Source organism: Tubulanus polymorphus, chromosome 12 (assembly GCF_964204645.1).
Source record: "Tubulanus polymorphus chromosome 12, tnTubPoly1.2, whole genome shotgun sequence".
Classification (NCBI taxonomy): Eukaryota; Metazoa; Nemertea; class Palaeonemertea; order Tubulaniformes; family Tubulanidae; genus Tubulanus; species Tubulanus polymorphus.
Genome location: NC_134036.1, coordinates 11,159,158 through 11,212,791, shown reverse-complemented (window position 1 = coordinate 11,212,791; position 53,634 = coordinate 11,159,158). Strand labels below are relative to the sequence as shown.

The 53,634-nt window shown below is 37.2% G+C and overlaps 2 protein-coding genes and 1 long non-coding RNA gene across 3 annotated transcripts; all 3 read left to right on the top strand.

The window, feature by feature from the left end:
- The first annotated feature begins 23,309 nt into the window (after positions 1 to 23,309).
- LOC141914308 (uncharacterized) lies at positions 23,310 to 23,775 on the top strand. Its single transcript, XR_012620764.1, has 3 exons — positions 23,310 to 23,401; positions 23,484 to 23,587; positions 23,670 to 23,775. It is a non-coding gene; the product is annotated as an uncharacterized LOC141914308 (long non-coding RNA).
- A 409-nt stretch (positions 23,776 to 24,184) lies between these two features.
- On the top strand, positions 24,185 to 26,700 carry LOC141913864 (uncharacterized). The gene is made up of 3 exons (XM_074805029.1): positions 24,185 to 24,203; positions 24,343 to 25,837; positions 25,947 to 26,700. Exons 1-3 carry the CDS (start codon positions 24,185 to 24,187, stop codon positions 26,698 to 26,700), a joined length of 2,268 nt encoding a protein of 755 aa, XP_074661130.1.
- A 326-nt stretch (positions 26,701 to 27,026) lies between these two features.
- LOC141913863 (zinc finger BED domain-containing protein 5-like) lies at positions 27,027 to 28,076 on the top strand. The gene has a single exon (XM_074805028.1). The coding sequence runs from the start codon at positions 27,027 to 27,029 to the stop codon at positions 28,074 to 28,076; it is 1,050 nt and encodes a 349-aa protein (XP_074661129.1).
- Positions 28,077 to 53,634: the final 25,558 nt, after the last annotated feature.

Genomic DNA, 53,634 nt, shown 5'->3' with positions numbered 1-53,634 from the left:
GCTAGGGCTAAGGAAGCTGTAGCGATTGTAAGCGCTGTTTTGGCCATCATCAATATTATTGGAGCAGCTTTTCATGAAGCTATGGTCGATGGACAACTTGTATGATAGTAAACCTAACCGGTTCAGCGATTTATTCAAATCTAAACAACATTCTATCATTGTTTTTACCATTTCTTGTTGTTGCTGTAGGGAATGGTGTCATCATAGTTGGCGTGAAAGATCTGCAAACATGGACGCAACTCAACAAGTCACTGATGTTACAAAAAGACAAGCTACAGCTAAGCGAATAACAGTTTTAGTTATTTCAACATCACCGGCATTTTTAGTTCTCTCATTTCTGGCGGCTCTTACGATTGTATTAGAATATGAACACGGCTCGGAAACTTACTTATGCTACTTGAATCATTGCGAGAATTTAACTTATGGATCGTTCATGATTATTGGTAATTGAATTGGTACCATTTTATATCAGGCAAATCATATGGTTAACGCTAATATATTCTTGTGCAGTCGCTGTTTTATAAATGACGTCAAACGCGGAGCAAAATCGAATAACACTTTAGACACTGTCACCTCCTGCGTGAATCCCCTTATGACATCATCAAATCGATATATACATTCGAATAACTTATTTCTAATGTGTTTAACATAGTTAATAGTGACGTCATAAATATAATTACGGAAGCAGTTATCGATTATTTTTGACTGAATTCTATTTTACTTGACGTCGACGAAGAATTAAATATTTTCAGTATATTGATCATGTATTTTGGGTTTTTATGATTCACGAACGAATGTAAGACTGATTCTCTCTTTACAATCCTCACTCGCCACTAGTGGAATCAAATTTTGTCACAGTAGTTCATGGGTTCTTACTGCACACTAGTGCCACCTGGTGGATCCTCTATTGCTGCAGTAGATGATAAAGATTATGATTAGGATTTTATTTACACTCCAACCATTTCTATGGTACACGGAGGGAGACTTATACAAAGTATACAATATTAAAAATCAACAGAAAGTTTGAACTTGTTTTGATAAAATATAACAAAGTAATTAACAATATATACATACACTATTTACAACATACTAATTATTGGAGGGAAGCATTTAGGATCTGTCACTATGGGGCCACAGTGGATTGAGGGAGGAGGGGAGGGGGATGACGTCACACCGGAAGTGACGTCATACCGGAAGTGATGTCATCCAAGGTGGCGACCGGAAGTGACGGTTTAAATGGTGGGAAAATTCAAATTTTTGGCGGTAAAATTCAAATTCAAAATTTTTTTGGCCGTAAAATTCAAATTTTTCCGTTAAATCCAAATTAAAATATTGGTAGTGTTGAAACCAAAATAAATTATTGGCGGTGTTAAATCCAATTTTATTTATTGGAATGATTAAATCCAAATTTATTTATTGAGTACGACATCCTATGCGTGTGTGTGAAAGGAGAGAGAGGGGGAAAATCCTAGATGGCGCTTTTTTCCCTGAGATCACGTGTGTGTGTGTGTGTGTGTGTGTGTGTGTGTGTGTGTGTGTGTGTGTGTGTGTGTGTGTGTGTGTGTGTGTGTGTGTGTGTGTGTGTGTGTGTGTGTGTGTGTGTGTGTGTGTGTGTGTGTGAGAGTGTGTGTGTGTGAGGAGGGGGGAGTAGATCCTAGATGGTGCTTTACCCTGAAATCCCGAGTTTCGAGACAAAGAAACCACAAATTAAAAAAAAAATAATGTAAAACAAATAAAAACATTTTATTAAGAATAAATAGAATAAATAAGTTATTAAAATGAAATGCGCAATAAATAGAATAAATAAATAAATAAATAATCATATATAAGGCGTTATTTGCTACATAAATATCCGTACGGAAGCGTGTTATACCGATCTGCGGGGTCGAAAGCTCGTTTTGTATAAACGGCGCGATATATTTTACGTTCGTCTCTATTGTATATAGAGCAAACCTTGATCTTTCTATTAATTTTGTCGGGGTTTAATATGTAAAGATGGTCGTACTATTCTTCGACAATTATATCAAAACCAAAGTTTACAATTTGTTTGTTTCGAAAATTCAAATTGATCCCTTTAACTTTACATTCAGTCGAAAATGTATTATCTCTAGGACTAAATACCCGATATGCATAATTTTTGGGTCCAGCCGAAACAAATTCTGAAATAAACGACCCCTCCCCGTATTTATCAACCAATTCATCGGTCATATCACCCAAAAAATTCCCGGTCGGTGGATCCCATTCACCAGGTTTCACGCTATAAATAATGGAGTCGGTATCCGTGTATAGGGTTCGTTCCCCTAATTTCTATATAACCATAGAGAATAAAAGCCGCGCATGAGCCGTCGTGAAAGCTGCTAAAGCGACGCTGGTTTTGTTTGTCGATTCGACAAATTCTTCGCGTTTTTTGTAATGCACTCTTAGCACCTCGTCATTACACAAAAACAAATCGCTTATCTTATAGGTTTGATCTAAAAGCATTTTATATAATTCCCCGGGGTCCGAAATATATTTAGCCGTCGTTTTATTTTCATTCTGGCCGAGTTTACCCCACATCGAATTCAAAAATTGATGACATTCAACGATGACATTCAACGATGACATTGTACACTTGTGTTTTGGTGAAATTCTGCTTGAAAGAGGAATTTTACATAGGAGAGCCTCATGATTCATTAGGTATGGTAATGCTCTATAATTTGATTTGATTTCAGGAGCCTGTCATGGTCAACATCTGCCAAATGCGCACGCAGTAAGAGGACCTGGCCACCACAATTCAATCCCGACGAGCTTTGGAAGCATATTAAATGAGATAAATCAACTGGGACCTTAAGAAAATTATATAGTATGGCAGTACAAAGAGCAACCTTAGTAGTGACATAGGCCTAGCCTAATAATGGGAATTCTATGTGTGATGATTTAATAAAGATTTTCAAAGTAAAAATTATTCAAGTCTTTTCCTGATTTTTAGTCTCGACTGTGGGCATTTTTGGGTTGTGAACCCTGGGCACTAAATGTAAAAACCTTATTGCCAATAATCTTCTGAAACGAAATGAGTAGGGATGAAAATATGTGATGCTACCTAGGGTTCGGGTACTAGGGTTTTTCACGAACGCCACGCAACGCTATTTTCATCGCAAATCCTCGATTACCACCAAATTTGCAAAAATCTCCGTATATACTAAAATCCACGCAAATAAGAGGAGGAAGAATCCAGCTATAGAGGCGTTTAAGTGAAATATTGACGCAATATATCAATCTGCAATGAGGTTTTACTATTGGACTGGTTCCCGTTGCGTAAAAATTGCGAATCATTATCGTGAATACCACACGCAATGCATACTGATTTTCATCGCAAATGGTCTCGCAACACGATTCATCCACGCAAACTTGCGTAACGTTAGCGAATAAGGTCCCGGGGCTAAGTTGTAGATATCGATCATGGTGGTCTATGTCGCCGGTTTCTGTGAGCACAGCTTCGCCATCTGCCACTGTGATACAATACTAAGAAATCGACTGTAAGACATCTTCCACACGTTAACTAAGAGCTAATTTTAAAAACTTGCAGGAAATGGGTCAACAAGTGTCAAACCCAGGACAAAGGCTTCCGACAAAACACACTGAACATAATTCCGTTATTTAATCATCTTTATTTGTTACACTATTCATTATCAAATAAAACAACATCTAAATGAAAAATATAAATTATCAAGGCATGAAGGAAAACGAAGATACTGACCTAAAATATCAAAAACGTATATGATCATAAAAAATCGTATTTCAGTTGAATTGAAATTTAGCTCACCTTGCAGGAAATGGGTCGTCAAGTGCCATGTTACTGCCCTAAGTGTGATGGGCTCCTCGCGAATAACAAAACAAGAAACCGTCACTGGATTTTTTCAGACATAGGCACACCTGAAAGAGATTTGAAATCACCAGTCAGAGAAATGGAGGTATAATAAATTGTGACTTATCAGTTAGAAAAAAAAATATTATAAATTTAGAATCCAGACCAAAACATATCACTACAATACAACATCCTGGGCTTGCATTTCAGGTGTCAATAGAGGAGGATCAATCAAATGAAAATACTGATGATAATGACTTCAATGGCGGAAACGATGACTTCAATGGCGGAAACGATGACTTCAATGGCGGAAACGATGACTTCAATGGCGGAAACGATGACTTCAATGGCGGAAACGATGACTCAGTGGTGGAAACGATGATGATGATGACGGGGACGATGATGGAGACCATGATGATGATGACGTGGATGATGATGGAGACGATGATGATGATGATGGGAATGATGATGGAGACTTCCATGGTGGAGATGATGATGGCGATGATGGAGATGACGGGGATGCTGGTGGTATAAATTATGGTGAACACGATATATTTAATCTACCAATCTATGAAGGGAGTAACGTCAATGTGATTCAGTACTTAGGCATGACCTCATCATTTTATGTTAAAAGTACCATGTCAAAAACAGAATTTTCTCGAATGTTATATTTTATACACTGTATTCTGCCACAACCAAACTTAACACCAAAATCGGTTAAACGATTAGAGACTTTACAGAAGTACATCACAGGAGAAATACGTGTAGAGAAAGTTTGCAAGAATGGTTGCATAATGTTTTGGCTGGAAAACCGTGGCTTGATACACTGCAACAAATGTGGATCAGATGAAAAAGTTGACTTTTCATGGATGCCGCTGATCCCATATTTAAAAGGTAACTTTACAGATTAAATGTGATTATCATTTTATAGTAAATGAACTTTACGCGAAATTGTTGAATCTTATTCATAAGACAAGAATTTTATAAAAAATGCCATCTAACGGAAAACATAAGACAAAAGACAAAATGATGGCGACAGGTAAATAAATATTTATTAACTATCTCTGTAGCTAATATGTTTAATTAAATTTTGAGAAACATGTTTTACCAATTTCGAATTCATGAAAACACTATTGATCCTTTTCATAGAATATACAGCACACATCAAACGGATTCATGGCAGGCTTTATACTCTGAAGATGGAATGTGCAATGGCGATAGGAGATGCCTGGCATTATCCCTGACAATGGATGGAACAAATGCTTTCAAAAAGAAAAAATATTCAATCTGGCCAATTATGATCAATTTTTGGAATCTGAGGTGAACGATTTGTTTGGATATCTTTGTAATTCTGACACTCTAAAGGGGTCATTCAATTATTACGTACGCATTAAGGGAGGGGGAGGGGTCAGTGCAATTGCGTACTGTAATGATTAATGTATATGAAAAAATAAAACAAAGTTTGCCCAGGTATTGAAATATAATGCTAGCTAATCTATTGTTAATGCAAATAAAGTTTGATTTTCTAGACCCTCTGAAGGAAAAAAATGTGAAAACACATTTATCTATGGTATAATGGATTTAGAAAGAAGAAAGAGTATAAATGGTTTCTTGGAACCGTTGATTAAAGAACTTAACATCTTGTATAATGGAATCGACACATTCCATGGCACAAATAACGAACAATTTGTATTGAAGGTAAAACAATGCATTGTGAACCCATCAAAACAATGGTATAGTTCGGTATGAAAAATTCTCCTATGTGACCTTTTAATTGAAATACTTCATAATCTAGGCCAAGTTAATCATGGTTCGCGGAGATTATGAATCGCATTGCTTAGCGCTGATGCACCAGCCTGCCAGTGGATTCAACGGCTGCATTAAATGTATGAACCCTGGAATCCATCCTGTGCCATTGAATCGAATAATATACAATCAAAATCGAAGGCAAGGCAATTTTTTACGATACATAGACCTATATAAACTAGGGTCCCAGGGACACCATGCCCACTTGGGAAGTGGTTCCAAATGCTCAACAATCTATCAATATGTAAAAAGTGTTGATTTTGGCGAACAACAATGGCTGCCAGTCGGCCATCTTGATTTTGACAGGACCAGTTTTTGGGCTGAAGATGTGTCTAGGGTAGATACATGTGTTAACCAAATATCAAGACATTACATTGAAGCGTCTTAAAAACTTCCCAAAATAACTGGATTCCGTCTACGGACGGACAGACGGACGTCCCAAGTGGGCTAAAAAGACAAACATCATAATTACTGATACTGAATATTGTTCTAGATATTTACCACATGACCACATAAACCGCGGAGTAGGACCATTTATTAGTGACGATGGCAATAACACAAACAACATCAATGAAATTCGTCAACAACCTAAAGCAAAGACACACGACATGTTAATGAGAAACGCTTACAGAGTTGACAACGGTAACTGTATCAGAGAATACCAATTATTTATATACCAGTTATATAACTAGCTGTCAAATTTAATTTATCTCCTTCAGAGAATACCATAGTCCGTCGCCCATCAACGTGTTGACAAAAGAAAAGTTGCTCCATGTATTACACGTGAACGTTCAAATAAGATATTTTGCGTCTTGCAGGGAATATTGAGCATAGTGTTTAAGTTGGCTTGCACGGTTTGTGAATGGGTTTTCCTCATTATGCTGCCTGTATGCATTAAAAATCCGGATTTCAAGCGAATTAATTTGTCCAACAAGTGGCCCTCTAGAAGTATACTCCACACATACTGTCCATGCATGTCTCTTTAACCGAAGGTAGAGACTAAAACACGGTTCAGGACTCGGCAGCGGACACCGGCCCGGAAAATATTTCAAAACGTGTATTGTCGGTACCTATTTCAGCGTTTTTCGGAAATTCCCTGAAATTTCAGCGTTTTTATTTCAGCGTTTCAGTGATTCAGCTTTTTCAGCGAAGTTCAAACAAGCCGTAGCTTTCTTTTTGGATCAGATAAGTGATATCCGTGCTGATATGCCCTAACCACGTTCTGAGAATTTAGGCAGTGACCACTCACTACCGGAGTTTAATAGTCTATCAACTTTTTCTTTAGCAACGCAGGATGAGATAAGGAAAATAATAACTAGTTCAGCTAGTAAATCCTGTGAATTGGATCCTTTGCCAACATGGCTTTTAAAAGAGTGTTTAGTCGATCTTGTACCAATTATCACAGAGATAGTTAACCAGTCACTTATTGAGGGCAATGTCCCACTAGACTTTAAGATGGCTCACATACGGCCACTCCTAAAGAAAACTGGACTTAATCCTGAAGTGCTAAAGAACTACAGACAAGTTTCAAATCTTTGCTTTATTTTAAAGATTTTAGAAAAAGTTGTTACCAGTAGAATTGATGACCATCCAAATATTTCTGTTCTTAAACCTTGTTTTCAAAGTGCATATTCTAAATTCCATTCGACTGAAACTGCTCTACTTAGAGTTCAATCTGATATATTGGATGCACTTGATTCTGGCAATGTTGGTGTTTTAGTTTTATTAGATTTGTCAGCTGCCTTGGACACGATTGATCATGGCATTTTATTAGATTGTATAATATGTATAACATTTCTGGCACAGCATTTAAGTGGTTTCAGTCTTATTTAAGTGATCGATACCAATCTGTAGTAATTGATGGTAAGCAATCTGCGAGATCAAAGTTGTTTTTGGTGTTCCTCAAGGTTCAGTTTTAGGACCTAAGCTTTTCAATATTTATAGCTTGGTGTTACGTCCAATTATACTTTGATACAGTCGTTTCTTTTGGTATTGGATATATTCATCTATGCTTGGAGTAATCATTGAATGGAGGTCGCTCGCGCTATTCAAATGCACTAAACGCGCTGTGTCGATCATTGAGTGCGATTCGGTTAGCAACGCCTTCGCTTCGTAGATAGCGTCATTCTGGCGGAAGCGTTTTGCTCGGAGCAATCCAACATGCGCACCGTTGTCTCATCGTTTATCTAGTTTAGACATACACAGTGGGCTGATTCGTGATTAGCGCAAATTTCTTCGCGTTTTGATACAAATTTTGTGGAAATCCACCAAAAATTACCAGATTTACCGACGAATGACGAACTTATCATTCATATCAGTGCTCTACATCGGTAAGTTTATTATAAAAGCATAAGTAAAAAAGCCGGTCGTTGCGGCCAACAACGAATATACCATCTTAAAGTCGATGTTTTGATCTTTACAAATCTATGATTTTTTAGCGATGATATTTTGGCTGCAAATGATTTGAGCCCTGCACATGGAGTTTGCAAGCTTTTGGAAATAGATAGTGAGAAATTGCAGTCTTCTCTATATGTTTATGGCGATAAAGTCAACCCCATTGAATATGGAATTACGTCGGAAGTTAGTTATGAGCAATTGGAATCAGTTTTTTTGCATTCTAACCGCGTGGAATGTGTGCATTGGCGTTACCGGATTCGATGAACTGTGTCGTTCGCGTGCTCCACAAACATTAGCTGTTTTCAATAATCGCAGCGGAGTAATCATTGCGCGTGAAGAAGCGAGCCAGATTCAATGTATTCGCCATAATGACTGTAAACGTTTAACAAAAAATGGTATATGCGACTCTTCTGAATATTACAAGATTACTCTTCGTAGTTTGAAGTCGAAATCAGCTGGTAAACAAATGGAAACAGATCAGCCATTATGCTCATCTCATTGTCGGAACGACTTAATGTCACTTGATGCACTAGTAGAGAAAATTAAAACAGCTCAATCCGATCGAAAAGTTTTGAAAAAGCGTGTGAAAACGTTGCAAGAAAAAATCAGTGAAAAAAATTGCAAATGATGGTATCGATTTGAAGTTAAAACTAAATAGCTCGCAGCTCAACAGGTGATACACAATCAACCACCAAAACCCGAATCAATCGCAGATTTGCTATGGCAACAGCAAGTTCAATATCAAAGTAAAGTAGATAAGCGTCAGATGCGTTGGCACCCTCTTCTAGTAAAGTGGTGCATTGCCTTACAGGCTACATCGGGAAAAGCCTATGACCATGTGCGCGACTCGAAGATATTGAATTTGCCGCATCAGTCAACATTAAGGGATTACACCCATCACCTTAACACAACACCAGGATTTTCGGCTGATGTCATCGAATTTATCAAGAAAGACATTAAATTTGACCAGCTTCGACCATTTGAAAAAAACGTTATAATTGCATTCGATGAAATTAAAATCAAACAAGGACTCGCGTATTCGACTGAAACTGGCGAACTCATTGGATTCGTAAATTTTGGCAACTTTCTAAATGAGATTGAAAATTTAGATTCTGAAAATGCAACCAAAGTTCAAGCGACACATGTTATGTCTTTCATGGTCCGTGGTATATTTACCCATTTAAACACTGTTTTTGCATATTTCCCATGTGTGGGCTTCACGAGTCACCAGTTGTATGTTGCTGTATGGGGAGCAAAATTCTAGAACTTAATGGTTTTCATGTTAGAGGAGTCGTTTCGGACGGAGCAGCTCCGAAGAGAAAATTTTACAGAATGCACCAGACTGACATTGAAGAAAATGATATTGTTTATTCCACCAACAATCGATATCGTATTGGATCAAAAGTTTACTTTTTCTGCGATGTACCACATCTCATGAAAACGACGAGAAACAATATCGAAAATTCTAATTGGCACAACAAGACAAGAAACCTCGAGGTAACGTTGGTATTTTTCATAGTAGATACTATTTCGTTTATCTCATAAAAAATTCTTACTTATGTTGAACTTGATTTCTCTTACAGTTGAATGGCCTGCCAATTAAATGGACGCAGTTAATGAATTTAGTTCCATCCAAGTTTTCAGAGATGAAGATAACAATGTGTGTCAGGACAGATCGAATGTTGGAACTGTTCATTATCTTCATCGAATAACAAATGAGCACTTACAATTAACACCAGGATCACGAATTAATGTTAAACTTGCTGTACAGGTACGTTCTTCGACATCAGAATTCCATGTGTTATTGCCTAACCTAAACTAAATCTATCTATTCTCATTTCTAGGTCCTCAGTGGTTCTGTCGCAGCCGCAATCCAACAAAAAGGAGATCCTAGTCTAGAATCCTTGAGAAAATTCATTGAGTGTATGAACCGTTTTTTTTACTGTCTTAATGTCAGCAATTCGTATAACCACATTCGGCAAAGAAATAAGTATTTCGCGCCATATACCAAAGATAACCTTGAAAGATTAGATGTAAGTATTGGTAGTGAATATGAAAATTAACAATAAAAGGATGAATGACAGGATATATCAACTCCCTTTTCAGTGGCTGGAGAAGGATTTCATACCGTTCTTCGATTCATGGGAGACACAGTGTCTTAGAAGAATAGAATTGCCGATTGGTCATCGCAGACGAATGTGTCTGAGTCGTGAAACTCTAGCAGGATTACGTATAACCGGTAAGAATGAGAATTATTTTCATGTCAATGACTTTAAAACAATAAAAATTACAAGAAATTGATATAAAACATACATAAATCTTTCAGTGAAATCTACAGTTAACCTGATCAGAGAGTTGTTGAATGAGGATGGGGTTCAGTATGTCCTGACTGCTAAATTCAACCAGGATCCGTTGGAAATCCACTACAGCAAGCAGCGAAGATGTAGCGGCTCCAACGACAACCCCTCAATTGAAGAATATCAGAGAAACGCCAGGAAATTAATCGTAGCCTGTTCAAAAACTATCAAGGGTGTGGTTGGAGGAAATTTTCGCTTGCCACTGACGATGGAGAATTTGTTTTGGACGAGACTGTCTTGCAAAGAAGAAAGTCTTCCCACTGAAAGGTATATAATGGAATTCTTTCCTTTCAAGCTTTTAGCTTTTTCCTGAGACTTTTATCACCCTTCCTTGCAGTTTTTCCATCTTTTTGTAAAAGGAAAATGTATGCTCGACTAAAAGAATGGAGTCGAACCTTGATCCAGCAATCTATCACCTTACAAAATAATGAATCTTTTATTGAATCACTCTCTATATTGGCAAATAACGAGGCCCAACTCATCTGAACAGATGTTTCATTCAAAATCTGTTCTTCTAGGGATGAGCGTTAATCTCAAGGCATGCATGACAGATTATCTGTCTTTAAAATTGGATTCACTATAGTTTCTTAAGTTTCAGATAACTTATATGCTCTGGTCGACATTTCAAAAAGACCCCCTCGGTTTATAAGCTCAGTCCATTTCTTTGTGTAGGCCATAACATTTTCCGTACATAGAACTCCGGGTGATACCTTCCACAATTTTAACAAGTTAACAATTATGCGTGCCCGATTATTTTTACACTTCTTGTAATGACTCAACAATTTGTGACATACATATCCCTCCATATAATACACTCTCTGCTTCTCTTTTTCAGTTAACTGCAAATCTTTACTTTTTTGAGGTGTTTGAATATTGTTTTGGTATCTTTTTTTCAGAACGAATTTCAGAAAGTTATAAAGAATGATTTGAATGATATGTTGTCGCTGTCCATTGTAAGAGTTCCTGTCGATGATTTAAAGACTGCCAGAATGTTAATAACATTAGATTTAGTCGCTATCTGATGAAACGCAGAAAATACTTCTATCTGCTTCTTTGGAAACTTGGTTTCATTATCACCGGCTGTTGCTGAATTCCAAATTGATTCCTGTGGAGGTTCCAGTAATTGCTTCACTTGCTGTTCATTGCTTGGATTTTTTAATGCTTGTAAGATTTCTGATGCGTTTCGCTTCAGATCTTCGTTATTCTTGTAAATATCATTTTTCATTATCTCTGCTACAGAATCTAATAATAAATCTTTTGCCTGAAGTTGAAATTCCTCATGTGTATAGTTTGCTTTGCCTGAAAAAAATTATAATTATATATATTTACAATTGTGAAAAATTTTACATTATACAGTAAATAAAAACATAAAAACACTTACTTTCATACTTCTGCTGTCTTTGAGGTTTTTTCTTGTCATTTGTCGACGTACGTTTTACTTTGCTCGATTTTTCTGTATCACTATTCGACCTTGTTGGAGTAACTCCAAGATTCGACGACTTATTCGTTCTATCATAGAGAACTGTTTTCTCTTGACCTATTTAAATCGAGACAAATCATAGATTACCTTCGATATTTTACGATATAGACCACACAATTTTCGATTGGGCCTAGGCCTACCTACCTTTCTTACAATCATTGCAGAGAAAAACCCCGGCATTTTCCGTCAACATCTTGTCCAGATTTGGCACACACGTTTTATGGTACCATACAATACGGCAGGTCTGCGATTCACACTGAATTATATCATCCAGATCGTCTGAGTTGCATTTATAATAAATGTCGTTAAAATCTGGCCCATCGTCTTCCGACATCGAAAGATTTTCAAAATCCAATTCGGAAACAAGCTCGCAACGAAGTAAGCCGCCATGGTGTTTATGCGGTTACTAAGCGTATCTATGTGCCGAGCAACGCCGGAGACTGCCAAAGTGTGCTCGATCGTAAACTCCGCCTATAACGCGCTCGGCTGTAGTTGATTGACAGAAACTATGATCGATTCATAGAATGAATTGCGAGCGACCTCCATTCAATGATTACTCCAAGATCTATGTGAGTTCACAGGGATTCTAACTAAGCTTATTATATACATATATACTTCTGAGTTTGTACTGTAATAAGTCGAGAAGTTTATTATGTAAAAACCTACTCCCCAGTTCTATAAAGGGTCAGAATATGAATTGAAATACTCTACCAAACTATTTATTTCATGAATAATACATCATTTTAGCTTAATGTGTAATCATAACAGTATTCAAAATACCTATCAAATATATTTCAGTATGGATTTGGTCGTAAATCGAGCAAAATCAAGGAAAAACGCAAGGCGTTTGTTTTGCTCACATCAGATATGGTGTTGGCACTTGACTTAATAATTGAGTACCGAAATACCATGGTTATACCATCGACGAATCCATTCATCTTCGCAAGAATGCCGACACGCATTTTAGTGGCTCGAAAGAAATGCGCGATGTTGTGGCCGAATGTGAAATGCAGAATCCGGAACTGATGAGCTGCCGAACACTCCGGACATACGTTGGCACTGTTTCACTAATACTGCTAATACAGCTTTGATACATGTTTAATTTCAATTACAAATATATATATATATAATCTTCAAAGCACAATATTAATTTACGATAACTTCCGATCTTAGACATGTCAAAAAGTGAGCTGGGGATGCTGGCCACCCATTTAGGGAACGATCTAAGAACTCACGCACAATTCTATCGGCTGGCCTGTTCAACCCAGGAATTATCGAAGGTTTGTAGAATGAAGCACTGCCACTCTTGTATTTGAATCGAAAAGATTAGCGTTTGATTCAATACATGTTGTACCTGATTTTTTTAGTTTTTTTTTGTTGTTGTAGGTGTCACTCCTTATACACGCCGTTGAACGAGGGCATTAAAATCTATGGAAGGAAAAAATTCTATCTGACATAACGTTAAAAGGTAACTACTAGTTCAATTATCTGTGACAAGTGAACCTCAACATGCATACGAAATGAATGAATGTGATGCCATTTTCACAATTTAGAGAACAGAAAATTCAATAATTATTAGCCAAGAAGACTCAGTGGCCGATTGGTTTCAGCGGTTAAGTCACTAGTCTCACCTATCCAGGGTGATGATTTCTAGGAGAAGGGGGGTCCGAATCCCCAGCAGAGGTTTCTTCGTCGATGTTCTCCGAAAGGTATATAGTCTAGGCTAATTGTGTATACTCAATACTGAATATAAGTTAGAAATCAAATGGAAAGAAATCAGTGATAAGACAATTGATTATCGCTGCAGTTTAACTTAAATTACGGCATTAAAATACCTTCCTTCTTGTCTGGTGCCATTTATTCCAATTGCGCAAAAAGCGGAATTGTTACCAGTTTAATTCCGTATTGCGCAAGGTTCGATCTACACGCTCGGGCGACGGGCAAGTCGCATATACCCTAGCTGGAAATTTCGATGCAACACCTTATGCCACGTGATGCGACGGGGCAAAGGCCGACCTAAACCAGGCCGAACAGTACTACATTCCAGTAGGACATTCATTGTCACTGACAATCACTTCTATTCGCAATTGACCTACGCTACTTGTCACACAACGCGATCTACGCCCATTTTTTCGAACAAAAGCTGTTTTATTCGTCATTTAGTTGTTTAGAAATTAATCGATTTTGAAATGAATTCTACTTCAAAGCGAGTTAGAAGTAAGCACGTCGTAAACGGAGATTTCGCACGCTTTGCCCGCACGCTTATTCACGGAGCGGGACCACATGACGCTGCGCCCGCCCCCTTCGCGCTGAGAACTCGTGTTTACGGGCCTTAAACACTAGCATTGAGTGTTGAAGTACCAGTGCATCGCTGGAGGGTTTCCGATGCATATAACTGAATTTGAATCGGCGCAGTGGCGCTATCAATGCGGAAGTATTTTGTCGCCTCGATTTTTTCAGTCTGCGACCGACGTTTATTGCCAAGAAATAATCTTGATTCTCAACAGCCCCTTAAGAATAGTGACGAGGGCGGCAGGCTTTTATTTTTAGAGTGCTCCCTACTGGCATAGATTATCTAGATTCATGTATTCGTATTTGTTTTATGGTCATTCTAATTTCCCTTCATCCTAACTTCAGCTCTACCTTTACAATCGGCTCAATTCGACAAAGCATAATTATCAGATACAATTTCTAATATGTCTGTGAAAAGGATTCGAACTGTGCATACACGTAACCACTACGGTGCTAATATTGACGCAAGTGTGAAATTTGTAAATGTTCGTGCTATTGCCAAAAGTGTCATCAGCTCTTGTTTTTACAGCCACAGTCAGAAAGTAAATCCTGTTAATCACTTGATGGCCGATTTACCAAGTCTTAAGGTTGGCGGCCCATTCTCGCCCATTTCAGTATGTCGGGGTCGATTACTTTGGCCCGATGTTAGTTAAATTTGGACGCAATCGTGTGGAACGAGGGAGATGTATATTTACGGGTTTGGTTACTAGGGCCATTCATTTGCAACTAGCAGATTCACTAAATACTAGTGATTTTATCGTAGATCTTCGTTGCTAATTGGTAGACGAGTTTTACCTACAGATAAACATATAGTGATAATGCTTCAAACTTTCTAGGCGCTGACATGAGTTAGGAAATTGCATTAAACATTGGAATCAAAATCAAGTTACTGATTTCTTGTTGCAAAAATCAGTTTAATGGAAAAATGGAAGAGCCAGACTGCACGGGAGGCGGAACTAAGTGACACACAGATTATATAATCAACAATAAAATCCACACATTACTAAGACAGACTCAACTTACTAAAAAGAGTCAAAAAGGAGAGCTGTTATATCATGCCAGGCTAAAAAATGTGTTATGAGAAATGTGCCAGGATCTGAACCGAACGATTTCAGGGAGTGTGAAAGTTGTGAAGCATTATATCGCAGTCAGAAAACTTTATCTGCCTGGAATGCAAAACTGTCAAGACACTGTCTCCGAAATGAGATCTTCAACCTTGTAATATAGCTATGTCCAAAATCTCGATGTATTAAATAAGCTAGCCAGGATAATTCACCCGGACGTCTACGTATTGCGAGGGGGAGTGCCGTCGTTCGGCCATAAGCCCGCAGCAACTAAAGAGCTAGGAAGAATCGAAACCACTGCGGCGGCCATTTCGAAACGCCTCCCTCCACGATAGCCAATTCGCGAGTCGTCATTTCAAAACGCCTATCCGGAGACAGTGACTTATAAACGCCCAGACAACCAGCCATTCTCCGAAACGAAACCATGCAGTGCATTACGTCCGCCGCAGTCATCGCAACCCACCGGCACAAGCACGAAGATGCCACGTTACCAATCGATTTTATGGTCATCAAAAAGCGTAAGAGAGTCCGAAAAAAGCGAAGACAAGAAACCGGTGAAGGCGAGGCAACGATCAATACAACGCCCTCACCCCCGCTTCGTGCTCGTTTCCGACCAACCGATTCGCAGCCCCCACCATGGCTTCGCTTTTTTTCAATTTAAACAAAACATTTTTTCTTCAAGGTCAAATTCAGAGCAGTTGGTGCGCCTGATAAGTAAGATTTTCCCGAATTTTTGAGAATTGAATGTGATTATTTCAGAGAATCGACTGAATCCAACAGAGATCAGGAACGTATTATACTCGGACGAGGCGAGGAGGGCAGTGACATCACTGATGTCGGATGAACCAGTCGATCGACAAACGCTCAGCTGTATTCGAAATTACCTAATATTTGCAATTTCGATGCAAAATCCCTGCAGAGCTGGGCCAATCGCAAATTTGACGATTAAACACGTGAGAAATGCCACTATGGAGGGCGATTTGTATTGTATGAAGGTGAGATTTTGATTTTACCATGGCATTCGCGTTGTACCTTGTAACTCTTCACTTTTATTTCAATTTAAAGTTAGTTATATTTGAGTTTTGTCATTTGTGTTTTTATGATGCATGTATGATAATCTTATGAATTTGTCATGCCCAATTCCCATATTAATTTATGGATTCAACAGGTTTTGAATCTGATTTAATGTGCTACAGAAATTGCAGAAAAAGATTCGTATTCTTAAATTTGAATTTGCAGAAAGATATCAATGGGACAGAATTCTAGATGATTTCTTCTTGAATTATCCATAAATCTCGAATATGCACTCTGGTATTAGTAATATGCTTGGATGAAGCCAAAAGCCCGCCGCATACGGCAAAACGTTTGTTTCATCAAAACAGAAAACTTATTTTTCACAAAACATTTTGAGTAAAAGTTTTACCCCAATCTATAAAACGTTCAACATGGTATAAGAAAAATCATCAAAAACCTTTTTCTACAGGAAAAATGTTTTTTCCATGCCATGTGCGTGGGGCTATAACGTTGTGATCTTGTATTGGATTTTGGTTATGTTGGGTCGTATTGATATGGTCGGAGAGCACATCTGGTGATATATCCAGATATCCAGATGGGAATGCTATTTCATTGATGTCCAAATGATTTCAAAAGGGTAGTAAATATTGAAGATTTGGCATTTTCTTCAATTTACACAACATAAACTTTTCAGTCAAGTTTAGCAGGAGACCACAAATTTCTAAATAAGGATCCCTTGTTTGTAAAATTATCGTTTTCGATCAATTTGACAGCAAAATTTCAAAATGGGATCACAACTTTATGATTATATTACTATGCAGTATCGTTATACAGTGTTGTCATTTATCTGTCCCAATAATTGGTTCACGTTTAGCCCATTTGGGGCATTAGTCTCAACGGGCTATTGCGTGTACTTTCGATCCGCGTGTAATTTCAATTGATTGTGGTGAGTTTCCGGACACTGTTCGCTGTATATGTTCACCAGCGGGCTTCGAATATTGAACTTTTCAAATCTCCCAATTGGGCATGGATTGTCTCGGCCACTGGTCAAGAAGGGTAGGCCCTGCTAGGGACGTGGGACAGTGTCTAGCTAAAACTCAAGTATTGGTACAAAGAGCAGCTTCTGCTTGTTACTTCTAGGGTTTTGTTTTTTAAGTAACATGGATGTGGTTGGTAGGAAAATGTCTAAATTTGGATCCCTCGGTTGCCTTTCGCAGGAAACAAACCAACTGAATTTTGACTCATATTGTACCTCAAAGGCTTAATTCGGAAATTATAAATGCATCTAATAAATTTTTATATTTTCTAGGTAACTGGACTGGATGATGGTCACAAAACTGTGAAAACCTCTCCCGTTGTCCATGTGTTTCTTGACAGCGCCCTATTCAATCAGCTACAGCTATATGCTGATAGGGTGCTGCCACAAATTGAAAATGTAAACATCAAAAATGAGAGGCAGCAGATTTTCGTATCTTGGGGTGGAAACCCTAAAGATTTTAGTAAAATAAACCAGTAAGTTTCCCTGGATTTTCCCGATAGTTATCTGTGATACTATCTGTGATACATTAGTTTACTACATGTTATATTTTTTCTCATTTTTTAATTTTTGCGATACGTTATATCCGAGGATAATTACGTTGATTTTACTAATTGGGACCAAATAATCTATACGATATAAGTGATCTACGTTATGAAAAATACGGTATATTCGAGGTTTTTTTAAGGCCTAAAATTTTAGAAGGAAAAAATGGGAACTGGGAAATAATACGATAAGATGAATCTACGGTAAATCCAACAACGTAACATCGGAGGTAGACTGTAGTATGTACTCTAGTAATTGATGAAGTTGGCAACCCCTACAAACAAATCAATGTTAACCAATCAATCCAAACAAATCAATGTTATCTTTAAATATCATGTTTCGATCAGAAGAAACAATTACTCTGATATGATAGATTTAGGTTGATGCGGAAATGCTCGAATTCGGTTGCATCAAAGTGAAGAAGGATTGGAATTCGTTTGTCATTGATTTATGAGGCACCGTTTGAGATATTATACCGATTGTGTGTACAAAAATGTTGGCAGTTCTCATCCATCTGTTACATGGCGAAGCCCTCATATATTGAGATAGAATTCAACATATAAGGCTTCGTCAACAGATACGTATTTTAAGAAAAGTCAATACAACGTCCCAAACGACGCTTCATTTGATGTTACGATTCATAACAGTTATGTAAGTTTCTAGTAAAGCCACGACAGATTCGTGTCATTGGACTTACTGAATAGTGAGATTACATAAATTTGAATTCATTTCCGTTATCACTTTTCGTTTGTCATATGATCTGTCTGCCTGTCGTTGATGGGATCTTTGTATGAAAAAATTGTCAAGATGCTGTGATTGATTGTGTTTATATTTGAATCATACGAGATTCATCTGTATTCGATGGTAATTGCTAAAAAGCCTCCACAATAAAATCACAATATCGACTTGTCATTCGATAATTTCTAAGCATTCTTTGTTTCAAACAGAACGCTGAAAAGCTATGTCGAGAAAGCCCTGGGCTATGCAAGGGTTGTTAATATTAGCCTCATCAGGAAGTCAGTCACCACAGAATGTAGAGGCAAGGATCCCAACATGCCATAGCTTGATGACACAAGAGCGTTTGTATATCTTTTTAATAGTATTTGTTATTACAGGATCTGAATAATCAATTACATCATTTTCATTACAATTTAATTTCTTTCTTTTATAATATATGTCTTTTCTATCTTGATCAAATAATGATTCAAAATCTCCATATATTACAAATGGTACTTTATTCTTGTAATCATATTTTTTGAATTCTAATACTTTATCTTATCTTTTTCATTTGGTAAAACTATTTTACAATAATCGTGATTTTCACATAATTGTTGATATTTGAAAGTTGTAGCTCATGACTATGATTGTGGTGAGTTTCAGGGTCATTAGTTTTTTAACCCACTTGGGACTTTAGCCCCAGGGGGCTATTGCGTTCACTTTTCGTCCGTCCGACCATTCGTCCGTAGACGGATTCCAGTTATTTTGGGAAGTTTTGAAGACACTTCATGGGATTGTCTTGATATTGGGTTTATTATACATGTATCTGGGTTTATACACGTATCTACCCGAGACCCATCTTCAGCCCGATCAGAATCTAAATGGCTGACTGGTGTCCATTGTCATTCGCCGAGCCCGAAACCAGCACTTTTTACACATTTTTTAAGTTTTGGAGGGACATTTTGAAGACGCTTTCATTAATTATCTTGATCTTTCAAATATATATATATATATATATATATATATATTTGCATACCCCTATCAGCGTTAGAAAAATTGGGTTAATCGAACTCAAGATTTCCGTCCTTTGACCTTTTTTGTGCCAAAAATAGCCAATATTGGCCTGAATTCTGAGACCTATAACTTCCCACTAGTTCAGCATATTTCAATGAAATTTGTGATGGGCATTCAATGGAAAAGGATCTTTGATAAACCAAACTGGTATTTTCGATCAGCCAATTATCACACAATTGGCGGACAAATTGGCGGCCATCATTGTGTCATCAGTACTCATTCGTAGGTGGAAAAAGGTTTTTTGAGTAAGATAGCAACAGATTTTAAGTTATTGTCTAAAATTTTGTTTATTATTAGCACTGTCATAGGATACATCTCCCGACTTGGAATTGACACGATTGAATTTAATGGATATACTATGTTTCAAACAGTATCCAGGTTGCATTTTGTTTTCCCTACTTATACAAATTGGTGCAAATGTATGCACGTATAAGTAGTAGATGACGCGCATAGGGAAGCAGGTCATGCATCAATCCACGTACATATCAACCTATCATCCTCAAAATATCCTAAAAAACGAGTCAGACGATGGACTTTGTCAGTAATTAGTTTTAACCTGACTGTTGTTTGGTTACACTCGGATATTTTTAAAAAACTCCATCTGATTTATAAAAGCTTACCACCAGCATTAAGGTAACTAACTTTTCAGCAACTGGCCTGGTTTAATTTGTAATGCCGTAAAATTTGAAATACTTAAGGGCTCCTGGTGTATGATATTTTGTTGATCGAGCTTCCATATTTTGAGCCTCAGGACTTTTCAAAGTGCTAACGTTGTGCATTAATACATCTGTATATTTGTCTATATTCCCAACTCATTGTCTAATCCAGTTGAACTTCGTTTGGACCAACTTGCAAAAATATTTGATAAGCATTATAACACTGTACAGTATGTACCAACCAAGCTAACTCGTCATCACCCAGAGTTTAAGTTTTGATTTCTCTTTCGTCCTATTAGAAAGTATCTTTCTAGTTTTACGCATGTGTAACTTTTAAACTCACACTTTTTACTATCTTTTAAGGGCCGGAACGAAAAAGAAAAGCTGTTAGACACTGTTTGCGAAGGTAACTAGTTTAGTGGCCTTTGATTATGCGCAAATTTGCACTACAATTTTAGTGTCCAGCAAAAATGGTGCTTGTGTCCAAACTAAATATGATACAATTTACAGAAGTTAACTGACATCCTGTTACAAGCTGTTAGTGGTCGAATCTGAGGGGAGAAACATTTATCTTTTTTCATATTTGCTGTCTGGAAAGGGGAGATATAATAATCTATTTATGTGTATAAATGTGAATGTAATTTTTTAATCTTTTAGATGTAACAGATCGAAAGCTCCGAGAGCAGAAGAAAAAAATGGTTGTATTGGAGGATGACGAGTTATGCGATTCAGGAGAAGAATGGACAATCGGAGGTTAGAGAAAGTGATCGTTATTGATACCATTATTTAACTATTTTGTGTGAGAATTGGTGTTCAAGGTATAAATTTTTAGGCCAGCATTAAGCTGAGCCTGTTACTATATAAATGGAGCGAATTCAAATGACAGGGTTTCCAATAAAAGGCCTTTTGACCATGCGACTGAGCATATATTCTTACAAGTCATGCATTCAAGCGTTATCCATTCTCCAGGTAGCTGGATTTTTAAAAAGGGCCTCATTAAGGTGTACAGGAGGTTTTTCGCAAAAAGCTGAAAGCAAAAATATCAGTTTTAAAAAGCCAATCTCCTCTATGATTGGATTAGCTGCAGAAATCAGCAGGTGTTCATGTGAACCCGCGGTATCGTTTTACTGTTTTACTTCCAGGTTTTATTTTAAGATTTAAAATTGTATTTCAAGATCGATTTCTGTGAAATCTATATTTGATGTTGTTTTCGGAGGAATCATTATTTACACTACAAAAGAAATTCATCCTTGACAATTGAGCAATGGTCAAGTAAATTATCTTTTTCTCATATCGGATGGATGACATTGATATGCTAATTAGCCAAGTGCTTAAATTTCATATTCAATAGGCAATCAATATAGGACAGATATTTAATGTATTTCCAGTAGGTCACCGAATACCTTTCTCTGTGTCCGCCGTGCGCTGGTCCCTTTACACCTCGTTTGCGCGAAACAGGCTGCAATTCTTAATGGATTCTTATTATGGACTCGTTAGAGTGAATTTTGCTAGCGTGTTTCTTCCTTAACTGCTTGTTAACACGATTACGTCATTTTGGTAGCTTCAACTTCGTAACTGAGTTCAAAAACTTAAATGCAGTTATAAGATCTTGGTTCATTTCATCGTACGCGAACTGCGCTTTTTGCTTACTTCAAATGTTATGAACTCGATGAAATTAATAATTCTCATCCGATTTACATCAACTAAACTTTGAAAGAAAAATATAAAAGGATCTTCTACAGTGTTGAAAACCCCATGTTGATGCGCGGCGTAGTTTGTAAACAGTTTATAAACAGTTGGACTACAGCCAACTTGAAGATCATAAATCGTAGAGGCGCAGGTGATTCTAACAATTTTTAGGTAAATATGATTTATCGTCATTCATTTTTAAAGATTTTCGCATTAACGATCCTTTTTGGAGCCTGATTATCTGTATTTATTTTATTAACTGCGGCACAGTAATGAGAATAGCGCCGCCGCAGCCGTTGCCGATGCGATCGTAAAAGTGAGCGAGCTCGCTTCCGTACTCGCGACGACTGTAAGACTGTCTGTCGTTGGTTGTAAGAGTTAGGGGTAGGTTTTTCGACTATTACTATTATCATTGTCGTCGTATTTCTGACGATACGCATTACCCGCCGTGGCTTCGTCTTTCTCTCCCTTTGTTTGCAGCGTTGAACCGGAGACTTTAAAAGTTTACCTTTTCGGTTTGTAGAAGTTTCTCCTGTTCACGACCGTAGAGTAGATACAGAATTTGTCAACAATTAATATTGATTTTCTGAGCCTCTTTTGAAAACCGATTGATGGCAGCACAATAAGTGCGCGCACCTGCTTTGTTCATTCTCATAGAAAACTAACCGAATACGACCAGCTGTACGCGCGCAGTTCCGTAGAGAAAACGGATAACGGGATTCGAGCCCACTTCGTTATAATGTATTCTCAACCAGGTTTTGAAGATCTATATGTAGTCACAAGTTGAAATTTGTCAGTCGTCTGCGCCTGGTTGGCTGCTGAAAACCGGTTAGGCCAAAACTAACGACTTTCGAGGTACATATTCGCTTATTATTTCTTAGGGGTTTGGGAAAACGATATTATCTCAACATACCGATGTAGATGGTGCCATAAGCTTTCCGATGATATATGATACGTATCGTTAGATACCTCATGAGTGGCTAGCGAATGTCATTTGTTTTTGCGTTTTAAGGACTTTTTTAAGTTTGGCGTTTTTCAGCGCCTACAACCTACGTAGCGCTAGCTGCCCAGGCCTTGCCCCTCCTTTGAACAAGAACTAGTCACTCTTGCACATACAAAAAATAAGTCTGGTCTCTTAATATCGTTTAAGGTAAGACCTGTATGAAGCCCAGGGGCTGAAGTCAGGTCTGGCCTGACAGGCCTAGCCCTATAGGGTACGACATGCCTAGGCCTACTACAATAAATAGTGAAAAAAACAAAATGATTGATGTTGGAAGTTGAGAAATTATCAAGTTAGTTAGGCCAGTTATATAATTGTTTCGTTTACATCCTAAAATAGGTTTGGCGGCAGGATTTTATGTAGATTCGGATGGAGTCTCGAACCCCGAGTTAGTTGGACCAACTATTTCAAATCTCGGGTCGGAATCTGGTCAGTATTTCAAGTCTCGTGAATTAGTCATACATTTGATAGTAAAAAAGTCTGATAATTGTTTGTTTACTTTTTAAAACAGGTTTTTCAGCAGCGTTTTTTGTAATTAAGGCGACCTACATTTGTACGGAGTCTCGAACCCCGAGTTAGTTGGACCAACTATTTCAAATCTCGGGTCGGAATCTGGTCAGTATTTCAAGTCTCGTGAATTAGTCATACATTTGATAGTAAAAAAGTCTAATAATTGTTTGTTTACTTTTTAAAACAGGTTTTTCGGCAGCGTTTTTTTGTAAGACGATGGATAGTGATAAAAGTCTTTCCTCAAAGTCTGGTTCCAGCAAAAGAAAAAAATATTTCCAGGGAAGCAGTTCGAGAAAAAATTTAAAAAAAAATGTTCAAATGGTTTTATCTAGTAAGTTATTGATACAAATATTGTGATTTTTAGTACAATTAAATTTATTCAAAAGTTACTAATTTGTTCTTGTAATTATTGTTAGAGGATTCTATCTTCTGTCTCATTTTCGTTCAATTCCCGTATCCAGAAGGTATCGTATACTCCATTTCTTTGCAATTGACATTTCATCTATACTTGGAGCAATCATTTAATGGTCAAATCGTTACTCCAAGATCAATTGTTATTAACTTGTGGTACATAAGTCAAACGTTCTTCGACTTCAGCTGAAAATTGTTGTTCATTTGCAGTAAATTTTTGGAATTTGGATTTGTGCCTTATAACTTTAAACAAATTGGGATCACAAATTTCAAAGAGTCAAATGAAACAGTATGAATTCGATGAATCATAGTAATTAGGCATAGTTTAAAAACTTAATTTTACTCGTTAACTTAATTTCATCGATGCTTGTCAGACCGTCATTTCATTACAATAAAAATGAATCTCTACAAATGAATACAGGCAATGAAAATATTCTGAATTTCATTAGGACAAGGCAATAAACTACACGACACAGAAAACCTTCTTGCGAGTGAAGATGCCACAACACCAGTACATGAACAAACGACACAGACAGACATATCTGAAGATTATCTGGAACAACTGAATTTATTAAAAGAACAGCTGAAAAATGTCGAAAAGGAAAATGGCAATTTAAAAATCATTAATAGTCGCTTGGAAAAATTAATGACGGATAATAATGTTTTTACTGTATCGGAAGGTTCTCTAGATCATATATTCAAAGCTATTATTCCATCAGGTTCTCGAACAAATGAACATCATTTTTGCAAACTTGAAAAACCAAACACATCCATTTCAGAGTCAAGTCGACAGACTGTTGAGAAGAGAGCTTCCAAAGCAAAATCAATACTACAATTTATTTCATCCAAAGACCAAAGTATCACTGAGGCTGCTAAATTAGTTGCACATATGTTGAAAAAAGATGAAAATCTAAAAAATCTTGTAATCAATGAATTTCCAGAAATGAAAGGAACTAAGCTCACTCCTGAACAGTCAGTTGACTTGAAACTGAATTTGCGTCTTACAATGACCAAAATGCTAGAATTAGACCGTAACTTGAAAAGTCAAAATGTAAAGGTGTTTCCCTCATCAGATAAGATTCGAGCAGAACTAAAAAAACGCAGTGATCACATCGATCAGAATATATTCACTGGCGAAATGAATTTAGTGATCAATGCTCGAACTCTAGAAGAAAAACTTGTCCCCTATGTATACATAGTGAATTTAAAATCACATCTTGAATACGTTGTTAACAATTTGATAGTCACCGGAAAATTTGTGACGGATGAGCATTTTCATGATGAAATTTGGGTAAAGATCGGAGCCGATAAAGGTGGTGGCTCTTCGAAGCTAGTACTGTCTGTACTAAATAGTACACTAGTAAACAGTACCGATCACACCGAGTTGATTTCATATTTCGAAGCTGTCGATACTTACAGCAATATGAAGATCATATTTGGCAAAATCTTTGATCAACTGCCACAAATTAGATATGTCGAATGTAGTAGAGGAACTTTGGCTATAAGATTTTTTCTGATCGGCGATTTAGCTTTTCATTGTACATGTATGGGCCACCAGGGTTCATCGGCTTCTTATCCATGCCTTTGGTGTGAAATTAAATCGAAACAGCTGAGAAAACGTGATGGTAAACCACACACACCTGATCATATAGTAGTGCAGTGTAGAACTGTAGCCGGTTATAATGTTAATGCTGAAAAGCAGCAACCAGGGCAAAACACAAAAAGCATTTGCAATGAAATGCTAGTGAGGATTGACGATTTGGACCATTTAGTTCCTCCTCCACTGCACATATCTTTGGGGTTAGGTCTATTATTCTTTGAGATGTTGGAGCAGAAATGTCAGGAAGTCGACAATGAAGGATTAAAAGATCGGGATATCGATTTGTACAGAAACTGGAAAGAAAAATCCCTAGATGTATGCGCAGTGCAGGAGGAATTAAATCAGTACAAGGAAATGATTGTCACTCTTAATCAAAACTGTTGACCTTCTAAAACAATTCAAAAAAAAGGGTCGTTGTGTTATTAGTTGTTCAGCAAAGATTTGTTTGATTAGAAACATTCCGAATGCCAAACAAAATGATTTTGTTGAGTGCATTGATTGCGATTCCCCCTATCACAAGCAATGTATATTTGGACCTACAGCTAATTTCAAATGTATGGAATGTTGTACGGGGAAAACTATGTCAGCGGATAGTATTATCAAGCTGAAAATTCAAGAAATATCGGAAAAGAAATCTGAGTTAGCTGATCTAAAATCGAGATTGTCTGAAGCTCAAAACCAATTACAGGAAATATTCAAAGTTGTTAATTCATCAATGGGGCCGGTTACAAAACGGCTAAATGAAATTCTTGCCGAAATAGGTATTGATCGGCAAGCGTACTATGGTGGTTGCATTGTTGGAAACCATATAAATAAAATGCTCAAAAATGATGACAAATCCAACAATCCACAGAAACTATGTAGTGTTCTCTCAGGTCATGCTGATGATGATTACACGAAATTTCTCGAGCTATTCGAGAGACTTAGTAACTTATATGCACTATACACGGCATGTAGATTTCTCACAGCAGATGAAAAGTCCTTATTCCGTAAACTGTGTCATGATTTCGGACGATTTTACACCGACGCATTTTCTAGTTCCACTATCACGCCAAAACTCCATATACTTATTTACCACGCTCCTGATTTTGTTGATATGTGGGGTTCTCTGGGGCTCTTCGGTGAGCAAGGACTTGAAGGTAAACACGCAAGCGTGAACAGAGACAACAGAATCTCAGAGCTGCCAACCGTTCTGATTTTTCCGTAACAGTTCCGGAAAATCGTGACAAAATACGGGGTTCCGTTTTTTGAAAAATCATTACGGATATTTTCACCAGAGAGTACGGAAAAAATTGATATATTACGGATTGACAAAATGTCTTTTTAAAGCAATTTACTTCGTTTTTCCTCATTTTCTCTCAATCAAACTTGTAAGTTGAGGGGGGAGTTTGGCCCGATGATCGACGATCTTCATTTGTTCATCCCCGAGGACCCCGCCGGTCCTTATCTAATTTCTCTTACACCGTACTAGTGCGCCACCTTCATTGAAGTGAAGATGGCGCACTAGTACGGTGTCAGAAGTTTGTTGACAAAATGGCGACCGGCCTTTTGATTTCGGTAGGATCTGATTCAGAATCGTCTGATTCTGATGTTTCGGAGCTGAATACTAAAGCGGCTTGCCCTGCAAAGAAAAAGCGTAGAATGCAAAAGTTTCGGGAGGAATATTCAATGAAATATCCGTGTATTGAAAAGAGTAGTAAGTCCAAACATCATGCCTTCTGCGCCTACTGTAAAAGCGATTTTACGGTAGCCTACGGTGGCGTCGACGATATCCATAGACACATGGCCACAAGTAAACATTCGGAAGCTGCCAAAGCTTTGAATAAATCTAAGAATATAACATCATTTTTCGTGAGAAAAGAAGACCTATCTGTTATTCGTGCTGAAACGATGTTCTGTGAGTTCTTAGTCGAGCACAATATTCCTATTAGTGCAGCTGACCATGTCGGGGAATTGGCTCGCAAAATGTTTCCTGACAGTCAAATAGCTAAAGATTATAGCTCTGGTCGAACCAAAACAACATGCATAATAAAAGAGTTGGCTAAAGTCGTCAAAGAAAAATGTGTCGATGCTCTTAAAACGAATCCATTTGTTTTAGGAATTGATGGCTCTGCCTTACAAAATAACACTTATTATCCCATTGTTGTGAGATTTATTGACACCGAATCGTTAAACTGTCACACGCAGCTCTTGACTTTACCAATTTGGAATTCATCACACACCGGTGAGGCAATTTTTGACATAATAAATCAAGAACTCAATTCAAACGGGATCGAGTGGAAGCAACTACTTAGTCTTGTTTGCGATAATTGCTCTGTAATGACAGGGAGAAACAAAGGAACTATAAAGTTTGTTCATGATAAAAATAGTAAAGTTCACTTGGCCGGATGCATCTGTCATTTACTTGACCTTGCGTGTTCAAAAGGATTAAAATGTTTAAGCGATGAATTCAACTTCGATGACATTTTGAGAAAACTGTATTGGTATGTCAGTAAGTCAACAAAGAGAGGCGCGGCTTTGCTGCAACTTCAACAGGATCTTGAAATTCCCCCTCATGAAGTGAAGAAGCATGTCCCGACATGATGGTTAACTATGGGCCCTGCTTTGAAGCGCCTTCTGGAGCAGTGGACTGCCTTGGTGACAATGATGGTGAGGATTATGAAGATGAACTTGGTACTGAATCGTCTGGTTCTATGAAGAAAACACTGAAATCTTTCTTCAGCAGGCGCACGGCTAAATTATATACTGCCTTTGTCATGAAAGCTGTAGAGGTAATTATAATCTTTCAAATATTTTTTACATAGCCTAATCCTTAATACAGATTAATACATTCTAGGGTTATTGATGTGGTTTTTTGTCTCAAGACTTCTTGCTATATTAAGCTGTATTCATTTGTCTATAATTAATGTGGTGAATATACTGTGGACTTATTAAATGACAACTTCATGTATTGTAAAACAGTATTCTTAATTCATGTTTTGTAGATTTTTGAGACTACTAACTCGAGTGAAAATTCTCAAATCCACAAAGTGAGAAGAGTGATCGAAAAACTGGTGACTACCTTGATACAAAGAATTTGCAAGCCATCTGCGTTTACCCAGCAACCAAATGTAATGCGAATCGATTACACAAGTTCGTATAATATTAAAGGGAACACAGATCTAGTAATAGGTTCTGCCAGTCAGGATGTCATTTCAAATGGCGTATCAAAGTCCACGGAACTGAAATTCTACAAAGACGTAGTAAAGTTTTATCAAACAGTGTTGAATTATATCAAACTGAAGATTAACCCAGGTGATCAGCCTTTGTGGAAACATGCTGAGGTAGGTTGAACAGTTCAAAGTAAATTACGCTGCAACTTAATAGTCTTTGCTGTGGCAGGCTTATGTTTGTGTGTGCATTTCTAATCTTCACAGGTGGCTGACATATCTTTGAGAGGGACCACAAAATTTAGAGATATGAAGTACTTCATTGATCGATTCCCCTGTCTTCGAGACAACTTTGATCTCGATGTCATTGAGGCTGAATTCAATGATTATCAAACCTTGAAGGAAGAAGATCTCCCATTAGATCTGTTCATAATTCCGTCTGCTACTGAAATGAAGGATCCTGTTCATAGACCAGCCGAAGAACAGTGGAAACTGATGGCACAGCTTATTGATTGTACTGGATCTCAAAGGTACATAGGCTCATTCATGCCTAGTGTAACACATTATGTCATATATATTAGATTCTTATCAATGAGCATCTTGTCTGTCATCTTTTTTAGATTTAATGTGCTTCCCAGACTCATGATGATAATTCTTCTGATACCAGTGGCCAATGCCTGCTGTGAACGCGTGTACAGTACCGTCCGTAAAAATAAGACAGATTTTCGTTCTTGCCTTGCTCCAGATACTCTGGAGGCACTGATGCTTTTGAAGTCACGTGGTGGGATATGCCATTTGAATAATCATAGTGAAACTTTATTAAGAAAATGCAAATCTACAACCAGGTTGTCATTAAAAAATCATTAAGCGCAACACACTGGCATTATCTAGTGCCTGATCATAAATTTAGTATTATAATTGTTACTGCTATGTTATGTTATGTTTTATTTTAGTTTATCAACAAACAAAAGTTTTGTTGTGTTTTTCTACTGTGACTGTTAATTTTAGTTAATTGTGATCTCGACAATCAATAATATTTCTGTTACTGAAGTATTTCAATATATTTTAATATATTTTAATAGAATTTGTTCTATTATGAATAACGTTCTATGTGTTAATTGTAATACAGACTTTTGATAACTTAATACTGACTTTTTAAGCGTTTTCTGTTTTGAAAATTTGGGACTACTGGAAAATTTTTGAAAATACTGATAAATCTGGACATGTGTTCAGCCAAAGATGAAATCAAGGTTGGCAGCTCTGGAATCTACTGTACAGTCCGTGATCAAGTTCTGCGAACTAAATATCTATTCATCAATCAAGGTCTTTACGCGACAAAACCACCAAAATCCGAAGCAACGAAACGAAAATGTGAGTGTGGTGGCTTTTACATCAGTCAAGATAACACTCGACAGTGTAAAAAGTGTAAAAGGCTTGTTTGAATGTATGTACCGTTACCTGAAAAGAAAACGGAAAATTATTGTAAATGTATATCGCACGCATGTATATATCTTATATTTCACTTTTATTCGTTAAAATCACACAGGTCGGTGAAATAAGGCAGAGTATTTCTTGTTTGCTCTTAATATAATTGAGAGAAAGAAATTATGAGATTTTATTTACTCACCTTTTTACTTCACACGAACAGTTGTCGGTTTCAAGATTCACGATATATATACAATTGTCTTCTCTGCATAAAAAATATCAATTACTGTAAAATATTAAATTGAAAATTTGGAATTCTAATACAAGTAGATTATGAGATTTTGTCTGGTTAGCTAATGATAGCTTATTGATTAATGTTGTGCAGTGATAAATGGAATAACAAATAAATTAATATATTTGGAACAAAAATACTGACAATCATTTCCATGTGCACAATCTTAAGTATCATGTTGGTTCTGCCAGAATGGGTTAGCTGCGTGAATTGACTTGGAAACTTAACCAAACAGCACAGACTACAGCCTCGAATCAACATTAAATGTTTCCCATGGACCCGAGTCGACCCAGTTTCCCAAATGAATAGTAGACCCAAATCGAACAAATCAACTAGTCACCAGAAACAAACATGGAAGAGGTTCAAAACTACTTACTTTATTCTAAAATATTCCTGGGTTCAATCGCCATATTAGTTTAGGGTTCATTTCATTTTCGGTAGCCAAGGCTAAGTTTTGAGTACGTCGTGAGAAACTTTTTGATTTCCAATCACTGAAATCAAAAGATGAAAGAAACTAAGCCTCCCATACTTAACCTCACTGCCATTACGGCAATCAGTGGGTCTTTAGGCCTACTATTAGCTTAGTCTTCATCAAATAAAAAGGAAGGACAAAAAGGCCTACCAGGTACACTGGACCAGGAGACCTAATCAGCCTGTAATTTACCTTACAAAAGATCCTATAAATACTTACACGCTTATTTGGCAGCACACATTTCCTAAATAGACTTAATTACTCTCTGAAGTTATGGGAGAACTCTTTTAAGCTTTTTTCTTCGTTGAAACATCGCATTCATCATCGATTCAATAAACCCGGAAGTAAAAGTAAACGTCAATATCAAGTAACTAACAAACTGCATCTTCTCAAGAATTATCTCAAGCTCAAATATGAACCGATTGAGGTATAAATATGTTGCGATAGTCCGTGTTTAAACTGATACAGACATCTAAAATACGCGTGAAACGGCAATAATCCACGGTCGTGTGGCTAGCGAAAAGGCGGCCATTGTTATTTCTCGGAACCTATGTATCGGCTTGCTGTCACCGATTCAATTCAATTAAACGTCGGTCAAGGTCATTTATAGTTAGTATTAGCTCTACGGTCGTGTAGAGTGAAGGTTTTACTAAAGCTGGTATACAAAGAATAAATCAATCTATTAGAACTTATTTGATATGTATTTTAGGTGCGAAAGTTGAAACAAGATCCCCAATAATTGGAAATGATAACACTTCATTCGATGCGCAGAAACAATTCAAAGTATTATTTGAAGATTCAATTGATAATGATAAAAATAGATCTATTCCAGAAAACATTGTAAGATATCAAAATTATTTAGATAAATCACATGTTAGATTAAATTATTGTATAGGCCCTAATCTATTAATTATTTCTAATGATTTAGTATTAAAGATGGGAAATATAATTGGTTACAATAATCTAATTAAAACTGCAACAATAAATAATTCATTTGGATTGAATGATATAAATAAAAAGATTATCACTGCTCCAAAATTAATGGAAGGTGAAAAAAATAAAAAACATATTCAATCAACTGAAACTAAAACTAAAAATATTAAATTAAATAATGATTCCAAAATAAAAGATTACAATACTACAGAAAATATTAAAACTGATAATATTCAACATGATATAATTAAAACTGATAATGATAATAAATCCCATGAAAATACTAAATTAGCTTTAACTTGTATAGGAATTGTTATAGGAGGAATATTATATTTTGAATTTTAATTTTTTTATTATATAAATGGATGTAGAAGGTGGAGAAGATTATGAAATGGAAGGCATGGGAAATAATGATGTTGCCAATACTAACAATGATGATTATATGACTGCTGATACTAATATTGCTAATGATAATGATACAACATGTAATTCTATTTTAGCAGATAGTGGTTCTAAAACCCAATCAACAGATGAATTTGATAGAAGAACTAGATCGAGAATAAATCCTGAAAATGAAAATCCAGATTTAGTAAAACAAAATTTAAAAATGATTATTTAGTTATGACTGAATTAAATAAATGGATTGGATATTTATCATTTCATTTAGGTGGATTTATGACATTATTATCAACCGGGGTTATAACATTTTCAAATATTGAAAGTAAAAATATTTCTATAATAAATGAGCGAGGTGAAAGAAGTGAAGGAATTAACTGTGAAGAAAAAACCGAGAACTCAGAAACAAATTGAATGGTCTCGGCAATTAGGAATTAAATCACAAGAATATAAAAAAGCTGTAAAAGAAAAAATAAGTAATAAAAATGTTAATAAAAATGGTGAAAATATTGTTATTTCTACTCCTTCTGATAGTAGAATATTTGATAAATATTTATATTTTACAGTTGGATTTGTAATTGTATTCATTTTGATTGGGTGTAATTGGTATAAGAAATCAAATAAAATTCATATGATATTAGTAATTCTGAACCAACTGCTATCAAAAATGAAAATACTTCTGAAATTCCAAAATTAATAATAAAAAAAATGGATTAATATTTTAGAAAAAAAGCAAAAAAAAATAATTGAATATCTCACTACTTTTGTCTATCTATGCGGAGCAATTAAATTGTCCAGATAAGTCATTTCGGATTCTAGATATTCATTATTTTTATTAATTTATTTTGTTTTTATTTGAATATTTGAATTTGAATTTGTTAATCAATTAACATAGTAATTGATTACTAATTTGATTAAAAATTATATCATAATGAAGTTAAAAATACATAATTCATTTATCAGTTTTCATTCTTACATTCTTTTCATTCGGAATAATTTATAATTTCAAATTTCACATATTTTTTTAGCACCAACAACATTTACTTAAGTGTTTTAGCTAAGTATATAAGGCAATTCATTCAACCACTGGAGTGCCGCCGGGCTTGGCTTGCAGGGGCATTTCGAAAATGCGCCTTTGTCCACCCTCCGTGGTTCTCCTTCAGTTTCGACTTTCGATCCTCCTTTCGGGGGTAAGGGGTTGATAGGAAATGCATTAGGCGCCTTTAATATAATGTGTTTCCTGTCAACCATTGAAGGAGAATTGGTGAGGTGTGGGTCACAGGGGTGTAATTAGAAATGCTTGGGGATAGGTATCTCGTGGCGCCTCTCAATAACGGGATGCTTATCCCCTAAAAACTCTGTGAGTCAAGTCGGGTGGTTTTGCTAAAACTTACTGTAAAAACATTGAAATATTCCTTTTAATCACGAGAGAATGATGCCTATCCTCCTGTCGTCACGGCCGAGCTAATTTAAATAAACCTCGCTTTCAGCAACTAATGAAAACGTAGTAATTCAATACCAGCTAACTGGCTTGTGTGTGTTGTATGTACTGCGTGTTTATTATATAACAACAACGTTGTGCAACACCTGTTTGATTGATCAATATTCAAATGAAGCACTCTCTTATAATAACATGTAACAGATGTACTGTATGATTGTAGTTGTTTATAAAACGACTAAGGTCATTTTGGATTCTAGATATTCATTATTTTTATTTTTTATTCAATCAACAATTTCTAAATCATGATGACCGTCTTCATTTTTCCCATGATATATTATTTTAAATCCTACTAAATCTTTCAATTCCTCCGTACTCATTGAAACCCATTTATCGGGTAAAAACACTTTAAATTCTCGCGATGTACTAACATTACAGTAGCTTAAATTAGCTGATACTTTCTCTCCATATTTAGTTTTTATCTTTTCTAATTTCAATATTTTATGTTCAATTTCTTTTGTAACATCAACTAAATTTTTTATTTCAAATTGTTTTTTTGCTGGTTTTATTCTGTTATTTATTGTTGCTAAGAATGCTTTTCTATCTCCCATTTATAAGGAAAACAAATTACTTGGTGATGAGTGGTGTCTCGCCCTCTCGCCCTCTGGTATGAAAGCCCACTTTTCCAATTACTGTCGGTATCTCGAAGATAAAAGTGAGAATCCAAATGGATATCGAAACACGTAACGCATTTTGAATTGTACATATCTGTATGGCAGAAAGAGGAAACCTAATCGCTATATAGCGGTCAATACTTAATGCGAAAAGTAGCCACGGACTTGTAGTCATAGTCATCTCAAATATGGAATCAATGTAGAGATAAAGGCGACGAAAATACTGTTGATAAATGCCATTATATCGAACATATTCGAACGGATAATCCTTAGAAAGAATCAGCAAACCACGCCCAAACATTCCCGCAGTTAGACAATTTACCATATCGGCAATAGCTAGAACCTCCAAATACAGAATACTGCTTCCTCGAATTTTCATCAGGCAGAGAACTATGAAGGCGAGACAGTTGGCGATTCCACCAATGATGTAAAGAATCGCACAAATCATTGTCATTATGGTAGCGTACGTGTACGTACCTTCAGCACCGTCACATGATTTACCACAACATATGACCGTTTCATTTACCATCGCGGTGTATCGTCGTTTTCTTCACGTCAAGAAATATAAATTCGGAACGATGCCGCACATGAGTTACGTTCTCTACATCTCAATACTATCAATTGCTTTGCATTGCTTTGTGAACGTTAAGCGTATAATTCTCTTCGCTCGACGTCTATTGGCACCCATTCCTAGTTTGTAATCACCCTCACACCTAGAGGTGTTATTTTATATGCCAATACTCTATGCTCATTAAAACAGCGTATTTCAAAAACAGCGCGCATTCATATAGATACGGTACTAATGTTTGAAATACCATTCATCTGTATGCGCTCTGTACAGCTCATGAAAGCTTTGAGAAAACTTACAAATTCAAATTCGAGATGAGAGAATACAGTGAGGGTCAGTCATAATCTATTGTCTCCTCCCCAGTAGAAAATCTAAATCTCATAAATACAAGGGAATATCACCATATCCCCTAAAAACCGCTTAATTATTGGTTGTAGGATTCTATACTGATAGGTTTTAACAGTAAACAAAATGATAAACTGGTTCGCAGTTTTCTAACGGTCCAAGCACCAAACTTGCATAATTAAGTATTACCGAAATGCATCTTTTCTTTGGTTCGTTTAATGGCCCGATGTTTCTGCAATGTTGGAGAGCCGTTTCCTTTTGTGGCGAATTATTCCATGTGCGGGGAATGGTAAATTTGAACATTGGCCCTAAAAAGAATTTGCGTTAGGGCCTTTGAGTCCAGGCTATGAATAAACTTATGGTAGTGTAGTAGAAGCATCAGTTGCGAAAATTCACACAGATAGTCCATAATTTACGGGTGAAACCCTAGAGATATGTATGAATAATCCAGTTTACGATATAGTTATCGGCAACATAATCGGGGCTTGGAGGTTAGCTGAACCAAATCCAAATTGGGTTCCAAGTCAAGGGATTAATGGATGTGGATTGGCAGTTACACGACGGTACGACGTAAGGCAAGAACGACCATCTCAAACAGAATGACGTAGCGCGCGCTTATTGGTGGTTTTGATTGTTGCGATAAAAATAGAATCCCGAACGCGTCACGTGACCCACGTAGTGCTGAAAGTATAGGAAAACTAAGGGTATTTAAATGACGCGTTTTCTGCGTTATTTATATGGGATTCGACCCCAATTTATTTGAAAGAAGTAACATACACCCCTTTTCATTAAAGTTTATGTAAACATTGACCATATTACTCCTCAAGGTGACTTTTACGTCGCGGAGTTTCGTTCGCTAGTTTTCGCTGGAAATTTACGCCGGAAAACCAAGATGTTTGCGTAAGCACTACATTTTGATTACTTTTAACTCAAATAAAGTCATTATAGCTTGATAGCACAGAAAAAGAACTTAAATTTGATACCAAATATAACGATATGCCCTCACCAAAAGTTAACAAAATATATTTTTTCAGCTTGGTTGTTGGATTGCCAGCCAGCGCCATGTTATGAAAAACAATAATGATCGGCCCTTTTTATCATGACTGTTTGCTGACAAATTTACATTTAAGTAAAATTGGCCAACATACATTTGTTCTAGATATTCTGTAGTTTAATTTGATATATAGATATGCTATGTGGAAGTGATAGATCTAGGATAATTTGTGTCATTAATGACATTACTGCTGGGCTGGTTGCTATACTTCGATGGTCTGCACCATTGAATATGGCCACATCAACTAAGTTTGCTTGAATATGACATTCCATAGGCCTAATTACATGAGCCTATAAGAATAATGAAAACCATGTTATTTCATGAAATAATCTAGTTTTTTTTAGATTTTAAAGGAAAATCCTTTGTATTTGTAATTAATGAGTCCTTGGCCAACATTGGAATCAATCCAATTCAATCTACTTTATTTCATTACATATAACTCAATGGTGACTAGGGCCTACTTAATGTATGATAATTACTTAATCAATGTACCATGAGCAACTGTTGATTCTTTCAACCACGCCATGATGCAATTCAAATTCAATGGTATTTCATCCTTGTTTTTAACAGTTCCGGTTTGTGCGGCGACGTCGAGTCCTTCTAGGAATCCGTCGACATTTAGTGTGTGGCGATACGTGTTGAATATTCAAGGAATCCATCGATTTTCGTGAATTCTAGCGTTCGATGTAAGTTATCCGATGATTTTATCCATAAAATCAATGCCAATTCAAATTCAATTATATTTAATTCTTTTTTTTAACAGGTCCGGTTAAGTTTGTGTGCGGCGACGTTGAGTCCTGTGGAATCCGTCGACATTTAGTGTGCGGCGACGTTTAGTCTTGAGGAATCCATCGATATATAGTGTGCGGCGACGTTAAGTCTTGAGGAATCCATCGATTTTCGTGAATTCTAGCGTTCGATGTAAGTTATCTGATGATTTTATCCATAAAATCAATGCCAATTCAAATTCAATTTTATTTAATTCTTGTTTTTAACAGTTCCGGTTTGTGCGGCGACGTCGAGTCCTTCTAGGAATCCGTCGACATTTAGTGTGCGGCGACGTAAAGTCTTGAGGAATCCATCGATTTTCGTGAACTCTAGCGTTCGATGTAAGTTATCTGATGATTTTATCCATAAAATTAATGCCAATTCAAATTCAATAATATTTAATTCTTCTTTTTAACAGGTCCGGTTAAGTTTGTGTGCGGCGACGTCGAGTCCTGTGGAATCCGTCGACATTTAGTGTGCGGCGACGTTAAGTCTTGAGGAATCCATCGATTTTCGTGAACTTTAGCGTTCGATGTAAGTTATCTGATGATTTCATCCATAAAATCGACGCCAATTCAAATTCAATTATATTTAATTCTTTTTTTAACAGGTCCGGTTAAGTTTGTGTGCGGCGACGTTGAGTCCTGTGGAATCCGTCGACATTTAGTGTGCGGCGACGTTAAGTCTTGAGGAATCCATCGATATTTAGTGTGCGGCGACGTTAAGTCTTGAGGAATCCATCGATTTTCGTGAATTCTAGCGTTCGATGTAAGTTATCTGATGATTTTATCCATAAAATCAATGCCAATTCAAATTCAATTTTATTTAATTCTTGTTTTTAACAGGTCCGGTTTGTGCGGCGACGTCGAGTCCTTCTAGGAATCCGTCGACATGTAGTGTGCGGGGACGTTAAGTCTTGAGGAATCCATCGATATTTGTGAATTCTAGTGTTCGATGTAAGTTATCTGATGATTTCATCGTTAGTTTGTGTGCGGCATTGAAGTCTGAAATATGGCAAGGTCATTGGTTTTCATATCTGTTCAATAGGGCATTGAATATTGAATTTGTCAGATTTTTTAGCATTCTTGACCACTTCTTAAGTGGGCATGATGCCCCTGAACCCCTAGTTGCATGTACTATTAACTTTTCCTTATCAAAAGTCAACTTTTTTAATGTGCCCAATTTTCTTTTGTCTTCTCACTTTAGATGGCTGATAAAGAATCTGGAAGTAGGACAGTTAAGGCTCGTTCTGGCAAGAGAAAATTATATTTCGGTTCTGGAAAGAAGTCAAATAAATTCAAATCTAAAATGGCAAAAATGTTGTCTGCCAGTAAGTTTTCTTCCAATCCGTGTTATTGAATTAGAAAATAAATTTGATCTTATGTGTTTTTAATTTTTCGAGTTTTTGTTCTTTTTTTCGATTGGTTTTTTTTGAGAAAATATGCGATAAATACCAGTATGATTCTGGGTGTTTTTGGGATGCATCTTTTCATTTTTCATTGTTAATAGTCTCTATCAAAGGTGAGATGTGAGTCAATGACTTACATACCAGTACCGTATTTATTGTGTTTAACACAATTTTAATGTTCAGCAGGCATACAATGGATTAATATGTGAGTATGAAATTAATATTACCAATAGTTATGATCAGTAAATACATAGTACATTTATTAACCTTCATTATTCCTAAACTGACTCAAAAGTCAATTTCGAATTGAAGGTTACTTAACCCTAGATTTCTTATTTCTTACTGGATTCATTCAAACTATATATCGGATGAAAGCTTATACACTTCTAAAAATAATAATTATGAAATGTGCAAATTAGCCTAAAAGCCTCCAAGGGCCAGTTGCTCAAAAGTTGGTTAGAGTTAACCAGTGGATAGTTGACATAGTGACAATTAAAAGTTCATTGTTACTATGGTATTTATCCGCTGGTTATCTTTAACCAACTTTTGAGCAACTGGCCCCAGATCTGCACTTGCTGTTTGTAATCTGACATCGGTTCTACACATATTTTTCAATGGAAAAGACGGAGACCTAAAAAGTAATATTTTTTAAAATTTCCAGGGTAAAGTCACCTCAGGGTGAAAAAAATAAATTCCCGAGTCTGTAAATTTAAACTAAGTTGATTTCAAACTGTACCTAGAATTCATTTAGACTTTTCTTTCAATTGCTTTTAAGGACGTCTTTCATCAAAACAGACATTAGAGGAAACCCAAGAAACCTCTGATGAGAATACCGATACCGAAACACATTTTCCACCGATTGACCAAAATGTTTCAACTCCGATTTGCTCATTATCTTCAGATGGATCTCGCATACAGCTGCTACAGAAACTTGTTACTGATAAAGATACCGAAATTAAGGAGTTAAAATCCAGTATGTTAAGATTTGAACAAAAGTTAATTGAGATGGAAAAAATCATCAAGGAGCAAAAATAATTCATAGCAAAGATGATAACAGAAAATTCATTAGTCAAATCTAACTCCGAATATTTGAATACAAAATTACAGGCATTTCTAAATGCAAATCTATTGCAAGTTTTAGATGGATCGGTTAAAACGTTTTTTACAGCTATGCCTTTAAACGCGTCTGTACCTGCGAGACCATCTAAATACGTGAAACTTGAAACTCCCAGTATGGATTCAGCATCTGCTAGCGCCCGTACCCTAGAAGACCGAGCATCAAAATTGAAATGTATCTTGGATTATGTTTCAACTAAAGATCAACCATGTCTTGACGATGCTGCATCAACTTTATGCCAACTATTAAAGCAATATCCCTCTTTAACAAAAGCAACTCTAGCTAAATCCCATTTTATGGCTACATCTTTGTCTCCGAGCCAATCCATTGACTTGAAACTTCATCTTCGCCTTCCCACAAAGAGATTGCTACGTATGAAATCAATTCTCGAATCAATGGGTCAACCAATTTTTCCATCGGTGGCATCAATACGCAATGAATTAGTTACTCGAAGTGAGGACTTAATCCCATACTTCCATGCTGGAGAAATGATCATGGAAGTAAACAGTCGAACACATGAAAAACAGCTTGCACCTTACGTCGTGCTGAATGAAATTAGGAACTATTTTCAGAGAGCTGTACAGATCTTGTGTGACAAGAATAAGCTTAATCTTTTCGACCAATTCCATGGAGAAATATGGATAAAAGTCGGTGTTGATAAAGGTGGGAAAAGTACCAAAATGGTATTTTCAATTATCAACGGCAACTCTCCAAACAGTCCCGATTCTTCCCACCTTCTTGGCTACTTTGAAGCCATTGACAATATTGAAAATCTCGAATTAGTCTTCGGTAGATGTAGAACCGAATTTGAAACAGTTACGACTATCACAATCAATGACACAATATATTCTGTGCGCATTTTCTTCATAGGGGACATTCACTACCTGTGTAGCATGATGGGACATCAAGGATGTTCGGCATCATACCCCTGTCTCTGGTGTTTTGTCCCTTTAGATGACTTACGAAACAAGAAAGGGCAACCGCACTGTCCAAAGGTCACGGTATATCGTCTGCGGGATATCAATACTTATCTAGAGGATCTGAGTACGTCTCGGCAAGATAGACCCGGACCAACCAGTCACAGCATTAATGGTCCCATGCTGTTCCGACCATTAGACATGATGCATCTAGTTCCCCCACCATTACATGTGTCTCTTGGGGTGGGTCTGCAAATATTTGAAATTGTGGAACAAAGATGCATTGAGCTCGACAACACAATGCTTGGTGAGCGGGACCCCCTCCTCAATGAGAAATGGAAGGATGCCTCCAATAAAGTGAGACAGCTCGATGAACAGCTCAAGGATCTCAATGAGAATCTTACATCATCATTGAAATTCACTAAGATGCTAATCAATGCCAAAAAAGGGTTCAAGCCCACTTAACTGTTCTGCAGCTATATGCATCATTCGTGTAATTGACAACCCTCGACCAAATCTATATGCCTACTGTGTAAAATGTGATGCACCATGAGCAGTGAATTGAAATTTACCAACGAAGTCTTCCAACTGCGTTTCACTGCCACCAGTGCACAGCTGGCAAGAAAGTATCGGCCAATACGATTTTGAAAACTCAGAACGAAATACAGGACAATTTGAAATTCGACATAGAGGCAGTTAAAATTCATTTAATTGCAGCGAGATCAAATTTAAAAGCAATCCATAGCCAAGTCAAAGCACTTCAAGGTCCAATTCAGACATCACTTAACCAAAAACTACATGAAATAGGCATTGATCGTCAAGCATACCACTCCAACAGTTTTATAGGGAACCATATTCATAAGTTCTTGCAAATTGACGACACTACTAACAATCCCTTACAACTACTTAGTACATTGAATGACCATCCAACAGACAAAGCAAAATTTCTGACATTATTTGAAAAATTCAGTGTTATTTATGGTTTATATACAGCTTGCAGATTTTTGTCTCAAGATGAAATTGAGAAACTCGAGAGTCTTTGTCACGAATTCGGTGAATGGTTTCCCATAACATTTCCCAATTCGACTATAACTCCAAAGATGCATATTCTTATCTACCACATCCCTGATTTTGTGAAAACCTGGCAATCCCTTGGATTATTTAGTGAACAAGGTCTCGAAAGTAAACACGCCGTCATGAATGAAGATGCTCGTGTGTACTGCAACATCCGTAATCAAGTCCACAGAACAAAATTAATGTTCATTAATCAGGGTCTTTATTCTAGTCGAAACCATATTGATGCACCAATTGTAATCCGGAAGTGTGTGTGTGTGGAGGATGTTTCAAAACGTTGAAAGACAATTCACGAATCTGCCAGAAATGTGGTAAGCATGGCAACACGGCTGTCATCTGAAATGATAGAATTTATGCGATTAATGTTTAGAAAACATGCATCTTGAATATGTATTTCTGACAGTAGAGAAGTGGATGGGAATTGGGCAATTCAATGGTACTAAACCATAGAGTTATGTTCGGGTTTAATCCTTCCCGCTCGCTCTACTGTCAGATAATTCAATATCAATGTTTATGGTCTGTCTATCTGTCTGTATATCAATGTTTATGGTCTGTCTATCTGTCTGTATATCAATGTTTATGGTCTGTCTATTTGTCTGTATATCAATGTTTATGGTCTGTCTATTTGTCTGTATATCAATGTTTATGGTCTGTCTATCTGTCTGTATATCAATGTTTATGGTCCGTCTATTTGTCTGTATATCAATGTTTATGGTCTGTCTATATCTGTCTGTATGTCTACATGTATTTCTGACAGTAGAGAAGTGGATGGGAATTGGGCAATTCAATGGTACTAAACCATAGAGTTATGTTCGGGTTTAATCCCTCCCGCTCGCTCTACTGTCAGATAATTCAATATCAATGTTTATGGTCTGTCTATCTGTCTGTTTATCAATGTTTATGGTCTGTCTATTTGTCTGTATATCAATGTTTATGGTCCGTCTATTTGTCTGTATATCAATGTTTATGGTCTGTATATTTGTCTGTATATCAATGTTTATGGTCTGTCTATTTGTCTGTATATCAATGTTTATGGTCTGTCTATTTGTGTGTATGTCAATGTTTATGGTCTGTCTATATCTGTCTGTATGTCTACATGTATTTCTGACAGTAGAGAAGTGGATGGGAATTGGGCAATTCAATGGTACTAAACCATAGAGTTATGTTCGGGTTTAATCCCTCCCGCTCGCTCTACTGTCAGATAATTCAATATCAATGTTTATGGTCTATCTATCTGTCTGTATGTCTATTTTCATGCGGCAAAGCTGTGCATGTACCTGCGCACCCGGTCTAGTGTGGCAGGGGTTCGTGCCGTACCTGAGTGTAACGATGCCATCAGGTTCGAATTCCTGCTTGGGAGGATGAGCTACCTGGGTCAGGATCTGATAGCCATTAGTAGAAAATCCAACAAACTAACCAAAATGTCACTTATTTCAATGTAACTTCTCAAATTGTATTGAATATTTTGAACTGTGTGTAAATCTTTGCTGCACATGGTAGGCCTAACTTGAGATGTGACATCTAACCTCTCAACCAGGGGTGGGTAAAACTGGCTCCCAACATATAGAATGGTAGCTCCCAATTTTGGCACTATAGATCCACTCTTAGCCTACTTACTAATTTCTTGTTGACACATGCATCAAAATTCCATTGGTCCATCAGTTAGGGCCTAATCACTGTAAATTTAAAAAAATGGTTTATAGATTTTTCACCATGTTGGTTTTTCTATGAATTTTATACAGGAGTTCGAAGACAATTGGAATAAACTTTGAAAGCAATAAATAAATTGTTAATTTTGGTGAATTAGTATGAATGGTTCTGAAGACGATAAAGGATACACACTGATGAGAATATAATTAATTTATAGCACATCATGTAATTAGCATACATGATTAATTTCTTTACATATTCAGTATGGATTGCACCAGCTTTAAGCAATGAATGTCTTGAGCTATGACAATCTTGAAATGAAACTTGTGATTGTTGAATTTAAATTTCCAACTATTCTTCTGGCCTGACTCTAGGTAGGCAGAAATCTACTATGGAGAATGAATAGGCAGGCCTACTATTTCATCAACAAAGGACTTTTCGAAAAGCACCCTAGTGTAGGCTATGGATAGCCCCCAAATCAAAATTTTCCAGTGACAATTTCACCATATTATCCGGATATCAACCCCGGACCCACCAATCAGGACGTGATAATTGAGTCGGTTCATGGAATTTGATTGAGAATTGGTAGGCCTACAATACTAATAGAATAAGCTACACCCCCGGGCCAAATAAATAAAGAATTTGGCGTAAGTTCAACATCAAACATTATGGAAACTTACCTTACGGCGTAGTCTCTTCACGAATTAACATTAGGCCTAGGCCTATTATTGTTGAGACGAGTTGACTAAAATTTGAATTGAATTGATTCCATTTCACGGTGGTTCAGCTGAATAGAGTACAGATTACACATTTCCAGGCATTATATTCCATCAAACGAACACATCCCGTATCAACGAACATAGAGATGATAATTCCAGAGACATGAATGGCCATTTGTGACGTGATTCATTCGATTCGGCGAGTGAAAACAACACATATCCATGACGTTCCGCCATTTTGAGCAGATGATTGACGTACCAATTAAGTTTTTAATTAGTTTTTTAAATAAACATCAAATTTAATTACTTTTACAATATCTGGCTATAAATCTAAAGAACTCACTTCATTTTTATACAATTTATTAAAACATCAGCGTTAAATAGATTCTAAGAGGCAGATCACGCGACGAAGCCGTGTTGTTTTCTAGAACATTGTGACGTCATACGCATAATTGACCGGGAGCAAGTGCACGTCTTCACAGCCAAGGTCGCTGAAAATTGCGGCTCCGTACCGTCGTGGTTAAAAGATCTCAAACGAAAACAATGAATTTAAAACCAATGAGGATGGCTCAAACATATATTAGCGATTTTAATTTCTGCAGCGGATTTTCATACAGAAATATTCGCGAATTTCTCGTCCCAGTAAAATATATAAAATGTACAAATTTACCACAAAGTTGCAAACATGGAATTGTGTAAAAATATCAAAATAGAGAGACCATTGCATCATCGGCCGCCGTGAAACCTCATTTCATCGGATCTTAGGGATGGAATATCATATAAAATCCAATCAAAACTTATTTGAGATTTGATACGTCGGTCTTATAATTCTATCAGATTTTGCCATCGTTAATGGTCCAGTCCAAGAAGTAAAGACGACGGGATAGGAAATTGACTGCAGAATACGAGTGGTATTTGTGACTCGATGCTTTGAAACTAATGGAAGAATAAGACTACTACTATAGTCAGCAGGTGAACGTCACAGTTGAGAGTAGTTTTTTTATCAGTCATGGGATTTCCTTTCAATGAAAACAGCGCTATTAATTGAACTCGGAATCGACGCCGCGAAGCACAATAGATTACACAATTACTAGACGCCACGATCATTCTGACTATATTTTGAATTTGGTTCAACATTGTTGATATCGAACCTTTTACAATTTTCCCATTTAGAGTTGAAATAAGATTCATTACTGCTGCTCTGAGACCAAATGCCTTCTTCAGTAAGTAGAAACATGATATAAGAACTAACACTACGGTCGCTGCTGCTGCTGCTGCTGCTGCTGCTGCTGCCGCTGCCGCTGCTCCAGCGCTTCTTAACGTAAAGATCAATCTGATAGTAATTAGAATCACTATCACTGCCGGGATGATAGTAAATATTGGAGCCCGGACAAAAACACCGTATAATTTCAGATATCTATTTTTACCAAATGGTGTCAACTTCTGAGTCCATCGCTCGTGTCCAGTGCACGGGTAAATGGACCTACGAGCATTGAAATAATTTCTCGACTCATCAACAACGGTAACTGCAACCACGAAAATGATGTAGGCATAACTTCTCGTAGATGTGATGATTCTTACAGCTTTCAGGGGCCAACAAACTACGATATATGTGTCAATAGCTATTAGTAGTGTAATTAGATCACTGATACATGAAAACAAAAGTCGAATGTGTTGAGTGCATGAATATGCGCTTCATAACTTGGTTGATTTCGGCTGTCATATCCAGTATGAGTGTGTGATTGTAGAGCCGATATTGAAAGTCAAATACCATATAAGACAAACAAATAGACGTATCCGCAATAGCCAAACATCTCAAATAAAATATGCCGGTGTTGTTAGAACGTTCTTTGCTGAGAATTATAAAAGAAGCCAAAGATGGCAATGCAGACTATAACATACGTCGTGATCTGTAGATACAGATTCACGTGAAACGGTTTTTAATCAGCGTGATGAATATATTTACATTGCCATTCTCAGTGGTGGTCGTCAGGTCTGATCCATTGAGAATCTCGGCGCCAACAAACGATACATTTTCTAAAGCCATCATTTCAGTTCGCACACAACGCATGGTCGCTAGTTGGTAATAACTGCGAAACAACGCTGCAGAAAGTCAAATGCGCGCCAATTCCGATTACTTGATATTCAAATATATGTACTGCAGTTATTGACGTCTAACTGCCGTTTGGAGTCATGTTACTGGAGTCGTCGCGTTATGATTTAAGCACAAGTGCCTAGCCGAAATTAGTTAGAACTGATTTGAAGATCGAAGAATTTTGGGGTTGTTAGAACTCCGGATACGAAATTAGATAAATAGAATTAGATAAAAATTAATCCACGTGCTAAACCTATTGTACACAAAACACTGCTGACCCCCACGATGACGTCACTTCTAATAGAGATGATCGTCAAATTAAGGTGGAGTTGCTATAGTTAACAGTGTACCGTATACGAAGTATGAATGCTGAATGGATATTTCGTATTTTTCTGGTAAACTCGATCAAATTCGTTATGTTTTGTTTACTGAATGTTTTTCATCAAGCACTATAGTAAGTTGAAACGTGAATTCGAAAAAAAAAATTAATTCGTATTTGTGTATGTGTGTGATGTGAGAGAATAATAAGCAATAAAAAAGAAGAAAACCATCGATTTGTTGAAGATGAATTTTGAGTCCGCGTAGTAATTTATGTAGCTGTAGGTATGTATGTAATTTACAGAATATCAGAATGCACTGTATACATTGAATACCGGTTCTATGTGTTAAAATGTGAATAAATCCTTGAAATCAATAGTTATTTTTGACTGAATTTCTAAAGCGGATTTTCAGACAGAAATACTCACAAATTTCTCGTCCCCGTAAAATTATATTATGTAAACATTTACTACATATTTACAAGCATGGAACTGAGTGCAAATGTCTAATAGGAAATCTCTCTGCTTCGGCAAGACTGGTAACAACGACGTTATAGTATTTGGAAGTGTAAATATTGTAAAAAATATTACATGTGAGTTCGTGTTTGTTTCATTTCGTGTATCCGCAGTCATTGGACTATCATTTCGTGTATCCGCATTAACTGGACGTTGACTGTAATGATGTGTTATACATGATTCTTGAAAGTGACATAAGCAAAGAATATATTTACGTATTGACTTTTAACGTACCCGAGTTTATGCCTATATCGAACTTTATTCTTCCATACGGATCAATCGATGACACTTGCTCCGTTCTTTTCTCAAGTAAATGCTTCGCATCACAATTGATTCGAACGTGCCAGAAGTGAATAATGAGTCGCAGCACGAACACGTGTTTTGCAGCACCCATCACGTCGAGAAAAAAATTTTCTTTTTTATCACAGAATTAATCTGTTCTTGCGATTCGCTATTTAGCCAACCACGTAACTGGCGCACATGGTTCATCCGTCTCAAAATATCTTTCTCGACGCTGGTGTTAGTTTCGTGAAAACGATTGAAATTACGTAGGTATTCGTTGTACGAGTGATTGGATGGCCACCTGTATTATTTACATAATCATGGTTGACAACTGTTCATATTTCAAGTGTCTTAAATAGGGTATATCAATGTCTAGTTTCTTTGTTTTTGGCCGCTGTGATATTTTCCTCGGTTGGTTCTAACAGACGGCCTTCGTTAGGATGAAACATATTCGAAGTGCGTTGATTGCCGTGTTTTGCTACTATCCCAGCCAAGTCACTTATTACAATAGTCGGCTGGTGCTTCATGGAAAGTATCATGTGTACGTGATCTCTCGGCCCTTCTCCATGAAGTAACACCTTAATACCGTAGGCCACTCGATGTGGACATGTTACAGCAAGCCAACCACCTGACAATAAAAATAAAGTCATATTATTCGAACGAACTTTATATTCAAGTTCGGAGAAACAACGAACATTGATCCTTACCTGATGCTCCCCATAGTTTAACTAACTTTTCATAGTACTATTGTTACCATAGACCTTGCTTTAAAGCATTTTAAGCATACCCGTTTTCGATCCGGTCTCTTTTATTCCGATGCTTCTGCATGCTTTCTGAATGTCTTGTACTGTAATAATAGCGCTTATTCCATCTTGCCATTGTAGGTAAGAATTATTTAGTCATAATCTAGGTCTGTTAACTCCTTACCACAGTGTCGTACATCAAATGTAATATCTGTTCGGTGGTTATCGTCAATTCATTGTCTTCATCATTGTTGTCGTCTTGGACATGCAAACAGTTGTATTTTTTGTACTCTGTATTTACAGCGGTATCACCGCTTCTACTTTTACGATCGATGGCGCCCAGTTACTAAAGTTTGGGGCTACTATCTTGTTCGCCATGCAACCTAAAATATGTACAAACGATTGCTGTAGCCACTATTTGAGATGAATGTGGCTACCTTCTAATGTTGAAAATGCTACCTTTGCTTGATTGATTGATTATATCAGTTTCCACTTGTGATTAAAACGAATCAATATTTACATCATCCGTGCAGTCGTCTGTTGGCTCTAATTCTGAAGCTGCAATAGAAAATAACGCGGATGAATGACGTCCGTTGGTAGAAAAAAACATATTTGTCTGATCTGCTAAAACTTGATTTATGCCTCACCATTGAGCCTGTTGGTTGAGTTTTATGTTCGATGTTTCCTCTATGATTGACACCAAACGACCTACTGCTGTATGATTCTAAAATTATAAGACATGAAATTTCATGAACAATAGAATTAACAAAGTCATATTTGAACTTTACAGTGAGGTTGATACTTACCATCAAACCAGCTCGTAACCACAGACATAAACGAGAAACGAGTCGACAACAACAAACTGTCGTCGAAGATATGAATTCCCTCATCGTGCTCCTGATATCGAAACCAATGACCTCATTGTCGACATTGCCGAACGTATACTTCAATATCTTAAAAAAACAGTGTCATTTAACATTATATGATTAGATAAGACAACATTTTAAATGCATGATTTTCGACTCAATTAAACAAATCCATTAAATAATTCAATCAAAATAACTTATGTGAATGGCAATAATATCGACAATTTCCCCGCGAAACGTAAATCTGTGTTCGTGCAGTTCACATCCACATTTATGGCAACGATTTTTGCGAAGTCTAATCTGCGTGATTTGGCTTGGGGATTGTACATGTCCCGGGATAACCGGGATTCGCTTGTAATTGCGTAAATAATGTGACAATTCGTCCAAAAGTTGACCCTGTGGCGGGTATGAATAGTCGATGGAATGGTCAGCGTCTTGGTGTCCAGATTATTGGATTTCACGTCGGTGAATGCCAGATTTGATTGCAATGAAAACCACTTTGCAATAGACTTGTGGATACAGCCTTTCCTGATGAGCATTTACAATTTAATTGTAATGCTTTCCGATCGAACGAAATGACACATCTACCATGCCGACTCCATGATCGTATTTCTCCGCAAAATATTGACATATGGATAAAGCGTTCACTTCTCATCCATACACTGATCAATGGAGCCTTTTTTGCAATGCCAACTGTGAACGCACTGGACAAGCATTTTTGCTATCTATTCCAATAATTTATCTATGTACAAGTGACTCTAAACTGTCGTTTTTTAACTGTGTATTTACATATGGAAGGGCGTGAGTACCACTTTTGACGTGTGGACTCTGGTATGCATTATTGCCACCTCGTGCAGACGCTTCTGATGCCGAGATGCACGTGTCGTTTTCGCAACTGAACATTGCAGGCGGCGATGCCCTTGCAATCACATGGATGGGGTATCCCACTCCGTGCATAGAATTCGCGATCAAAAATATTCCCCGATTGGGGTCGACACATATCCCGGTGTTGTGTCTGTTGGAATCAATAATTGCAGGTGAATGCTGAGCCATATGCTTCTTTATATTTTTTCTATACCTAATGGTAGCATTGCAATGTGTAAATTTCACATTGTCCCATTTAGGGTTCGGCATTTCATTGACGGATACGACTGTTCTAAGCGCGGATTCGGTACTTCGTTGGATACGACTGCTGCAGAGCGTGGGTTCGGCATTTCATTGACGGATACGACTGTTTCTAAGCGCGGATTCGGTACTTCGTTGGATACGACTGCTGCAGAGCGTGGGTTCAGCATTTCATTGACGGATACGACTGTTTCTAAGCGCGGATTCGGTACTTCGTTGGATACGACTGCTGCAGAGCGCGGATTCGGTACTTCGTAGACGGATACGACGTCTGCAGAGCGCGGATTCGGTACTTCGTTGACGGATACGACTGCTGAAGAGCGCGGATTCGGTACTTCGTTGACGGATACGACTGCTGCAGAGCGCGGATTCGGTACTTCGTTGACGGATACGACTGTTTTATTACATACGACTAGATGTGTTTCGATATTTTCTCTCCGCGATATGATGGCCAAACACTCGGAGCAATGAAAAAAGTAATGTCCACTTTGGTTTCGGCAACAAACATGATGGCATGCGAGTATAAGTATATCTAGCAAAAGCAAAAAAAAAACAGAAAAAGAATAAACAGCAATAATAATACATCGCTTTCATCGTTGGTAGCCTTATATTCAAGAAATACATAGTTCAGTTTACCTCTGTACAAAAACGCTGATTTTCTATGGCATAGTAGATGGTTCTTTAATCACGACTTTTTTGCTGGCTTAAAGACGGTAGTTGGACGCGCTGGGCAGCTGTGTAGAGGTTGCTTCGGTAGCGACTCCAAATACGTATCAACAGACTTTATGATAGAGGCTTGCGGCTGCAGCGAGAATTACATTATTCATAATATTAGATGAATTCAACTTATTGTCACTGATTATATCTTTAGTTTCAATTTATTATGTATTTTTTCATGATATAATAATCATTTAGTCTTAGAAAACAAAACAAATACTGCTAGAAAAATCGCAATCGCTCCTAAAATCACGCTGTCTTCTACATGGCGTTACAGGCCCCAAATGTTCTGCAGTCGATATGGCGTGAGAGGACCCGAACGGTTTTCCGTACAAACAAATGAATAATTGTCACTCGTTATCGTAACTATTCAAAGATCTATCATTCTACATGGATTGTCAATCATTTAGACTTACAAAAAGGCAAATATTGTTTCAAAAAGCTCCTAAAATCACGCTGTCTTCTAGATGGCGTGTCAGGCCCCAAACGGACTGCAGAATAGCTTCAATTGAGACATGGCGTGAGAGGACCCGAACGTTTTCCGTACAAACAAATGAATAATTGTCACTAATTATCATGAATATTCAAAGATTTATCATTCTATATGGTTTGTCAATCATTTAGACTTAGAAAAAGGCAAATGTTGTTTCAAGAAGCTCCTAAAACCACGCTGTCGTCTACATGGCGTGTCAGGCCCCAAACGTTCTGCTGCCAATATGGCGTGTCAAGCTACAGTTGAAACATGGCGTGAGAGGAACCGATCGGTTTTCCGTACAAACGAAGGAATAATTGTCACTAATTATCATAAATATTCAAATATTTATCATTCTATATGGTTTGTCAATCATTTAGACTTAGAAAAAAGGCAAATATTGTTTCAAGAAGCTCCTAAAAACCACGCTGTCGTCTACATGGCGTGTCAGGCCCCAAACGTTCTGCAGCCAATATGGCGTGTCAAGCTTCAATTGAAACATGGCGTGAGAAGACCTGGATTATTTTTCGTTCAATCAGAAGTACAATAATCATTATGTCTTAGAAATAGGTTTATAAATCGTTGTTTCTATTTTGTTCATATTTAAAAATATACAAAAATTGCCTTGGTAATAAGTAAAGAATAAATAGAAATTCATTACACATTGATATACCGGTACTTGAAATTATCTCATTCAGGTTTTACACGTCGTATCTGACTAAATAACGTGGTCCGTTCGACGCGAACATATATCTTCGTTCCGCGTGAATCATATATAGTCTGCATTTTGCTCGGGGCTTGTGACGCCCTTTACGGATGAAACTCCATGGCCGAAATACCCAATTCCTTTTCAGATCCAAGCTCCAGGGTCGAACTACACCTATAAAACTAATGACGACACCAGACGTATAATACTACAACGTACGTCCATTTATTAAAGTTATGTGGCTGGGACTGACTGTGGTCAGTAAACATATATTGTTATAGGTACAGTTTATAGGGGTATGTCAAGTATAAACACTGAATGATTCACACTGAACAGACTGAAGTCAGTACACCATATAAACACTATACATACAATAACTATACAATAACTGGGTAACACAACTGGGTGACACGCCTTGTCAGATATGGCGTGACAAGCCCCAGGGCCTGTGACGCCATATTTAGCTGATTCTTAAGATTGACTACACTCAATTTTTCAGTCGGCGACGGACGTTTATCGTTGTTAGTGATGTAATATGTAAAAAATACAGGAAACCTATCCCAATTGGTACTGTAGCGTAATGGGGGAATGGGGGAATTAGAAGCGGGCACGCAACGTCCGCTACGGTGTCGTAGCGCGACACAAAGTCTCCTCAGGGAAGCGGGTTTGCACGCTTCCGGTCTCGTGATTCCTCGAGTTCCTCGTGGTAGCATGAACGGCGAGGGGGAAAGTGGACGTTGCTTCATAAGTTCGCTGATGTCGAACGGACTCTAGGAAAAAGTTGAAATCAGAAGAGTGGTTGGAAATGCCTCGGAGAAACGGACCAAAGCCAAAGAACGAAATTCAGAGATGTACGTATATCTCGATATGTCCACGATAGTGGCTTTAATTAATATCTTAATGTAAATAATGCAATTATAACTTTATGATGATTAGATTAACAATGATCAAATGAAATAGAGTGTTAATAACATACAGGGCTGGTGACACACAGTCAAAAGACACACGGTCTCGAGAGGACACACAGTCCCACAGCCTCAAAGTATGCCTGAACTTGCAAGATCTCAAATAAAACACGGAAATGAAGGATAATAAATCTTATTTCAATACTATACACCGAGTCACGTTATCTGATGAAAAAGGAAGCCATTAACCGAGGAGACTCCTTGAAAGTTCGACTAATTCTACTAGTATCTACAATATATCTACAGCGTGCGAAACGCGATCAATAGGATAAGATTTCGTCAAACATTTATACTAAGTGCCCTCGGACGGGACCGAGGGCAAAACGCGATAATACGGTCGCGGGGAACTAATGATGTTCGACCTCACGATTGGCTTCAATGTTTAATACACACAGTTAATAACGGCGCGCTCTGACGGAATCGAGGGCGAAAAGCGATAGGACGCTCTTATAATATACAACAATAAATTAGGCCAATCAAAACAGTAAATAGAAATAACAAGCGGGACCGGTTCAGGACACGGCGACTTGCCTTCCAACTCGTCGACCCATGCAATCTACTCCGGTCAGGTTGAGAGGGAAGACGAGAAGGACCGCGACACCGCCGGTCCTTCCCCTGTCTCGATAAAAAGGTAAAAGGGGAGAATCGAATCTCCGCGCGTGAATCAGAATTAATACCCCCATTAACCAACAATTAAAAACGTTAATTAACGAGCCGGGAAACGAGCGCGCCGACCGGCCCGGCAACGTGCACCGCAACCGGCCCGGAGTCAAGAAATTCCAACAATAGATACCGGAGACTCCCCTCGCGAGCGAAACCTAGTGGGGGAAGCCCGATAAATGATTCATTTGGCCGCGAACACAGAAGGTAGAAAGTTTCTTTTGTCCAATGGCGTATAGAGCCGCCGCGGTCGAAAATCGAACTAATCTGTCAAGTCG

Bases quoted from the DNA above. Each gene is read 5' to 3' on its own strand.
- LOC141913864 (XM_074805029.1), top strand. The intron at 25,838-25,946 runs GTACAAGGAAAT...TTGTTTGATTAG, and splicing joins GTGCAGGAGGAATTAAATCA to AAACATTCCGAATGCCAAAC.
- LOC141913863 (XM_074805028.1), top strand. From the start codon at position 27,027: ATGGCGACCGGCCTTTTGATTTCGGTAGGATCTGATTCAGAATCGTCT.